The sequence below is a fragment of the Phyllobates terribilis genome, unplaced genomic scaffold (assembly GCF_046119375.1).
Source record: "Phyllobates terribilis strain yellow unplaced genomic scaffold, ASM4611937v1 Scaffold_8__6_contigs__length_399053987, whole genome shotgun sequence".
Lineage (NCBI taxonomy): Eukaryota > Metazoa > Chordata > Amphibia > Anura > Dendrobatidae > Phyllobates > Phyllobates terribilis.
Genome location: NW_027362768.1, coordinates 353,309,376 through 353,381,464, shown reverse-complemented (window position 1 = coordinate 353,381,464; position 72,089 = coordinate 353,309,376). Strand labels below are relative to the sequence as shown.

General features: G+C 49.0%; 2 protein-coding genes across 2 annotated transcripts; both read right to left on the bottom strand.

Moving 5' to 3' along the window:
• Positions 1–35,513: 35,513 nt before the first annotated feature.
• Positions 35,514–46,507, bottom strand: LOC141157762 (dynein axonemal heavy chain 12-like). The gene is made up of 6 exons (XM_073645292.1): positions 46,360–46,507; positions 46,093–46,227; positions 43,753–43,946; positions 36,257–36,506; positions 35,762–35,947; positions 35,514–35,597 (listed from the first exon to the last, which is right to left on the bottom strand). Exons 1-6 carry the CDS (start codon positions 46,468–46,470, stop codon positions 35,514–35,516), a joined length of 960 nt encoding a protein of 319 aa, XP_073501393.1. The 5' UTR covers positions 46,471–46,507.
• A 921-nt stretch (positions 46,508–47,428) lies between these two features.
• On the bottom strand, positions 47,429–53,320 carry LOC141157761 (dynein axonemal heavy chain 12-like). The gene is made up of 5 exons (XM_073645291.1): positions 53,303–53,320; positions 52,817–53,005; positions 51,467–51,623; positions 48,623–48,714; positions 47,429–47,611 (listed from the first exon to the last, which is right to left on the bottom strand). The coding sequence occupies exons 1-5, from the start codon at positions 53,318–53,320 to the stop codon at positions 47,429–47,431; spliced, it is 639 nt and encodes a 212-aa protein (XP_073501392.1).
• Between the last annotated feature and the right edge of the window lie 18,769 nt (positions 53,321–72,089).

The window sequence follows — 72,089 nt, the reverse complement described above, 5'->3', positions numbered from 1 at the left end:
AGTGCAGCTCTGGAGGTGACTGGAGGATAAGACACGATGTAACAGCAGAATGGTGAGTGCAGCTCTGGAGGTGACTGGAGGATTAGACACGATGTAACAGCAGAATAGTGAGTGCAGCTCTGGAGGTGATTGTAGGATAAGACCTCATGTAACAGCAAAATAGTGACTACAGCTCTGGAGGTGACTGGAGGATAAGACACTATGTAACAGCAGGATACTGACTGCAGCTCTGGAGGAGACAGGAGGATAAGACCTGATGTAACAGCAGAATAGAGACTGCAGCTCTGGAGGTGACTCGAGGATAAGACACAATATAACAGCAGAATAGTGACCGCAGCTCTGGAGGTGGCTGGAGGATAAGCCATGATGTAACAGCAGAATAGTGACCACAGCTCTGGAGGTGACTGGATGATAAGACACGATGTAACAGCAGAATAGTGAGTGCAGCTCTGGAGGTGATGGGAGGATAAGACACGATGTAACAGCAGAATAGTGAGTGCAGCTCTGGAGGTGATTGGAGGATAAGACCTGATGTAACAGCAGAATAATGACTGCAGCTCTGGAGGTGACTGGAGGATAAGAAACGTAACAGCAGAACAGTGACTGCAGCTCTGGAGGTGACTGAAGGATAAGACACGATGTAACAGCAGAATAGTGATTGCAGCTCTGGAGGTGACTGGAGGATAAGACACGATGTAAGAGCAGAATAGTGAGAGCAGCTCTGGAGGTGACTGGAGAATAAGACACGATGTAACAGCAGAATAGTGAGTGCAGCTCTGGAGGAGACTAGAGAATAAGATGTGATCTAACATCAGAATAGTGTCTGCAGCTCTGGAGGTGACTGGAGGATAAGACACGATGTAACAGCAGAATAGTGACTGCAGCTCTGGAGGTTACTGGAGGATAAGACATGATGTAACAGAAGAATGGAGACTGCAGCTCTGGAAGTGACTGGAGGATAAGACATGATGTAATAGCAGAATGGTGAGTGCAGCTCTGGAGGTGACTGGAGGATAAGACACGATGTAACAGCAGAATGGTGAGTGCAGCTCTGGAGGTGACTGGAGGATTAGACACGATGTAACAGCAGAATAGTGAGTGCAGCTCTGGAGGTGATTGTAGGATAAGACCTCATGTAACAGCAAAATAGTGACTACAGCTCTGGAGGTGACTGGAGGATAAGACACTATGTAACAGCAGAATACTGACTGCAGATCTGGAGGAGACAGGAGGATAAGACCTGATGTAACAGCAGAATAGAGACTGCAGCTCTGGAGGTGACTGGAGGATAAGACACAATGTAACAGCAGAATAGTAAGTGCAGCTCTGGAGAAAACTGGAGGATAATACATGATGTAACAGCAGAATAGTGACTGCAGCTCTGGAGGAGACTTGAGGAGAAGACACGATGTAACAGCAGAATAGTGACTGCAGCTCTGGAGGTGATTGGAGGATAAGACACGATGTAACAGCAGAATAGTGAGTGCAGCTCTGGAGGTGACTGGAGGATAAGATGTGATGTAACAGCAGAATAGTGACTGCCGCTCTGGAGGTGACTGGAGGATAAGATGCGATGTAACAGCAGAATTGTGACTGCAGCTCTGCAGGTGACTGGAGGATAAGACATGATGTAACAGCAGAATAGTGACTGCAGCTTTGGAGGTGACTGGAGGATAAGATATGATGTAACAGCAGAATGGTGAGTGCAGCCAGTGTCGGACTGGGGTGTCTGGGGCCCACAGGAGGAATTGATCCTCGGGGCCCACCCTACAGCAATATGCAAGTAACTGTTAGCCGATATCCCCGTTATAGTGGAGCGTCGGCTGTAAATCACAGGCGGCTCCTGCACATATACTGTGCACCGCTAGAACTGGGATGTATAATTACGGTAGTTTGCATTAAAGCGGTTCTTTGGTCAAAACAAGTTATCACCGATCCACGGGATCCACAGGATCACACACACCCCCTCCCTTATAATGCCCCATACAGGACGTCACACCTCCACCCCTTATAATGCCCCATGCAGGATGTCACACCCCCCCTCCCTTATAATGCCCCATGCAGAATGTCACCCCCCCTTATAATGCCCCATGCAGGATGTCCCCCCCCCCCTTATAATGCCCCATACAGGATGTCACACACACCCCTCCCTTATACTGCCCCATGCAGGATGTCACACAACCCCCCTCCTTTATAATGCCCCATGCAGGATGTCACACACACCCCTCCCTTATACTGCCCCATGCAGGATGTCACACAACCCCCCTCCCTTATAATGCCCCATGCAAGATGTCACCCCCCCTTATAATGCCCCATACAGGATGTAACCCCCCCCCTTATAATGCTCCATACAGGATGTCACACCCCCCCCTCCCTTATACTGCCCCATGCAGGATGTCACACAACCACCCCATATAATGCCCCATGCAGGATGTCACCCCCCCTCCCTTATAATGCCCCATACAGGATGTCACACACACCCCTCCCTTATACTGCCCCATGCAGGATGTCACACAAACCCCCTCCCTTATAATGCCCCATGCAGGATGTCACCCCCTCCTCCCTTATAATGCCCCATACAGGATGTCACACACACCCCTCCCTTATACTGCCCCATGCAGGATGTCACACAACCCCCCTCCCTTATAATGCCCCATGCAAGATGTCACCCCCCCTTATAATGCCCCATGCAGGATGTAACCCCCCCTTATAATGCTCCATACAGGATGTCACACCCCCTCCTCCCTTATACTGCCCCATGCAGGATGTCACACAACCACCCCATATAATGCCCCATGCAGGATGTCACCCCCCCCTCCCTTATAATGCCCCATACAGGATGTCACACACACCCCTCCCTTATACTGCCCCATGCAGGATGTCACACAACCCCCCTCCCTTATAATGCCCCATGCAGGATAACACCACCTCTTCCTTATAATGCCCCATGCAGGATGTCACACACACCCCCTCCCTTATAATGCCCTATGCAGGATGTCACACACCCCCACTCCCTTATAATGTCCCATGAAGGATGTCACACACACCCCCTCCCTTATAATGCCCCATACAGGACGTCACACCTCCACCCCTTATAATGCCCCATGCAGGATGTCACACCCCCCCTCCCTTATAATGCCCCATGCAGGATGTCACCCCCCCTTATAATGCCCCATGCAGGATGTCCCCCCCCTTATAATGCCCCATACAGGATGTCACACACACCCCTCCCTTATACTGCCCCATGCAGGATGTCACACAACCCCCCTCCTTTATAATGCCCCATGCAGGATGTCACACACACCCCTCCCTTATACTGCCCCATGCAGGATGTCACACAACCCCCCTCCCTTATAATGCCCCATGCAAGATGTCAACCCCCCTTATAATGCCCCATACAGGATGTAACCCCCCCCTTATAATGCTCCATACAGGATGTCACACCACCCCCCTCCCTTATACTGCCCCATGCAGGATGTCACACAACCACCCCATATAATGCCCCATGCAGGATGTCACCCCCCCTCCCTTATAATGCCACATACAGGATATCACACACACCCCTCCCTTATACTGCCCCATGCAGGATGTCACACAACCCCCCTCCCTTATAATGCCCCATGCAGGATGTCACCCCCTCCTCCCTTATAATGCCCCATACAGGATGTCACACACACCCCTCCCTTATACTGCCCCATGCAGGATGTCACACAACCCCCCTCCCTTATAATGCCCCATGCAAGATGTTACCCCCCCTTATAATGCCCCATGCAGGATGTAACCCCCCCTTATAATGCTCCATACAGGATGTCACACACCCCCCTCCCTTATACTGCCCCATGCAGGATGTCACACAACCACCCCATATAATGCCCCATGCAGGATGTCACCCCCACTCCCTTATAATGCCCCATACAGGATGTCACACACACCCCTCCCTTATACTGCCCCATGCAGGATGTCACACAACCCCCCTCCCTTATAATGCCCCATGCAAGATGTCACCCCCCCTTATAATGCCCCATGCAGGATGTAACCCCCCCCTTATAATGCTCCATACAGGATGTCACACACCCCCCTCCCTTATACTGCCCCATGCAGGATGTCACACAACCACCCCATATAATGCCCCATGCAGGATGTCACCCCCCCTCCCTTATAATGCCCCATGCAGGATGTCACCCCCCCTCCCTTATAATGCCCCATGCAGGATGTCACACACCCCCACCCTTATAATGCTCCATACAGGATGTCACACACCCCCCTCCCTTATACTGCCCCATGCAGGATGTCACACAACCACCCCATATAATGCCCCATGCAGGATGTCACCCCCCCTCCCTTATAATGCCCCATGCAGGATGTCACCCCCCCCCTCCCTTATAATGCCCCATGCAGGATGTCACACACACCCCCTCCCTTATAATGCCCTATGCAGGATGTCACACACCCCCACTCCCTTATAATGTCCCATGAAGGATGTCACACACACCCTCCCTTATAATGCCCCATACAGGACGTCACACCTCCACCCCTTATAATGCCCCATGCAGGATGTCACACCCCCCTCCCTTATAATGCCCCATGCAGGATGTCACCCCCCCCTTATAATGCCCCATGCAGGATGTCTCCCCCCCCTTATAATGCCCCATACAGGATGTCACACACACCCCTCCCTTATACTGCCCCATGCAGGATGTCACACAACCCCCCTCCTTTATAATGCCCCATGCAGGATGTCACACACACCCCTCCCTTATACTGCCCCATGCAGGATGTCACACAACCCCCCTCCCTTATAATGCCCCATGCAAGATGTCACCCCCCCCTTATAATGCCCCATACAGGATGTAACCCCCCCTTATAATGCTCCATACAGGATGTCACACGCCCCCCTCCCTTATACTGCCCCATGCAGGATGTCACACAACCACCCCATATAATGCCCCATGCAGGATGTCACCCCCCCTCCCTTATAATGCCCCATACAGGATGTCACACACACCCCTCCCTTATACTGCCCCATGCAGGATGTAACCCCCCCCCCTTATAATGCTCCATACAGGATGTCACACCCCCCCTCCCTTATACTGCCCCATGCAGGATGTCACACAACCACCCCATATAATGCCCCATGCAGGATGTCACCCCCCCTCCCTTATAATGCCCCATACAGGATGTCACACACACCCCTCCCTTATACTGCCCCATGCAGGATGTCACACAACCCCCCTCCCTTATAATGCCCCATGCAGGATGTCACCCCCTCCTCCCTTATAATGCCCCATACAGGATGTCACACACACCCCTCCCTTATACTGCCCCATGCAGGATGTCACACAACCCCCCTCCCTTATAATGCCCCATGCAAGATGTCACCCCCCCTTATAATGCCCCATGCAGGATGTAACCCCCCCTTATAATGCTCCATACAGGATGTCACACACCCCCCTCCCTTATACTGCCCCATGCAGGATGTCACACAACCACCCCATATAATGCCCCATGCAGGATGTCACCCCCCCTCCCTTATAATGCCCCATACAGGATGTCACACACACCCCTCCCTTATACTGCCCCATGCAGGATGTCACACAACCCCCCTCCCTTATAATGCCCCATGCAAGATGTCACCCCCCCCTTATAATGCCCCATGCAGGATGTAACCCCCCCCCCTTATAATGCTCCATATAGGATGTCACACACCCCCCTCCCTTATACTGCCCCATGCAGGATGTCACACAACCACCCCATATAATGCCCCATGCAGGATGTCACCCCCCCCTCCCTTATAATGCCCCATGCAGGATGTCACCCCCCCTCCCTTATAATGCCCCATGCAGGATGTCACACACCCCCACCCTTATAATGCACCATACAGGATGTCACACACCCCCCTCCCTTATACTGCCCCATGCAGGATGTCACACAACCACCCCATATAATGCCCCATGCAGGATGTCACCCCCCCCCTCCCTTATAATGCCCCATGCAGGATGTCACACCCCCCCTCCCTTATAATGCCCCATGCAGGATGTCACACACCCCCACCCTTATAATGCCCCATACAGGATGTCACACACCCCCACCCTTATAATGCCCCATGCAGGATGTCACACAACCACCCCATATAATGCCACATGTAGGATGTCACACACCCCCACCTCACCCCCCTCCCTTATACTGCCACAGGCCTCCATACAGTAGAAAAAAAATCAAATACTCACCTCACGGCTCACCTGCTGCCGCTGCTCCGGACTCCAGCGTCGCCGGCTTCATCCCGCTCTGCGCTGTGACTGCTCAGGAGAGAGCGCCCTCTGACCTGAGACGTCACAGTGCAGCAGCAGCGGAGGATGCAGGAGCTGCTGCGGAGGCACGGGGAGTGGTAAGTATTGTGCCGGGGCCCTGAGCAAGCGGGGGGGAGCGGGTGCTGACACCGCTCTCCTCCGCTCACGGGTCCCATAGCGCGCGGGGTGCCCGACGGTGAGGGGCCCCCCGCCTGCTCAGGGCCCCGGCATTTGCCCGGGTGCGCTGGGTGCTGACACCGGCCCTGGTGTGTGGCGTGCGTCCCTGCTTCTAGGGGGGGCAGCTGCCCCCCCGCCCCACGGTGGGTACGCCCATGGGATGAGTTATACTTTTGAACAACACCATTGATTTTACCATATAGTGCACTGGAAAACTGGAAAAATATCCAAGTGTCGTGAAAGGGCAAAAAAAGTGCAATTCCACAAAAGTTTTTTTTTTACCATGTTCACTAAATGCTAACACTGACCTGCCATTATGATTCTCCAGGTCATTACGAGTTCGTAGTTACCGAACATGTATAGGTTCTATTTTATTTAAGTGGTGAAATCAAAATCCAAAGCATGTAAAAAAAAAAATGGCGCAGTTTTCCGAGACCCGTATTGTCTCCATTTTTTGTGATCTGGGGCCATGTTAGGGATTATTTTTTGCGCCAAGCTGACGTTTTTATTGATACCGTTTTGGTGTAGATATGATGTTTTGATCGCCTGTTATTACATTTTAATGCAATGTTGCGGCGACCAAAACAACTTAATTCTGGAGTTTAGATTTTTTTTCTCGTTACGCCGTTTACTGATCGGATTCATTCTTTTTATATATTGATAGATCGGGCGATTCTGAAGGCGGCGATACCAAACGTGTATTTTTGATTGTTTTATTTTGAATGGGGCAAAAGGGGGGTGATTTGAATTTTTATATATATATTTTTTTTACTTTTTACATGCTTCAATAGTCTCCTTAGCAGACTAGAAGCTGTGATCTTCCGATCGCTTGTGTTACACAAATGGCCGCCTGAGGCAGCAGATGCGCAATTGAGACCTCAGTAGCCGAGATCTCAGGAGACATTTACTTGGTTTGGCTTTCTACTTCTTTATCTAACTGTATTGTCCTCTGTATCATCCATTCTGTATGGACTGCTCTGTACTCATATTGGACATTTATGCATTTAGTAGGGCTTAAGGGGATTATTGTGCTCGTTACCCATCAGATCTGTAGATGCGCTCACTAATTAGATTTTGGTCAGGGCAATTTTAACCCCTTTACCCCCGAGGGTGGTTTGCACGTTAATGACCGGGCCAATTTTTACACTTCTGACCACTGTCACTTTATGAGGTAATTACTCTGGAACGCTTCAACGGATCCCCCTGATTCTGAGACTGTTTTTTCGTGACATATTGTACTTCATGATTGTGGTAAAATTTCTTCGATATCACTTGCGTTTATTTGTGAAAAAAAACAGAAATTTAGCTAAAATTTTGAAAATGTTGCAATTTTCAAAATTTGCATTTTTATGCCCTTAAATCAGAGAGATATGTCACACAAAATACTTAATAAATAACATTTCCCACATGTCTACTTTACATCAGCACAATATTGGAACCAATTTTTTTTTTGTTAGGAAGTTATAAGAGTTAAAAGTTGACCAGTGATTTCTCATTTTTCCAACAAAATTTACAAAACCATTTTTTTAGGGACCACATCACATTTGAAGTCACTTTGAGGGGTCTTTATGACAGAAAATACCCAAAAGTGACACCAATCTAAAAACTGCACCCCTCAAGGTGCTCAAAACCACATTCAAGAACTTTATTAACCCTTCAGGTGCTTCACAGGAATTTTGGGAATGTGGAAGAAAAAAATGAACATTTAACTTTTTTCACAAAAATGTTACTTTAGATCCATTTTTTTTATTTTCACAGGGGTAACAAGAAAAAATGGACCCAAAATTTGTTGTGCAATTTCCCCTGGGCACGCAGATACCCCAAATGTGGGGAAAAACAACTGTTTGGGCGCACGGCAGGGCTCGGAAGGGAAGGAGTGCAATTTGACTTTTTGATTGTAAAATTTGCTTGAATAATTCGTGGACGCCATGTTGCGTTTGGAGAGCCCCTGATGTGCCTAAACAGTGGAAACCCCCCACAAGTGACACCATTTTGGAAACTAGACCCCCAAGGCACCTATCTAGATGCATAGTAAATTGAGCCACATTATGAGACCAAATGATGTGTATGTATTGTTATGAATCACAGAAATGTATATACATTATGATCTATGTATATGTATTGTATGTTTTTATGCACTTTGCACGTTGCACTTTTTGCACTTTATAATATAATTGTACTATAAATGGTTGATCTGATATATACCTCACCTGTATACTCTGCACTTTGCTTGAAAAAGGCTATATCTAGCCGAAACGTTGCCACAGCTCTTGCTGAGCTAATAAATCATCTGTTTTTGGAGTGCTGTCTCTACTATTTTTTCCATATGTAAGAAGGCTTGGTATTTACCTGGAGGACGGGCACCCAGCCATTCACATTTTGTTTGTGCTGATTTTTTCTCTTTTTTTCCTGTATGAATCTCTAGTTATATGGTTACATTTCTATATGTAAAACAAAAACTGCATAGATTTGTCCTCATATATATTAGAGTAGAATATACAGACTCCAGCCAATCGGCAGGATCTATTGTAAAACTTCTTCGGCTGGTATTCAGACTGAAGCATCTTGGATGTATGTAGCATTTAATACAAGGGCGCACTAGTTCTTGATCGACTGAATAACTTTACTTGCCCCTGATCCGATTCCCATGGAGTCCTGTGAATCTTTTTGTTCACCTCTACATTACACTATTATATATTGATGCTGGTTATCCAGTGATTTTGGCCATGGCTCAGGTTGTGCGGCTTAAAATCATTGTAAGCTGCTGCTACATTACATAGCAGCAGAAATGAAGTGAATAGGGTCACATTAAGTACTGCAACAAGCAGATTAAAAAAAATTGGAGCTTGTCACCGCCGGAGTCGCAATGTGACCCTACTCACCTGCATCACGCTACCATGCAGCAGCGGCATAGAACGAAGTTTGGCAGCTTGACCTATGTTGTGACCAAACTTCGTGTAGCCCCAGCCTAGGCTAGACCATGTGTGTGGGCTTTAGTCACTGCCATGCGACACCAATGCCTGGCATATCAACGTCAGCTGCTGCCCTCTGATTGGCCGGCGGCATGTATCGCAGTGCAGGGACTCAACGATTCTCTGCACCGCAACACACTTCAGCTGATTGTGCATCCTGAGGTGCACATCCGACTGAAGTAGTCATATGGGTCCAGTTGCACTTTATGAGACCGCAATCATTACGCCCCTGGGTAATGTAGGGGACATGGGATGATACTGACATCATTGTGGATGGGGTGTGAGATGAAGTGATCGGTGCTGCACTGCCACAGATAAAAGCACAGGATCACTGCTCAGTCAGTTCCAATGCTGGAATGAATGAGGTCAGTGCTGAGGCGGATTACTAACAGCCAATGAGTGAGTATTGGGCGGGTAGAAGCAAGTGCTGGACAATTGAGCCAGGCAGTGCTAGCTCTGGTTCTGAGTCTACAAAAAAAGCACAGGGAGCACAACCTAGTCTGGAGAGCAGCATGTAAACAGGGTGCCGTAAATAAAAAGAAATTCAGGAGTAATGAAAGGTAGAAATCAAGAACAAATTTTATTGGGCTGCCATCCAAAATTGGCATTAAAAAAAATAAAAAAGTTGTATCTATCAAGGCTGGTGGTGGTATCAAGGCGGCTGGTGGTGGTAGCAAGGCGGCTGGTGGTGGTGGTAGCTATGCGGCTGGTGGTGGTGGTAGCAAGGCGGCTAGTGGTAGCAAGGAGGCTGGTGGTGGTAGCAAGGCGGCTGTTGGTGGTGGTAGCCAGGCGGCTGGTGGTGGTGGTAGCCAGGCAGCTGGTGGTGGTGGTAGCCAGGCGGCTGGTGGTGGTAAGGCGGTTGGTGGTGGTACCAAGGTGGCTGGTGGTGGTAGCAAGGCAGCTGGTGGTGGTGGTAGCCAGGCGGCTGGTGGTGGTGGTAGCCAGGCAGCTGGTGGTGGTGGTAGCCAGGCGGCTGGTGGTGGTAAGGCGGTTGGTGGTGGTACCAAGGTGGCTGGTGGTGGTAGCAAGGCAGCTGGTGGTGGTATCAAGGCGGCTGGTGGTGATAGGAAGGCGGCTGGTGGTGGTAGGAAGGCTGCTGGTGGTGGTGGTAGCAAGGTGGCTGCTGGTGGCGGTAGCAAGGCGGCTGGTGGTGGTGGTAGCAAGGCAGCTGGTGGTGATGGTAGCAAGGCGGCTGGTGGTAACAAGGCGGCTGGTGGTATCAAGGCGGCTGGTGGTGGTAGGAAGGCGGCTGGTAGTGGTAGCCAGGCGGCTGGTGGTGGTAGGAAGGTGGCTGATGGTGGTAGAAAGGAGGCTGGTGGTGGTGGTAGCAAGGTGGCTGGTGGTGGTGGTAGCAAGGTGGCTGTTGGTGCTGGTAGCCAGGCGGTTGGTGGTGGTGGTAGCAAGGCGGCTGGTGGTGGTAGCAAGGCGGCTGGTGGTAGCAAGGCGGCAGGTGGGGGTGGTAGCAAGGTGGCTGGTGGTGGTGGTAGCAAGGCAGCTGATGGTGGTGGTAGCCAGGCAGCTGGTGGTGGTGGTAGCAAGGCGGCAGGTGGTGGTGGTAGCAAGGTGACTGGTGGTAGCAAGGCGGCTGGTGGTGGTGGTAGCAAGGCGGTTGGTGGTGGTGACAGCCAGGCGGCTGGTGGTGGTGGTAGCAAGGCGGCTGATGGTAGCAAGGTGGCTGGTGGTGGCAAGGCGGCTGGTGGTGGCAAGGCGGCTGGTGGTGGTGGTATCGGCAAGACGGCTGGAGGTGGTGGTATTGGCAAGGCGACTGGTGGTGGCAAGGTGGCTGATGGTGGTGGTATCGGCAAGGTGGCTGATGGTGGTGGTATCGGTAAGGCGGCTGATGGTGGTGGTATCGGCAAGGTGGCTGGTGGTGGTATCGGCAAGGCGGCTGGTGGTATCGGCAAGGCAGCTAGTGGTATCGGCAAGGCGCCTGGTGGTATCAGGAAGGCGCCTGGTGGTAGCAAGGCGGCTGGTGGTGGTGGTATTGGCAAGGCGGCTGGTGGTGGCAAGGCGGCTGGTGGTGGTGGTATCAGCAAGGCGGCTGGTGGTGGTATCAGCAAGGCGGCTGGTGGTGGTGGTATCAGCAAGGTGGTTGGTGGTGGTGGTATCAGCAAGGCGGCTGGTGATAGTGGTAGTATCAGCAAGGCGGCTGGTGATAGTGGTGGTATCAGCAAGGCGGCTGGTGGTGGTGGTGGTATCAGCAAGGCGGCTGGTGGTGGTGGTGGTATCAGCAAGGCGGCTGGTGGTGGTGGTGATATCAGCAAGGCGGCTAGTGGTGGTGGTATCAGCAAGACGGCTGGTGGTGGTATCAGCAAGGCGGCTGGTGCTGGCGGTGGTATCAGCAAGGCGGCTGCTGCTGGTGGTGGTATCAGCAAGGCGGCTGGTGCTGGTGGTGGTATCAGCAAGGCGGGTGGTGGTGGAGATATCAGCAAGGTGGCTGGTGGTGCTGGTGGCATCAGCAAGGTGGCTGGTGGTGATATCAGCAAGGCTGCTGGTGGTGGTGGTATAATCAGCAAGGCGGCTGGTGGTGGTGGTATCATTAGCAAGGCGGCTGGTGGTGGTGGTATCAGCAAGGTGGCTGGTGGTGGTGGTATCAGCAAGGTGGCTGGTGGTGGTGGTATCAGCAAGGCGGCTGGAGGTGGTGGTATCAGCAAGGCGGCCGGTGGTGGTATCAGCAAAGCGGCTGGTGGTGGTGGTATCAGCAAGGTTGCTGGTGGTATCAGCAAGGCGGCTGGTGATAGTGGTGGTATCAGCAAGGCGGCTGGTGGTGGTGGTATCAGCAAGGCGGCTGGTGGTGTTGGTGGTATCAGCAAGGCGGCTGGTGGTGGTGTTGATATCAGCAAGGCGGCTGGTGGTGGTGATATCAGCAAGGCGGCTGGTGGTGGTGGTATCAGCAAGGCGGGTGGTGGTATCAGCAAGGTGGCTGGTGCTGGTGGTGGTATCAGCAAGGCGGCTGGTGGTGGTGATATCAGCAAGGTGGCTGGTGGTGGTGGCATCAGCAAGGCGGCTGGTGGTGATATCAGCAAGGCGGCTGGTGGTGGTGGTATAATCAGCAAGGCGGCTGGTGGTGGTATCATCAGCAAGGCGGCTGGTGGTGGTGGTATCATCAGCAAGGCGGCTGGTGGTGGTGGTATCATCAGCAAGGCAGCTGGTGGTGGTATCATCAGCACGGCAGCTGGTGGTGGTGGTATCATCAGCAAGGCGGCTAGTGGTGGTGGTATCATCAGCAAGGTGGCTGGTGGTTGTGGTATCATCAGCAAGGCGGCTGGTCGTGGTGGTATCATCAGCAAGGCGGCTGGTGGTGGTGGTATCATCAGCAAGGCGGCTGGTGATGGTGGTATCATCAGCAAGGCGGCTGGTGATGTTGGTATCATCAACAAGGCGGCTGGTGGTGGTGGTATCAGCAAGGTGGCTGGTGGTGGTGGTATCAGCAAGGCGGCTGGTGGAGCTGGTGGTATCAGCAAGGCGGCTGGTGCTGGTATCAGCAAGGTGGCTGGTGGTGGTGATATCAGCAAGGCGGCTGGTGGTGGTGGTATCAGCAAGGCGGCTGGTGGTGATATCAGCAAGGCGGCTGGTGGTGATATCAGCAAGGCGGCTGGTGGTGGTGGTATCATCAGCAAGGCGGCTGGTGGTGGTGGTATCATCAGCAAGGCGGCTGGTGGTGGTGGTATCATCAGCAAGGTGGCTGGTCGTGGTGGTATCATCAGCAAGGCGGCTGGTGGTGGTGGTGTCATCAGCAAGGCGGCTGGTGGTGGGGGTATCATCAGCAAGGCGGCTGGTGGTGGTGGTATCATCAGCAAGGCGGCTGGTGATGGTGGTATCATCAACAAGGCAGCTGGTGGTGGTGGCATCAGCAAGGCAGCTGGTGGTGGTGGTATCATCAGCAAGGCGGCTGGCGGTGGTGGTATCAGCAAGGCGGCTGGTGGTGGTGGTATCATCAGCAAGGCGGCTGGTGGTGGTGGTATCATCAGCAAGGCGGCTGGTGGTGGTGGTATCATCAGCAAGGTGGCTGGTGGTGGTGGTGGTATCATCAGCAAGGAGGCTGGTGATGGTGGTATCATCAATAAGGCGGCTGGTGGTGGTGGTATCATCAGCAAGGCGGCTGGTGGTGGTGGTATCAGCAAGGCGGCTGGTGGTGGTGGTGGTATCAGCAAGGCGGCTGGTGCTGGTGGTATCATCAGCAAGGCGGCTGGTGATGGTGGTGTCATCAGCAAGGCGGCTGGTGATGTTGGTATCATCAACAAGGCGGCTGGTGGTGGTGGTATCAGCAAGGTGGCTGGTGGTGGTGGTATCAGCAAGGCGGCTGGTGGTGCTGGTGGTATCAGCAAGGCGGCTGGTGCTGGTGGTGGTATCAGCAAGGCGGCTGGTGGTGGTGATATCAGCAAGGTGGCTGGTGGTGGTGGCATCAGCAAGGCGGCTGGTGGTGGTGGTATCATTAGCAAGGCGGCTGGTGGTGGTGGTATCAGCAAGGCGGCTGGTGGTGATATCAGCAAGGCGGCTGGTGGTGGTGGTATCATCAGCAAGGCGGCTGGTGGTGGTGGTATCATTAGCAAGGCGGCTGGTGGTGGTGGTATCATCAGCAAGGTGGCTGGTCGTGGTGGTATCATCAGCAAGGCGGCTGGTGGTGGTGGTGTCATCAGCAAGGCGGCTGGTGGTGGGGGTATCATCAGCAAGGCGGCTGGTGGTGGTGGTATCATCAGCAAGGCGGCTGGTGATGGTGGTATCATCAACAAGGCAGCTGGTGGTGGTGGTATCAGAAAGGCGGCTGGTGGTGGTGGTATCAGCAAGGCGGCTGGTGGTGGTGGCATCAGCAAGGCAGCTGGTGGTGGTGGTATCATCAGCAAGGCGCCTGGCGGTGGTGGTATCAGCAAGGCGGCTGGTGGTGGTGGTATCATCAGCAAGACGGCTGGTGGTGGTGGTATCATCAGCAAGGCGGCTGGTGGTGGTGGTATCATCAGCAAGGTGGCTGGTGGTGGTGGTATCATCAGCAAGGAGGCTGGTGATGGTGGTATCATCAATAAGACGGCTGGTGGTGGTGGTATCATCAGCAAGGCGGCTGGTGGTGGTGGTATCATCAGCAAGGCGGCTGGTGGTGGAAGTATCATAAGCAAGGTTATGGTATAATGGCAACACAGATTGCACCATACAGTATAATGGCCCCATATAGTGCTCAACATGGTATAAGGGCACTATATAGTGCACCATATAGTGCACCATACAGTATAATGGCCCCATATAGTGCTCAATATGGTATAAGAGCACTATATAGTGCACCATATAGTGCACCATCTATATATATAATCGTCTTATCCCGTCTGTCTGTCTGTCTGTCTGTCTTTCTGTCTGTCTGTCCTGGAAATCCCGCGTAGCTCATTGGTCCGGCAGCGGCCAATCAGCACCGCGGGATTTCTGAAAAAAGATGGCGGCCGTTAGCGGCTCATCTGGCGGACGGAGGTCAGCGGCGATGCAGCGGGGAGATGAGCGGCGCTAGCTGCACAACTACCCCGACCGGTGCCGCTGACCTCCATGCGGCTAACGTCGGAAGATCAGCGGCTTGGCCCGCTGATCTCCTGACAGCAAGTGTGAACGGAGGACCGGGGAGCGGAGCCGCCGGTCGGGATGCTTCTGCTGCGAGCAGCCGCTCATCTCCCGGCTTCTCGCAGCAGAAGGAGCCACACAGACAGCGCCGCTCCCCGGTCCTCGCTAATACGGAGCCGCACAAGCAGCGCCGCTCCCGGGCCCACACTAATACGACGCTGATTGGTCGCGGTGGCCGGCCGCGACCAATCAGCGAGATGGGAGCCAAATTTAAACGCCGCTCTGCTCATTGGTCGTGGCCGGCCACAGCGACCAATCAGCGAGATGGGCGGCAAATTTAAAAGCCGCTCTGCTGATTGGTCGCGGTGGCCGGCCGCGACCAATCAGCGAGATGGGCGGCAAATTTAAACGCCGCTGTGCTGATTGGTCCCGGTGGCCGACCGCGACCAATCAGCGAGATGGGCGGCAAATTTAAACGCCGCTGTGCTGATTGGTCGCGGTGGCCGGCCGTGACCAATCAGCGAGATGGGCGGCAAATTTAAACGCCGCTCTGCTGATTAATCGTGGCCGGCCACCGCGACCAATGAGCGAGATGGGCGGCAAATTTAAACGCCGCTCTGCTGATTGGTCGCGGTGGCCGGCCGACCGCGACCAATCAGCGAGGTGGGCGGCAAATTTAAACGCCGCTCGGCTGATTGGTCGCGGTGGCCGGCCGCGACCAATCAGCGAGATGGGCGGCAAATTTAAACGCCGCTCTGCTGATTAATCGTGGCCGGCCACCGCGACCAATGAGCGAGATGGACGGCAAATTTAAACGCCGCTCTGCTCATTGGTCGTGATGGCCGGCCGCGACCAATCAGCGAGATGGGCGGCAAATTTAAACGCCGCTCTGCCGATTGGTCGCGGTGGCCGGCCGCGACCAATCAGCGAGATGGCCGGCAAATTTAAACGCCGCTCTGCTCATTGGTCGCGGTGGTCGGCCGCGACCAATCAGCGAGATGGCCGGCACATTTAAACGCCGCTCTGCTGATTGGTCGCGGTGGCTGGCCGTGACCAATCAGCGAGATGGGCGGCAAATCTAAACGCCGCTCTGCTGATTGGTCGCAGTGGCCGGCCGCAACCAATCAGCGATATAGGCTGCAAATTTAAACGCCGCTCTGCTGATTGGTCGCGGTGGCCGACCGCGACCAATCCGCGATATAGGCTGCAAATTTAAACGTCGCTCTGCTGATTGGTCGCGGTGGCCGGCCGCGACCAATCAGCGATATAGGCTGCAAATTTAAACGCCGCTCTGCTGATTGGTCGCGGCCGCCGACCGACCGCGACCAATCAGCGAGATTGGCGCCAAATGTAAACACCGCTGTGCTTATTGGTCGCGGCCGCCAGCCGTGACCAATCAGCGAGATTGGCGCCAAACTTAAACAACGCTCTGCTGATTGATCGCGGCCGCCGGCGACCGCTACCAATCAGTGATTTTGCCGCCAAATTTAAACAACGCTCTGCTGAGTGGTCGATTTTATCGCCAAATTTAAACAAGCTCTCCGGTCCTCACTAACACAGTTCGCTGATTGGTCGCGGCCGCCACCCGTGACCAATCACCGATATTGCCGCCAAATTTAAACACAGCTTTGCTGATTAGTCGCGGTTGCCGGCTGTGACCAATCAGCGATTTTGGCGCCAAATTTAAACAACGTTCTGCTGATTGCGCCCGGTCGGCCGCATACATATTCTAGAATACCCGATGCGTTAGAATCGGGCCACCATCTAGTAAGTATAATGGCTCCACGTAGTGAACCATATGGTATAATGGCCCCACATAGTGCTCAATATAATCAATACATAAGGATAATCTAGAATAAATCAAATGACCTGCTTACCATAAAATACAAGATTTTATTAGGTTACATTCATAATAAAAGCAGGTGAGAGTAACAACAATTAATGAAATAAGCAAATAGTAAATGGACAGGCTAGTGACTTTACAACAATGAAAATTGTGGCTCTTTGGTTGCTACAACTCAACAAAAAATGCATTAAGAAACAATCAAAGCAGCATAACTACTCCAAAATAGTATCAATAAATACATCAGATCACCACACCAAAAACCTGCCCTCACACAGCTCCAGGGACCAAAAAATAAAAATGTTATGAGCATTTGAAAATGGCGACTCAAGCTAATTTATTTATTTTTTTACAAATTTCTGAATTTTTTTCATAAAAAAAAAATGTGGCTAAATACTAACAGGCAGGCCACCTCTCTGTCATCCCTGTCTCCATTCTATACCGACACAGAGGGGCCCGCTGCCTAACTGGGGGGCCGGATGTCAATCAGCATGATGCCAGCAGTCACACCTCCTCAACAGAGCAGAGAAGAAACTGCCAATCTGTCAGCGTGACGTCAGCAGAGGCCGACAGTTGAATGTGCCAGTGAAGAATGGCGCTGGGCACAACAGGCAGGTAGGTAGGAACTAGCCGCCTGTTAGTGTGTAGGCACATTTTTTTTTTACAAAGTCCCGGATATCCCATTTAAAGAAAACAAAGTCAAGTTTGGTGTCGTCATAATCATGCTGACCTGATTGGTCCAGGCATTTGGCCGTGCATAAAGAATGGACCTGAGACAACAGAAATTCATTTTTATCTAGATCTTTTCTTATTTTGGACTTACATAAATTGCTCTCCGTTGTTTGCTCGATTTTTTTCTGGTAGCTATAATAATCACAAATACCTAAATGGACAAATAGAGAGGTTTTCTTATAAATATCCTGATCTTAAATCCCAGTTTTATTAGTAGTACATATTGCCATAACTAATGAACAAATATAAAGTTTTCTCATTAAAAATATTTGGGATAAGAGAATTGGGAAGTAGAGGAAGCTTGTGATGAGAAATCAGAAACTTATATAGATAGGAAATGGGAAATAATAACAGGACAGGACAGAAGTGTAAGATACAGATACTCACTGTAAAACTTCTTCTTTAACCCTCAAAGGAGTTCCGGGCGAGCGATTGCTTATATAACCTTCATGATGTCATAATGTCCAGGCAGAGGTGACCATGGCGCCGGTCCTGTGATGTCACAACATTCTAGAATGTGCCCTGCAAGCCCTACAGCCAATGATATTCAATATAATGTATAATATAACCGGGTATGCGTCCCTCTGTCTGAAGCCTCGATAGACTGCGCAAGCGCGACGCGCCTGCATAGTCTGGACCCCACAGAGGCATGCATCCCCATCCTAAACGAGGATGTGGATTGTGGCGCCGGAGATCGCGGTATACGTAAGCACTGAACGCATACCGCGATTTCCGGCACCATAACAACTTACCTATCCAGGAGGTCAGTTGCCGCAGCGTCTCTTCAGGCAGAAGGCCGGGATCCACCATCGGTACCGATGCATGCGCATAGCGCGCTACCGGCACCGTTTAATTGAAGACACATTGCAATTGTGTCTTCAACAAGATGGCGCCGGAAAGCGCAGACTGAGCAGGCGCTGATCCGGAGTCACAGTTCTCCCCCACCCTATCATGACATCACTTAGAATTTAAATATGTTATGTACCCCTGTCGCCGGAAAGCGAGGTCTGTGCAGGCGCTGATCCGGCGTCAGTGTTCTCCCCGCCCTCCCTCGCCCTCTCCTGACATCACTAATAATTTAAATATGTAACGTACCCTCACACTTCACCGCCGTTTTAAAGACAGAAGATTTCTGTGTCACACAGCGCCTCCAGTCTCTAGCTTAAAAAAACATTTTGTAGTATATATAGATATATATATTACACATATATCTATATATATCTAAAGAAGATACTATATACAAATATACATATATATATCTACTATATAGAATAGTTATCAGAGTACTCCAACACAGTCAGCGGAGCAATCCCGCACAAAATACGTCAGCGGAGCAATCCCGCACAAAATGCGTCAGCGGAGCAATCCCGCACAAAATAAGTCAGCGGAGCAATCCCGCACAAAATGCGTCAGCGGAGCAATCCCGCACAAAATGTGTCAGCGGAGCAATCCCGCACAAAATACGTCAGCGGAGCAATCCCGCACAAAATGCGTCAGCGGAGCAATCCCGCACAAAATACGTCAGCGGAGCAATCCTGCACAAAATACGTCAGCGGAGCAATCCCGCACAAAATACGTCAGCGGAGCAATCCCACACAAAATACGTCAGCGGAGCAATCCTGCACAAAATACGTCAGCGGAGCAATCCCGCACAAAATACGTCAGCGGAGCAATCCAGCCACTTTCTACTTAATATAAATATATAACACGTCAGAGGAGCAATCCAGCCACTTTCTACTGAATATATATACAGTACAGACCAAAAGTTTGGACACACCTTCTCATTTAAAGAATTTTCTGTATTTTCATGAAAATTGTACATTCACACTGAAGGCATCAAAACGATGAATTAACACATGTGGAATTATATACTTAACAAAAAAGTGTGAAACAACTGAAAATATGTCTTATATTCTAGGTTCTTCAAAGTTGCTTTGATGACTGCTTTGCACACTCTTGGCATTTTCTTGATGAGCTTCAAGAGGTAGTCACCGGAAATGATTTTCACTTCACAGGTGTGCCCTGTCAGGTTTAATAAGTGGGATTTCTTGCTTTATAAATAGGGTTGGGACCATCAGTTGTGTTGTGCTGAAGTCAGGTGGATACACAGCTGATAGTCCTACTGAATAGACTGTTAGAATTTGTATTATGGCAAGAAAAAAGCAGCTAAGTAAAGAAAAACGAGTGGCCATCATTACTTTAAGAAATGAAGGTCAGTCAATCCGAAAAATTGGGAAAACTTTGAAAGTGTCCCCAAGTGCAGTTGCAAAAACCATCAAGCGCTACAAAGAAACTGGCTCACATGAGGACCGCCCCAGGAAAGGAAGACCAAGAGTCACCTCTGCTTCTGAGGATAAGTTTATCCGAGTCACCAGCGTCAGAAATCGCAGGTTAACAGCAGCTCAGATTAGAGACCAGGTCAATGCCACACAGAGTTCTAGCAGCAGACACATCTCTACAACAACTGTTAAGAGGAGTCTTTGTGCAGCAGGCCTTCATGGTAAAATAGCTGCTAGGAAACCGCTGCTAAGGACGAGCAACAAGCAGAAGAGACTTGTTTGGGCTAAAGAACACAAGGAATGGACATTAGACCAGTGGAAAATTGTGCTTTGGTCTGATGAGTCCAAATTTGAGATCTTTGGTTCCAACCACCGTGTCTTTGTGCGACGCAGAAAAGGTGAACGGACGGACTCTACATGCCTGGTTCCCACCGTGAAGCATGGAGGAGGAGGTGTGATGGTGTGGGGGTGCTTTGCTGGTGACACTGTTGGGGATTTATTCAAAATTGAAGGCATACTGAACCAGCATGGCTTCCACAGCATCTTGCAGCAGCATGGTATTCTATCCGATTTGCGTTTAGTTGGACCATTATTTCTTTTTCAACAGGACAATGACCCCAAACACACCTCCAGGCTGTGTAAGGGCTATTTGACCAAGAAGGAGAGTGATGGGGTGCTATGCCAGATGACCTGACCTCCACAGTCACCAAACCTGAACCCAATCAAGATGGTTTGGGGTGAGCTGGACCGCAGAGTGAAGGCAAAAGGGCCAACAAGTGCTAAGCATCTCTGGGAACTCCTTCAAGATTGTTGGAAGACCATTTCCGGTGACTACCTATTGAAGCTCATCAAGAGAATGCCAAGAGTGTGCAAAGCAGTCATCAAAGCAAAAGGTGGCTACTTTGAAGAACCTAGAATATAAGACATATTTTCAGTTGTTTCACACTTTTTTGTTAAGTATATAATTCCACATGTGGTAATTCATAGTTTTGATGCCTTCAGTGTGAATGTACAATTTTCAAAGTCATGAAAATACAGAAAAATCTTTAAATGAGAAGGTGTGTCCAAACTTTTGGTCTGTACTATATAATCAAAAGATGTCAGCAGAACATCGGTTGGAGTCAGTTTATTATCTGCAATGGAGCAGCTTAACATTGTATGTACCTTTGACATTGCTATGTAGTCCAAACCATTAGAGCAGTTAAAGACCACACACTGCACGGCCAGCGCCTTGGCCAAATCTTTGGTGGTCTCAGTTTTTCCTGTGCCGGCCGGACCTTCTGGAGCTCCACCAAGATTTAGATAAAAAGCACCGATCTTCCAATGAAACATGAAAGAACTGGTATGAAATATCAATAAACTTGCTTGTAAGTTTCATGCATCATACAAAAGTCATTTCTGAGCATAACCCATCACATCATAGCAGAGTCCGCTAGCATCTGTCAGTGAGCGGAGTGATGACCAGGCGTGGGGAGTTGCCCAGGTACTCATAGGCGGACTTCACATTGCAGTTGATGATTCGCACTCTCGCATTCTCATTCTCCCAGTAATAGCGGAGTTGGGCAAGCCACTGGAAGTCTGTCTCATGAGAAACTCCTGAGCAATGTAGGAAAAGATGGTCAACCTCTAAGACACTGCAGAATCACTAGGGAGAGTTTCTAAAGGGAAGGCAAATGCACATACATTATAGGACAAAACTCCGAGTCACCGAATTCTGCTTTTTTAATTTAGTCCCATTACCCACGGTGTATAACATCTGGACTCTCAGCCCCCAGTTTATAAAATCCGGCCTCTCGCCTCCCCCGGTGTATAACATCCACCCCTCGCCCCTAGTTTAGAATAACATCCGTCCCCTCGCCCCCCCGCCAGTGCATAAAATCCATCCCCTCAACCCCACTGTATAACATCCAACCCCAAGCCCTCCATTGCATAACATCCGGCCCCCAGGGTATAATATCCGGCCCCCAGCCCCGGTGTATAACATCTGTCCCCTAGCTCCCTCCCCCTGGCCTCTCGCCCCCTGGTGTATAATATCCGTCCCCTCGCCCCTGAGTGTATAACATCTAGCCCCTCGTACCCCCAGTGTATAACATCTGGCCCCTCGGCCTTGTATAACATTAAGACTCTTGCCCCCCACCAGTCTATAACATCAATCCCCACGCCCCCCGGTGTATAATATCCGTCCCCTCGCCCCTGGTGTATAATATCCGTCCCCTCGCCCCTGGTGTATAATATCCGTCCCCTCGCCCCGGTGTATAATATCCGTCCCCTCGCCCCGGTGTATAATATCCATCCCCTCGCCCCTCAGTGTATCACATCCAGACCTCGGACATGTATAACATCTAGCCCCTCGTACCCCTAGGGTATAACATCTGGCTCCTCGGCCTTGTATAACATTAAGACTCTCGCCCCCCACCAGTGTATAACATCAATCCCCACGCCCCCCGGTGTATAACATCCATCCCCTCGCCCCTGGTGTATAATATCCGTCCCCTCGCCCCTCAGTGTATCACATCCAGCCCTCGGACATGTATAACATCTAGCCCCTCGTACTCCTAGGGTATAACATCTGGCCCCTCGGCCTGGTATAACATTAAGACTCTCGCCCCCCACCAGTGTATAACATCAATCCCCACGCCCCCCGGTGTATAACATCCGCCCTCCCATGCTGTGTGCTGTTACTAACATATGACAGAACGGCTGGTGGTGCAGAGCTCTCTGATACCAGCGCGGTCCTGTAATAGGAGCCACCGGGGTAACAAGTCTGCATATTACATTTCTTCCCTCCTAAATCTTCCCCCATCACATGTGAGTGATATTATTAAGGAGTGGAAGGAACTGCAGCAACTCAGGAGACCCCGGAACATTACAGAGCGGGGTCACTGAGTGCTGAGGAGCAGAGGGCAGAACGCTCTCCTGACTCCATAACTGCAGAGTCCAGATCTCCTTTGGTAACAACATCACCACAAACACTGCGCCCCCGCCAGGAGCTTTATGGCCGAGCAGCTGCATGCAGCCTTACATAATAATAATAAGAAGAATAAGAATAATTTTTATTTTTATAGCGCCAACATATTCCGCAGCACTTTACAAATTTTAGGGGGGACATATACAAACAATACAGAATAAACATAACTCATATTGAAAGGAGTGAGGGCCCTGCTCGCAAGCTTACAGTCTATGAGGAAATGGGGGAGACACAAAAGGTAGAATGTACATATATTGTATAATGCAGCCTTGATATACTATATAGGATAAATAATACATGGACTGGTCGCCAGCCAGTATGTGTGCAGTCCTGACCGAGGCTATTATGTGCATGGTTGGTATGAACCTGAAATTGAAGAAGATTTTAATATGAGGGAAAACTGGGACGGACAACTGGGATGGACAGATAATGTGTGGAGGCGATACGCCAGTCTAAAGAAATGGGTTTTTAGGGTCCTTTTGAAACTGTGAGTATTGGGAATTAATCGAACTGTCCTGGGTAATGCATTCCAAAGAATTGGCGCAGCACGCGAGGAATCTTGGAGACGGGAGTGGGAAGTTCGGATTATGGAGGATTTAAGTTTTAAGTCACCGGCAGAACGGAGGGCACGGGTAGGGTGGTAGACTGAGACAGGGGAGGAGATGTAGGGGGGTACTGAAGCATGGAGCGCTTTGTGGGTAAGCGTGATAAGTTTAAATTGAACTCTATATTGGATGGGTAACCAATGCAATGACTGGCACAGGGAAGAGGCATCGGTGTAGTGGTTGGCGAGGAATATGATCCTGGCTGCTGCGTTAAGGACGGATTGGAGAGGGGAGAGTTTAGTAAGAGGGAGCCCGATAAGTAGAGAGTTGCAGTAGTCCAGACGAGAATGAATAAGAGTGACAGTAAGAGTTTTTGCCGAGTCAAAGGTGAGAAAAGTCCTGATTCTTGAGATGTTTTTGAGGTGTAGATGATATGAACGAGCAAGTGATTTGATGTGAGGAGTGAAGGAAAGATCTGAGTCAAAAATTACCCCAAGACAGCGGGCTTGTTGTTGGGGAGTAATGGTTGAGCCACAAACGGAAATGGCAATATCGGGCACAGGTAGGTTAGTGGAGGGAGGAAAGACGAGTAGTTCAGTTTTTGACAGATTCAGTTTTAGACAGAGGGAGGACATAATGTTAGACACAGCAGAAAGACAATCACTGGTCTTTTGTAGTAATGCCGGGGTGATGTCCGGAGCAGAGGTGTATAATTGGGTGTTATAAGCATAGAGATGGTACTGAAAACCGAATCTACTGATTGTTTGTCCAATGGGAGCGGTGTATAAGGAGAAAAGAAGGGGGCCTAGGACTGATCCTTGAGGAACCCCGACAGTAAGGGGAAGGAGAGAGGAGGAGGAGCTGGCGAAAGACACAGAGAAGGAGCGGTCAGAGAGATAGGAGGAGAACCAGGAGAGAACAGTGTCCTTGAGGCCAATAGTGCGGAGCATAGTGAGGAGGAGCACCAAGGATCACCAAGCACGATGCCGAGCGTCGGATGGAGTGGTGTGAAGCCGCCACCACAGGACTCTGGAGGAGACCAGTTCTGTGCAGTGACGGATCACAGTTCTCTATCTGGCATCTGATGGACGAGTCTGGATTTGGTGAATGCCAGGAGAATGTTACCCTATTAACTGCATTGTGCCCGCTGTACAGTTTGGTGGTGGGGGTATGGCCTTGTTTTTAGGGGTTGGTCTAGGCCCCTTAGTTCCAGTGAAAAGATATCTTAATGCTTCAGCACAAGACATTTTAAACAATTGTAGCTTCCAACCCTAAGGGAATAGAAGAGCAGAACTGTTTCACACACGTTCTCAACCTCAACCCCACTAAACACCTTTAGGATGATTAATTAGAAAAAATACTGGACAATGGCAGCATAAATATGTCACCGCAACATAGGGAAGAACAATGTCAGTCACACATCAATTACATTGCCATATGTCTGCTCAGGCTTAGAATGGCTGACCACTCGGAGAATTACATAATACCTACAAAGAAACCGAATAAAAGGTCATTAAAGGAATTGAAATAAAAAACCCTTTATTAGTACATCCATGGTTATGGAACGACACTGCACAGAGGAGGGCACACACACCATTGATAGAAAATATTACAAACCGCACCTAGGCCATCCACAACATTGACTATAAAGAATATCAATTGTGGCAATGAGTCATATACAGGGGATGCCGACACCTACAGATGCCAAAACATTCCTATATAGTGACCACCATCTCAATATGCATAATGACTACTGCCCCATAGACGTCATTGTAAGTACACCCCAAGATTGCTTTACTGTGACAAGATCAATTGTGTCCTATGAAAACTCAAAGAAAAGAGGGGGGAATATAACATAGATATGGAAAGAGCATAGGAATGTGGTGAAATGTATGAAGGTGCTCGGCATATTGAGCTGTGATATCTGTAGAGGGACTGACTCCATATTAACATCCGGTATATAGATTTAGGATAGGAGGCCATAAAAGCTCCTGTGGGTGTAATGTGGAGGGGGCACAATACCTTTCTCCATGTAGTGTATAATAAATAGAACATGGTATTGGAAAGTTTGGTGCCAGCCATGATGTTTGCACAAACCTGTTTGGATCATTTCCATGACCTGGTCACGAGCGTGCCCCTCTATGGTGACGAGAGCCCCCAATGTGCTGCCAGTCTGCTTGGACAATTTGCCTCCTCGCACAAGCTCCACAATATCATTTAGCTGGAGCTGCAGATTATCATAGGAGTTTTTCAGGCCCTACAAGAAGGATGTAACGGTGAAATCATCTGCAGAAACATTCATAGAACATACATATTGCAAGGGGGCTGAAATATCTACAGATTATAAGCCTGCAGACTAGATTGAGAACTCCACAATATGCAGGCACTTTTTAATGTACACAACAATTTTACAACATATCTTTATAGAAGTTGGAGATCTGGATTGAACCCAGAGCTCCAAATACCCAGATGTACCTCTATAAAACCCTGCCACAAACAGCATGGAAAACTCAATGCAGATGGATTCATTTTATGCTGGTATTATGGGAAATCCCATACAATGTCTTCCCTTATTGGTAGATATGACGAGAGTAGAGATGAGCGAATGGATTTGCAGGACTCTGGTCCAACAGTCGGGTCAGTATTCCACGGCCGCAGGACCGGAGCCCCGTGAACCGGCATCTCCGGCTCCTCTTTTGATGTCAATGTCATAGTTGTGGCGTGAGGCACAAATGACATCACGCCTGGCCGGCTAATCAAAAGAGGAGCCAGGGATGCCGGCATGTAAGAGGTGGTTAGCAAGGCTCCCATCCAACAGCCACAGACTACTAACCTGCTCTCTTAGACCAAGGTCCTGCAAATTTAGTTGCTCATCTCTAGACAAGATGCATGAATCAATGCAAAATCCCAACAATACTGTGGAGCCTTTTGGGTGCCTTCAAGATATTGAGCCGCTGTACAACTGCAACCCCCAGGAGAAGACCCCTGGGCAAGAACAATACATGGGCTCTTTGCAGTCTAATAACGTACTGTGAAAGAAGCTGCTTGCATCTTTTGATGTGAATGTGGGTCCCCTTACCTCTGTTGCACCAATGGTATATCCGCCCCTGGAAACTCCTATAAGCTGCGTCCCTAGGTATGACAGTCTATTAGCAGGAGAACTCATGAAGTCTGTCTATGAATGTATATATATGTATTTCTCCCAGAAAATTATTACAATTACACATGTTTTGTTGTTCACATGTTTATTTAATTTGTGTGTATTGGAACAACACGAAAAGAAGATATTGGTCAACAATTTTGGTTCTCAAGTCCTCAGACAGTTGTCTTCTCCTATTTCTGTTCTCCCTGCTTAGTGAGGCACGTAACAACGCAAAGATTGAGTCAACTTTTCCCCTTTGTATCGGGTTTCAGGTGTGATTTTCATATTGCCCACACCTTTTACTTGCCACAGGTGAGTTTGAACGAGCATCACATGCTTGAAACAAAATTGTTTACCCACAATTTTGGAAAGATGCCAACAATTTTGTCCCGCCCATTTTTGGGGTTTTGTGTGAAATTATATCCAATTTGCCTTTTTTTTCTCTGTTTTTTTTTGTGTTGTTCCAATACACATAAAGGAAATAAACATGTGTATAACAGAAAATACACATGCAATTGCAATAATTTTATGGAAAAATACTTCATTTTCTAGAATAACTTCAAGGGTGCCAACACTTCCGGCCATGACTGTTTCTAGTGAAGCAACCTTGATGAGTAAAGGAGCTTATGCCGTACCTCTGGGCCACTGCCGATAGCTTCATGCACTTCACTTGTCCAGAACATCTGAGACACACAGAGCACGACCTGTCCCGGCCATTCCCTCACCCAGTCTTTTCTTGCAGTTTCGGGGTATGCCTTTTAAAAAACAAAGTTAAATTACGTTGACAGAAACATTTTAGAGAGGGACAACCTTACTAGTATTATCTAGCAAATTCATTTCTACCGATTGCAGGTAGAAGATCTGCTACCTGGCTCTATTGCAAGAGATGCATCATCCACAAATCATTCACTGCTGCCAAATAATCTTATACAAATATAAAAGTACTAGATTAGTTCCAATTAATGCTTTTGGTCTGTAGGTAGATCCGTACCATTCGTGGCCGAGCAATAGCATCATGCATGCTCCTTAACATGACATCTTCCCCTTGGATGAGCCGCTTCTCCACGGCCCCCCGAGCCTCGGAGGTGGAGATGGTCTGGATGAGCTCTACGCGTTCCCCCTCGGTGCTGTACATGGCTTTGATGTCTAGGTTAGGAAGGAACTCCAGCTTTGCGATGCCTTCCAAGCCCTTCTTTAGATGTGGTTGGACCCGCAGAGGATCTTTAGTCTCAGAGAGAATTTTTAGCATTTCGTCGTTGGAAAGGAAGAAAAAGCTAAAGCCAAAATGCACAATATGATAAAAATGTCATTAAAGTATTGGGTCAGGCGCCATTTGTATTAGTGTCTATGTGAGAGAAAATAGAAAAGCAAAGCTTCAAAGTAAAGATTCAGTCCCCATACACATTGGACTAAAATAGTTTAAACCTGACGATTGCAGCAGGACCGGCCTACCCACTGATGTGTATGGGGGTCTCCTGACTCTCCCCCGATAGAGGATGTCAGGGCCAGAAGGATCAGGCAGATGGGATTTCAATACCCGGTCTTTTGGTTCTCAGGGGAGATAACCCACTGCCGGAGGTGTCCAGTACCGACTTTCTCCTCTCTCCCCATTAAAAACACATGACTGTTCAGCAGAATATGTGGGAGTCAGGAGAAATAGCCAAATAACCATTCAGACCACGGGTATCTCATATCTCATGCGTATGGCTAGCTTAAAGTGTCTATCCAGCTTTGGGAACTTTTTTTATTTAACTGAAATGGGTATTCCCATTTCCAGGATTCTACCCCAATATGTAGTAGGCATAATAATAATAATATTAGCAAATAGCTCCAATTAGAAGTGTAGAATAGTTCTTCTGATTTGCTTTGTCGCTTACCCCATGTGCAGGGCATTGCAGTAGCTTAGGTTACGACCACTAGCAAATAACTGTTACTATATGAGTGGTCGTAACCATGGATACCGAAGCTACTGCAATGCCCTGCACATGGGGAAACCGACATATCGAATCAGGAGAACTATACTACACTTCTAATTGGAGGTATTTGCTAATATTATTATTATTTCTACACCTACTACATATTGGGATAGGATCTTGGAGATGGGAATACCCATTTAATTGCGAGTATTTGCGACAATTCAGTTTCATTAAAAATGTTGCACCGTTAGGCTTTTTGTTTCCTGCACATTCAGCTTTGATGTAATCTGTGGTCATAAATCGGCTAAGAGGAGCTGGAAAAAGACAGATTAAAAATAAGTCCAATAGCCAGCGCAACACAGAGCCAATAGAAGGCAAACAGTGCAAAATGATTAATGAAATCCAATTACAAAAATGATTTCAATGCGTTTAAATAAGAAAAAAAAAATTTATTTAAGGAGTATATAGAATCATTGCAACAAGTGAAAGGACTATACCGTGGGAAAAAAGCCTCTTCTTCTCCAGATAGGCATTCAGCCCTTTCATGATTTTATCCAGAAGCACATTGCTGTCCTGAAGTTTCTCCAGAAGTCCGGTCAGAGAAGTGGCGCTTAAAACCTTAAACAAAGTAGATAGCCCATAAGTAAGATTCCATTATATAGTTATAGAGACTGAAAAAAGGTCACATTCATTGACTATTATGCCAATAGTTCATATTAAAAAAAAAATTAGAACCTATTTGGATAGAAAATAGAAGATGCGGGAGGCTGGAGTCCAGGCAGTGCGGAGCCCCATAACCCGGGATCCTTGTGATGGAAGCATTAGGACACGGACTCTTGGAAAACATCAATCCTGGATGCAAGATGACCGTGCTTTCTTGTATCAGTCCACCATGAAGCATCCATTTACCTTCGGGTCTTTAACGCAATGTTTCATGATCTCTCTCCAGTTTCTATCCACAGTCTGGAATAAGTGTCCTTCTTCAGGCATTTGCTGCATGATGTCCTCAGAAGAGAAGATGGGGTCTAGATAAAGCCACTGGGCCGGCACCTTCAGCCATTCATCAATGGTTTCCTGGATCCTTATCAGTCGTTCCTCCCATTGCTTAAAGGAGGAGAGCAAAAAGTTAATTACACATGAAATGAAAATGATAGAAAAAAATCCTATCATTTTAGAAGATAAATTATCAATGGATATGAATTCTGAATTGTTGGACATTTGTAGGGAAAGTTTGGTGAGACTCCTTGATACCATCCCCTTTACATGTAAGCTGGAGCCGCATGTAACTTTAGCCTCGGAGATCCTAATGAAACCTTAGCTTCTGCTAATAAGCAAGTGAAGATTTTATACCTTGATTTCTTTCTTATAGGGCTTGATGAAAGGCGATCCCCTCATTGTCTGAGTCTTCACAATTTGCTCATCCAGAGTGGTTTGGATTTCATCCACGGCTGATAGAATAGAAACGCCAGATTCTCGATAGGGACTGGTATTAAAGGATATGGAGTCCCACATTTCTTCCATGGTATGCATCGATTTCTCCAGGAAAACTCCTAATAAGAAAACACAGAAACTTTTCACTAGTAGCAGATTCCTCTTTGCTCTGACATTGGCCAACAGGGGATAGCGAGACGGCCTTCATTCACATTATATTGTTGGCTGATCAAGTTGACTTTTAGGTTGAGCTTTAGGTTGGTCATTAAGGCTACCCAACAGCTATCTATCCCACCCCATCTCTCAGAATATACATTCATGCCTATCTGATCTCAGCGGGTATATATCCTGTACATGAAGAGGGGAGTAAGCGGATGCCAGTCTGACAGTTGAAATTCAAGTTATCACCTCCACATTTGTGATCGTCATTCCCCCATCTCAACCCCAAGCACACTGGATGGTTAGTCCTGTCAAAAATGTAGGTTCGGCCAATATATCTAAACTAAGTGGGTAAGTGACCAATTTCATACTGTAAAAAAAGTTGATCTGGTCGCACTATTGAGATACCCATTGGCGAAACTGCCACACTCTTGAGAATGCCACTGGTGAAACTGTCATACTCTTGACAAATCCACTGGTGAAACTGTTATACCCTTGAGATAGCCACTGATGAAACTGTTATACTCTTGAGATAGCCACAGGTGAAACTGTTATACCCTTGAGATAGCCACTGGCGAAACTATCACACTCCAGATGGCCACTGGCAAAACTGTTACACTCTTAAGATAGCCACTGGTGAAACTGTCACACTCTTAAGATAGCCACTGGCGAAACTGTCACACTCTTGAGATAGCCACTGGCAAAAAATCCACTGGTGAAACTGTTATACCCTTGAGATAGCCACTGGTGAAACTGTTATACCCTTAAGATAGCCACTGGTGAAATTGTCACACTCTTGAGATAGCCACTGGTGAAACTGCCACACTCTTCAGATAGCCACTGGTAAAACTGCCACACTCTTGAGATAGCCACTGTCGAAACCATCACACACTTGAGATAGCCACTGGCAAAACCATCACACTCTTGAGGTAGCCACTGGCAAAACTGTCACACTCTTGAGATAGCCACTGGTGAAACTGTTATACCCTGGAGATAGTCACAGGTGAACTTGTTATACCCTTGATATAGCCACTGGTGAAACTGTTATACCCTTGAGATAGCCACTGGTGAATCTGTTATACCCTTGAGATAGCCACTGGTGAAACTGTTATACCCTTGAGATAGCCACAGGTGAACTTGTTATACCCTTGATATAGCCACTGGCGAAACTGTTATACCCTTGAGATAGCCACTGGTGAATCTGTTATACCCTTGAGATAGCCACTGGTGAATCTGTTATACCCTTGAGATAGCCACAGGTGAAACTGTTATACCCTTGAGATAGCCACTGGCAAAACCATCACACTCTTGAGATAGCCACTGGCAAAACTGTCACACTCTTGAGATAGCCACTGGTGAAACTGTTATACCCTTGAGATAGCCACTGGCGAAACTGTTATACCCTTGAGATAGCCACTGGTGAAACTGTTATACCCTTGAGATAGCCACAGGTGAAACTGTTATACCCTTGAGATAGCTACTGGCGAAACTGTCACACTCGAGATGGCCACTGGTGAAACTGTTACATTCTTCAGATAGCCACTGGCAAAACTGCCACACTCTTGAGATAGCCATTGTCGAAACCGTCACACTCTTGAGATAGACACTGCAAAACCGTCACACTCTTGAGAAAGCCACTGTCGAAACCATCACACACTTGAGATAGCCACTGGCAAAACCATCACACTCTTGAGATAGCCACTGGCAAAACTGTCACACTCTTGAGATAGCCACTGGTGAAACTGTTATACCCTTGAGATAGTCACAGGTGAACTTGTTATACCCTTGATATAGCCACTGGTGAAACTGTTATACCCTTGAGATAGCCACTGGTGAATCTGTTATACCCTTGAGATAGCCACTGGTGAAACTGTTATACCCTTGAGATAGCCACTGGTGAACTTGTTATACCCTTGATATAGCCACTGGCGAAACTGTTATACCCTTGAGATAGCTACTGGTGAATCTGTTATACCCTTGAGATAGCCACTGGTGAATCTGTTATACCCTTGAGATAGCCACAGGTGAAACTGTTATACCCTTGAGATAGCCACTGGCAAAACCATCACACTCTTGAGATAGCCACTGGCAAAACTGTCACACTCTTGAGATAGCCACTGGTGAAACTGTTATACCCTTGAGATGGCCACTGGCGAATTTGTTATACCCTTGAGATAGCCACTGGTGAAACTGTTATACCCTTGAGATAGCCACTGGTGAAACTGTTATACCCTTGAGATAGCCACAGGTGAAACTGTTATACCCTTGAGATAGCTACTGGCGAAACTGTCACACTCGAGATGGCCACTGGTGAAACTGTTACATTCTTCAGATAGCCACTGGCAAAACTGCCACACTCTTGAGATAGCCATTGTCGAAACCGTCACACTCTTGAGATAGACACTGCAAAACCGTTACACTCTTGAGAAAGCCACTGTCGAAACCATCACACACTTGAGATAGCCACTGGCAAAACCATCACACTCTTGAGATAGCCACTGGCAAAACTGTCACACTCTTGAGATAGCCACTGGTGAAACTGTTATACTCTTGAGATAGTCACAGGTGAACTTGTTATACCCTTGATATAGCCACTGGTGAAACTGTTATACCCTTGAGATAGCCACTGGTGAATCTGTTATACCCTTGAGATAGCCACTGGTGAAACTGTTATACCCTTGAGATAGCCACAGGTGAACTTGTTATACCCTTGATATAGCCACTGGCGAAACTGTTATACCCTTGAGATAGCCACTGGTGAATCTGTTATACCCTTGAGATAGCCACTGGCAAAACCATCACACTCTTGAGATAGCCACTGGCAAAACTGTCACACTCTTGAGATAGCCACTGGTGAAACTGTTATACCCTTGAGATGGCCACTGGCGAAACTGTTATACCCTTGAGATAGCCACTGGTGAAACTGTTATACCCTTGAGATAGCCACAGGTGAAACTGTTATACCCTTGAGATAGCTACTGGCGAAACTGTCACACTCGAGATGGCCACTGGTAAAACTGTTACACTCTTCAGATAGCCACTGGCAAAACTGCCACACTCTTGAGATAGCCATTGTCGAAACCGTCACACTCTTGAGATAGACACTGCAAAACCGTCACACTCTTGAGAAAGCCACTGGTGAAACTGTCATACTCTTGAGAAATCCACTGGTAAAACTGTTAGACCCTTGAGATAGCCACTGGTGAAACTGTTATACCCTTGAGATAGCCACTGGTGAAACTGTTATACCCTTGAGATAGCCACTGGTGAAACTGTCACACTCGAGATGGCCACTGATGAAACTGTCACACTCTTAAGATAGCCACTGGCGAAACTGTCACACTCTTAAGATAGCCACTGGCGAAACTGTCACACTCTTAAGATAGCCCCTGGCAAAAAATCCACTGGTGAAACTGTTATACCCTTGAGATAGCCACTGGTGAATCTGTTATACCCTTAGGATAGCCACTGGTGAAACTGTCACACTCTTGAGATAGCCACGGGCAAAACTACCACACTCTTCAGATAGCCACTGGCAAAACTGTCACACTCTTGAGATAGCCACTGGCGAAACTGCCACACTCTTGAGAGAGCCACTGGAGAAACTGTGATACTCTTGAGATAGCCACTGGCGACACTGCCACACTCTTGAGATAGCCACTGTCGAAACCATCACACTCTTGAGATAGCCACTGGCAAAACTGTCACACTCTTGAGATAGCTACTGGCGAAACTGTCACACTGTTGAGATAGACACTGAAGGAACTGTCACACTGTTGAGATAGCCAGTGGCAAAACTGTAACACTCTTGAGATAGTCACTGGCGAAACTGTCATACTCTTGAGATAGTGTAGCATCGGCATCTCTGCCGCCTGCCAGGCAGAGACGCCGCCCCTCTCACCGCCGCGCTCCCCGCCCGGCGTCCTCCAGTGCTCCTCTTCCTGCTTCTGCCGGCGCGCACAGCTTCCGGGCACTGTGCTAAGGGTACAAGCGCGCTCCCTCCCTCTTAAAGGGGCCACGCGCGCCGCCCTAAGGAGTCCCTGGCCAATTGCCGGAGGTCCTCCCATATTTAAAGCACCTCCTCCAATATGGAGGTGCCCGAGCAATAGTTGATGCACAGTGTACTTACCTCTGCTTCAGCCCTCAGGTCCCGCTGCTAGCCTGACTACTAGTCCTGCCCACCAGCCTGACTATCAGTCCAGTCCGCCAACCTGACTACTCTCCAGCCCGACAGTCTGTCTTCCGTTCAGTCCGCCAGTCTGTCTATGGGCTTTGTCCGCCTGCTTACCTGGAAGCACCTGCCTGTTACCTATCAGCCTACCTGGAGGCTCCTGCCCGTCACTTGCCGTGACCACCTGTCTGCCTACCTGGAGGCTCCTGCCCATCACTTGCCGTGACCACTTGACAGCCTACCTAGAGGCTCCCGCCTGTCACTTGCCGTGACCACCTATCTGCCTACCTGGAGGCTCCCGCCTGTCACTTGCCGTGACCACCTGTCTGCCTACCTGGAGGCTCCTGCCCGTCACTTGCCGTGACCACCTGTCAGCCTACCTAGAGGCTCCTGCCTGTCACTTGCCGTGACCACCTGTCAGCCTACCCGGAGGCTCCTTCCCGTCACTTGCCGTGACCACCTGACAGCCTACCTAGAGGCTCCTGCCTGTCGCCTGCTGTCTCTGCCAGTTCATCTACCCGGACCTCTCGTCAGCCTGCCTGCTGTGCCCATCTGCAGTATCGGTCAGTCTCTGCCATCTGACCCGTGGGAGTTACCTGCTCTCTTACAAGGTCGTCCCCAGAGTAGCACCTGGTCCCTCTGCTCGGTCCCTCCCTGGTCACAGTGTCGTTAGCCGCCGAACGACCTAGGTCGGTCCGAGTTGATACTTAGTTACGCCCTTCTGGGTCCCTCCTTGCACCGCAGCACAGAGGTTCCACCACCCGGATCCGTAACAGATAGCCACTGTCGAAACCATCACACTCTTGAGATAGCCACTGGCAAAACTGTCACACTCTTGAGATAGCCACTGTCGAAACATCACACTCTTGAGATAGCCACAGGCAAAAAATCCACTGGTGAAACTGTTATACCCTTGAGATAGCCACTGGTGAAACTGTTATACCCTTAAGAAAGCCACTGGTGAAACTGTCAGACTCTTGAGATATCCACGGGCAAAACTGTCACACTCTTGAGATAGCCACTGGCGAAACTGTCACACTGTTGAGATAGCCACTGGAGAAACTGTCACAGTGGTGAGATAGCCACGGGCAAAACTGTAACACTCTTGAGATAGCCACTGGAGAAACTGTCACACTGTTGAGATAGCCACTGGAGAAACTGTCACACTCTTGAGATAGCCACTGGAGAAACTGTCACACTCTTGAGAAATCCACTGGTGAAACTGTCACACTCTTGAGATAGCCACTGGAGAAACTGTCACACTCTTGAGATAGCCACTGGCGAAACTGCCCTTTGGTAGACAGCTATTTCTCCCAATACACATTCACACCCTGCTCGGCTGAGCATGCATGCTTAATTAAACAGCGAGATGGGAAAAAGTCCCTGACAAACAGTTTGCAGCAATTTATTCCTTGTGGGAACTAAATGTTCAGCTTTCTAAAATGTAAAAAGCTCCAGCACTTTCCCCTGACAGCTATCGGCTTTCTTTTAACTCAATTCTCCTTTAGTTTTTTTTTGGTTTTCCATTGTTTGTTATTCATTTCAATAACAGGATAGTATTCTCGACCACCGATACACATTTATTAGCCAGAGATGCTTACCTTACTAGCTGCCGCACTAATCTGTTCACACTGGTGTAAGTACGGATCCAAGCTCAGCTCCAGAACCTTCCTCAGGCTGCTGCCAGAATTCGGAGTGAGCTCAGAGCCAACTATCTCAGACATCTGGAGCCAATGTCGGGTTCTGATTCCTGGGTTGCAAAGGATGCTCACCAGAGGGATATATTCCTGAAAAAGGAGTCAATCATAATCAGTGTCCCGGGATTACGGCTACAAAAATGAATCAAAGGGTTATTCCCATCTTCATAGATATTGTAAAAACCTGCACTTTGGCAATTTACTGCTTCTTGACATTTGCAGCCGTTCTTGAGATATTAACACTTTTCTTTTGTTTACAGATCGTTGCCTAGGAGACCGACCACCGCTGCTGTCTCGATAGTAACCACTGTGCTGAAGTTGGCTGGGATTGGGAGGTAACAGCGCGCTCCAGCAAACCTGGCCCAGATTACTGATATATCCATTATTTGATGCATCTACCTTAAAAGCCTTGATTTGCTCGGTGATGGCAGAACACATGAGAACTATGCGGCTTTCCTTCTTTTCCTCGTCCACCGAATCCTTATCTTCAGACAGTGTCCGGTGTTGAGCCGCCTTTTTCTTCTCCTCTTCTAACGTCTTCTGCTTCTGCTGAAATAGTTTCATCATCTTGTAGACCTCTCGGAAGAATTCGTCCACCTCGGCTTCCATGCTTTCTCCGTTCAGGTCAAGGAAAGCGCCGTCGATCCACCTGGAAGCGTGAGATTTTTCAAGACATATTTTGATAAATTTCATGTTTTTAGCTCATCTATTACTGTTTATTCTGCTTTTTTTCTCTTCTACATCTATGGCTATGGTTGTCCCATAAATAATGTTTAATCACCTATCCACAAGGTTGTTGATAAATGTCTGATCACTGGGAGTCTGACTGCTGCAGCCCCCAGCAGTTTTGAAAGCGGTGGTCCTAGATACAGCTTTGTGAATGAAGCATGTGTGCATCTATGGGAGTGATGGCTATGCATGCGCATGACTGCTCCCATGAATGTGTAGCACCCTGAGGATTCGGCTGCTACAGGGGTATTGCACCTCAACCCAGAGGTGTGATATTCCACTCCCGGGTAAGGATGGAGTGTGGATCTGAGCTCGGTAGGCTGCATGCACTACACACATCCCATTTCCGAGGAGCAGACCGACGGTACTCCCACTTAGAAATGTGCAGGTACGACCGAGTCTGTTCCTGGCTGGAGTGGGAGGGGGGTGGAACATCCCAAGTAGTGTAGGGGCAGATAGGGGGAGCAGCCTGGGTAAAGATAGGAGCTCATTGGGTGCTGGTCACCTGAGCTCACACATAGAGGGTGTATATAAGGTGGGCACCAACTAAGAACAGGGTCAGTTGCAGAGAGAAAGTCAGGAGCAGAGGAGAAGAGAGACCCAGAGTGAGAGAGGAGAAGAGAGAGAGACCCAGAGGGGGAAACAGCAGAAAAGGACTCCAAGATCCCAACTTAAATCCCCGGGTGAAGAGTCGGCATCAGGGTACCGGAACCCAAGCTGGTGGGGGTAAAAACACTCCCCAGCCAGAGACCGGAGACCGTGGGCAGCGTTTGCCACGGTCACCCACCACATCCACCACGAAGGCATACCACGAGGAGGGTCAGGGAACCCAAGGCCAAGGGTCTCCCAACAGAAGGCCCGAGGGAGCTGGACCTGGGTGGATCAATAGTGGGGACGGCCAGAGAAAGGACTGAAGTAGAGCTCAGGGTCACGCTCCGGACTTATTTGGGAGTTGGTTGGATCCAGAACCTGGTGGACGCAGCACGGCTCGGGAGGTCACTCGAAGCTGGAGTGACCAGAACATCAGCAGTGAGTAAACATCCTAAACTGCATAACCCGACTCTGTCTCTGATTGCCGTCTACACTGCATCACCACAACTCCCATCCTCTGCACCTGATCCCACTGAGGCTATACCCCTCCCGTTGGGGGTTATCCTATCAAGCTGCACCAACACCACCAGCCTCGGCGGACCCTGCTGCAGCGGCGGCCACAGTGACCGCAACACAACGGGTGGCGTAGTCGACAAATAAAGAACTTATAACATCTGTAGGACTGCCACATACAACTCAGTTTGACACCCTGGGCACGGACCGGGTCACAGCCACTCGGAAGACTACAACCCCCATCTGATCCGGCTCCGGATATTCCCCCTAAAAGAATATGGCCCAGGGGGCACGTCAAATGGAGCGCTGGCTATGCATGCGCACGATCACTCCATTCACACAGCAGACTTAGGAACCTCTGTCCTCAGGATTACTGGAGGACCCTGTGGTTAGAGCACCCCTACCGATCATACATTTATCTCCTATTTTGCAGAAGGGATTGTCCGGCCTTGGGGTACAAGTCTACAGTCTATGTAACTGCAGACTTGTAAATCCTCACATTGCACGCACTGCGAGGATTTTCCGGTGCCGGGAACGGGCTGTTATGTGACCATAAGTATGTGATTTGCATACTTCTGACCAGGGGTGGATTAAGAGTAGCAAGGGCCCCGGGCAGTTTAGAAGGCGCGGCCCCCCCCCCCCCACCTGATTTATCACGTGACATGTCACATGATCCCCTGTGATAGATCATGTGATAGTTCACAGGAAATTAATTTGGCACAATATTAATTGTGCTGCCTCATCTGAGAGCAGCACAATATTGGGGCAGATACCCTGATTCCAGCGATGTGTCACTTTTTCAGCTGCTTGTTGTCATTTTGAGAAAATCACCGTTTTATCTGCTGCAGATCTAGCAGCTCTCTGAATGCTGCGCTCTGTATAGCCCCGCCCACACCACTGATTGGCAGCTTTCTGCCCATGCTCAGTGTACACAGAAATCTACTGATCAGTGATGGGGGTGGGGTCCTACAGAACTTACTAGTCATCTAGTGATAATTACCTTCTGACAAATCAATGATTTTATCAAAACAACACTAAGCAGCCCAGTAAGTGACACATTACTGGAATCAGTGCCTCTAACCCAGGGGTCTCAAACTCGGCTGGGTATATGGGCCGCACATGAAAAAAATTTGAATTTGGGGGGCCGCATTCTTTGTTCAATGTGACATTTTTAGTGATACCATTTTTTTTGTATACACCTTTTGAACATTTTTGCCGTGTATATTTTTTTATGGCTTGGGTCGTTATGGATGTGGCGATAATAAACGTGCACTTTTTTGTGTTTACTTTAGTTTACATATAAAACAGCATTTTTAGTGCCCAATATTTTTTCATGCTTTATTTTATTTTTTATACAATTTTATTTCCCCCAATTGGCCACATACAGTAATATTGTCTTACAATTAGCATCATATAGTAATAATGGAAAACATCTTGTAGTAATGTTCCCCATCCAAGTCCCCATCTTGTACTAATGTGCCCCATCCAGGTCCCCATCCTGTGGCTATGTGCCCCATCCAGGTCCCCATCCTGTAGCAACGTTCCCCATCCTGGCGCCCATCTTGTACTAATGTGCCTCATCCAGGTCCCCATCTTGGGGCTATGTGCCCCATCCAGGTCCCCATCCTGTGGCTATGTGCCCCATCCAGGTCCCCATCTTTTGGCTCTGTGCCCCATCCAGGTCCCCATCTTTTGGCTCTGTGCCCTATCCAGGTCCCCATCTTGTGGCTATGTGCCCCATCCAGGTCCCCATCTTTTGGCTATGTGCCCCATCCAGGTCCCCATCTTTTGGCTCTGTGCCCCATCCAGGTCCCCATCTTTTGGCTCTGTGCCCCATCCAGGTCCCCATCTTTTGGCTATGTGCCCCATCCAGGTCCCCATCTTTTGGCTATGTGCCCCATCCAGGTCCCCATCTTTTGGCTATGTGCCCCATCCAGGTCCCCTCTTGTGGCTATGTGCCCCATCCAGGTCCCCTCTTGTGGCTATGTGCCCCATCCAGGTCCCCTCTTGTGGCTATGTGCCCCATCCAGGTCCCCTCTTGTGGCTATGTGCCCCATCCAGGTCCCCTCTTGTGGCTATGTGCCCCATCCAGGTCCCCTCTTGTGGCTATGTGCCCCATCCAGGTCCCCTCTTGTGGCTATGTGCCCCATCCAGGTCCCCTCTTGTGGCTATGTGCCCCCTGTGTTGTTCTTCACACACATAAAATAGAAAAAAAAAAAGATGATTCTCACCTGTCCTCCGTTCCCTCGGCGGCCTTCCTGCAGATGTGGCCCGCAGGCACCACAGAGTCCGACCCCTTGACGATCCCGACCTGGTCCAGGAGGAGCCGCCGACAGCAGCGCTGAATTGCCGCACAGAGACTGTTTCCCAGCACTGCATTTCCAATGTCAGCCGCCGGCCAATCAGAGGCCAGCAGCTGACATCTGCATATGGCAATGACGTCATACTCGCTGCGCCGACACGCAGATATCAGCTGCTGGCCTCTGATTGGCCGGCGGCTGACATTGGAAATGCAGTGCTGGGAAACAGTCTCTGTGTGGCAATTCAGCGCTGCTGTCGGCGGCTCCTCCTGGACCAGGTCGGGATCGTCAAGGGGTCTGTGCCCGCGGGCCGCGTGTTTGAGACCCCTGCTCTAACCCTACATTATGCTGCTCTCAGATTAGGTGGCAAAAACCTGATGACAGATTCCCTTTAAAGGAGCTGTAAAGACAAAAAAGTTTGTATTAAAAAAAATACAAGCCATTTGTGAAATTAACTTTTTTTCATTGTTAATTCACATTAGACTGTATCTTCAACACTTTTGTCAGCAGGTCTTATTACAGACTCTGAATAGGGCAGCTCTCTCCCTCTCCCTCAGCAGAAAGTCACAGCATGGTTAAAAAATGGGATCTTTTATGATTTTCTCATAATAAATAAAAAAGGACATGCAAGTCCTCCAAACTATTTTCCGTTTCTCTATAGGGGAGGTCCTAAATCTTTCTTGTTCTTTAGTTGATCTCATGTCAAAAAGGCAAAGCATTTACTATGAACTCGCCTAAAAAAATATACACTTGGAGAGTAATATCATCATCTGCATGTAAATATTCCTTGACTCTAAGGGCTCGCTCACACTGTCGTATAACACGGCCGAATGCTATGTGATGTTTTATCGGATAGGACTCGGCCCTATGTTATACTATGGGACAGTGCAGATCTGCTATTATTGGCATGAGAAAATAATCTCATTCGATATTCGGACCATGTGCACCCATACAAGTCTATGGGTGCACGTAAAACATTGGACTGCACTCGGATGTCATCCAAGTGCAGTCCGATGAACACTCACAGAGACTATGGAGAAGATGGAGAAATTAAGTTCTCCATCTTCTCCATATCTGTGCTGCGAGAGAATCGGATCACACTCAGTTGAAGCTCTGACAGAGTTTGAGCCGAGTGTCATTAGCATAATTGGCCCTATTCTCTTGCATGAGAGAATATATGGCTTAGTGAGTGGACCCTAAAACTGAATAGTAGTGACGGACAGGCACCTCACAAGCGGAATCCATGTAGCTCTCAGATGTCATGTAGGTAGGGCTTCATTCCATGGGGTAGGGCTTAATTTCAAGGTATATAAAAAAAATGGACTTCAAATAAAAATTAAATGAACACAAAAAGCACTAATTGAATTATTTTTTTCGTATTTATGTTTGCAGCCCCTTTAAAAACCCTTTGAGGACCAAGGCACATATATGTCCCATAGTTTTAAACTGGAAAAAAATTTGATTGAATAAAATTTAAGGTCCTCCAAGGTTTAAGTAGGTCATAAATTCATATGAATACTTGCTCATACAATTGCACATGCCAAAAGATGAAGAAGGACAGAATCAAAAATCTGACATTAAGTGGAGCACTTACAGGTATTCAAGGTGAAAGAGACCAGCAAAGGCATCGTCTCGAATGACAGTAAATGAGATAGAATTCAGCAAGCTGAAAATGAAGACAGTAGGTTAGAAGCGAACCAGACTTTATTGTGCTCAGAATTAGTCAAGCAGAATTTATTGACTGCTCTTGCCAAGCACTGAGACTCCCGCTGTGTATAGATGGTGCCGTGCGGCCTCCCGCTGTGTATAGATGGCGCCGTGCGGCCTCCCGCTGTGTATAGATGGCGCCGTATAGATGGCTACGTGCGGCCTCCTGCTGAGTATACGTGTATAGATGGCTATGTGCGGCCTCCTGCTGAGTATAGATGCCACACGGCGCTCCCCCCAGAGACAGCAGGAGGCCGCACAGCGCCATCTATACTCAGCGGGAACCCGCACATAGCCATCTATACACAGCAGGAGGCCGCACGGCGACATCTATACTCAGCGGGGGGCTGCACATAGCCATCTATACACAGCGGGGGGAGCACGTAGCCATCTATACACAGCGGGGGGCCACACGGCGCCATCTATACACAGCGGGGGACCGCACGTAGCCATCTATACACAGCGGGGGGCCGCACGTAGCCATCTATACACAGCGGGAGGCCGCACGGTGCCCCCCCCAGAGACATCAGGAGGCCGCACGGCGCCAACTATACTCAGCAGGAGGCCGCATACAGTCATACACACACACACAAACATATACAGACACGCATAAACACATTTGAAACACAAAAATACATACAAACAGACATCACACAATGACATCAGCCCACACACACACACACAGACAGACATCACACACACACCTGCCCACACACACACACCTGCCCACACACACACCTGCCCACACACACACACACACCTGCCCACACACACACACACACCTGCCCACACACACACACCTGCCCACACACACACACATACCTGTCCACACACACACACACACCTGCCCACACACACACACACACACTTGCCCACACACACACACACACACACCTGCCCACACACACACACACACACATACACACATATACACACACACACCTGCCCACACACACACACACACACACCTGCCCACACAGACACCTGCCCACAAACACACACACACCTGCCCACACACACACACCTGCCCACAAACACACACACATCTGCCCACACACACACACTCACCATCCCCCGGCTCCATTCCTCCTGCCTGCTCTCTCTCTTTTCCGGTGCAGCACTGCAGGCCGGGGCGCACGGCGTGAAGTCACAGCTAGGAGACACAGCCGCGCACAGGGCCGTGTCTCCTAGCAGTGACGCGGCCGGGCCAGCACAGGGAAGTTAACTGCTGCAGTGCTGGCCCGGCCGATGAAGAAGTAGCGGCGGCCGCTGCTGAGGGAGCGGTCCGGGGCCCCCCTCCCGCCACTGCTACTGCTATGTGCCGCGGCGGCCCGCACATATAATGAGGGCAATCCGGCATTAGACACCCCGCCTGGAGCCGCGGGCCCCCTGCAGGCTCGGGGCCCCGGGCGGTCGCCCGGATTGCCCTCATTATAATCCGCCTATGCTTCTGACCACATTCCGACTAGACGTGTCTGGCTCCACTCAATATGCTTGCATTGAGCAAGGCCGGATATGTCTAGTTGGGATGTGACCGTATGTATGCAAATCACATACTTGCTGTCACACGCCTGTGCTCCCGATGCTGGAGAATCCTTATAACGCGCACAGTACACATGCTGTGAGGATTCACATGTCTGCAGTCACATGGAGTGACTGCAGACTTGTGCCCCAAGGCCGGACAGCCCTTTAATAACACATAATCCCCTTGTAATATATGCAAGACTTTTGGCGCTTGGTTATTTCCAGGACTGAAGAACAGTGATGGGGACAGAACGATTGGTTATTAGATATACTTTGTCCCTATAACGTTACAAGGGGCAAAGTGCTGTAGATAAAGATGATTTTTGCTGCCATAAATGATTCGTTCCTGACGAATTAGTGTTTTGCTTGTTTATCGGGTGATCACTGGCACATTTACACGGGCTGATAATTGGGAATGATCATCAGCTTGTTTATATGCGCCATTTACTCTCCACTTCAGATCACATATGGTGTTAATAAATAACGGCATGCCAAGAGTTAACTCAGAATTCCCCAATGGGGTGCACATACTTTTTTTCAGTTTTTTGCCATTTGTTAATCAGTGCAAAAAGTTTCTGGTAAGGTTCGATGTTGACTTTTGAAGAATCCAGCTGAGGGTATGTTGTAAGGTCCCATTTATACAGTGCTTCTTCTTTGTTAAAATAAGCCACCGCCTCCTCTGCGTCTGCTATTCGCTTCTGTACAGTCCTCACATCTGTCACGTACTGAAACCAGGCACAATAAACACAGATAAGTAAAGAGTTAACCGGACTGCCTCCATTAAAGAAAATGAGTTAGACGCAACGCATTTCAGGCCTATTGGAACAACGAGTTTCAGGCCTATTGGACGCAATGCGTTTCAGGCCTATTGGACGCAACGCGTTTCAGGCCTATTGGACTCAAATAGTTTCAGGCCTATTGGACGCAATGCGTTTCAGGCCTATTGGACTCAAATAGTTTCAGGCCTATTGGACGCAACGTTTCAGGCCTATTGGACGCAATGTATTTCAGGCCTATTGGACGCAAATCGTTTCAGGCCTATTGGATGCAACGCGTTTCAGGCCTATTGGACGCAATACATTTCAGGCCTATTGGACGCAATGTATTTCAGGCCTATTGGACGCAACGATTTTCAGGCCTATTGGACGCAACGATTTTTAGGCCTATTGGACGCAACGCGTTTCAGGCCTATCGGACGCAAAGCATTTCAGGCCTATTGGACGCAACGCGTTTCAGGCCTATTGGAACAACGCGTTTCAGGCCTATTGGACTCAAATCGTTTCAGGCCTTTTGGACGCAACGCGTTTCAGGCCTATTGGACGCAATGAGTTTCAGGCCTATTGGACGCAAATTGTTTCAGGCCTATTGGATGCAACGCGTTTCAGACCTATTGGACGCAATGTATTTCAGGCCTATTGGACGCAAATCGTTTCAGGCCTATTGGATGCAACGCGTTTCAGACCTATTGGACGCAATACATTTCAGGCCTATTGGACGCAATGTATTTCAGGACTATTGGACGCAACGATTTTCAGGTCTATTGGACGCAACGATTTTTAGGCCTATTGGACGCAAAGCGTTTCAGGCCTATCGGACGCAATGCATTTCAGGCCTATTGGACGCAATGCGTTTCAGGCCTATTGGAACAACGCGTTTCAGGCCTATTGGACTCAAATAGTTTCAGGCCTATTGGACGCAAAGCGTTTCAGGCCTATCGGACGCAATGCATTTCAGGCCTATTGGACGCAACGCGTTTCAGGCCTATTGGACGCAAATTGTTTCAGGCCTATTGGATGCAACGCGTTTCAGACCTATTGGACGCAATGTATTTCAGGCCTATTGGACGCAAATCGTTTCAGGCCTATTGGATGCAACGCGTTTCAGACCTATTGGACGCAATACATTTCAGGCCTATTGGACGCAATGTATTTCAGGACTATTGGACGCAACGATTTTCAGGTCTATTGGACGCAACGATTTTTAGGCCTATTGGACGCAAAGCGTTTCAGGCCTATCGGACGCAATGCATTTCAGGCCTATTGGACGCAATGCGTTTCAGGCCTATTGGAACAACGCGTTTCAGGCCTATTGGACTCAAATAGTTTCAGGCCTATTGGACGCAATGCGTTTCAGGCCTATTGGACGCAACGCGTTTCAGGCCTAGTGGACGCTTTCATACGCCAGTGCTCAGGTGTGACGACTGCCACTGACCTGCCTTTGTTTGACTGCACTTCTGGTCAAGCACTAGGGACTGCCTCTATAAAGACTGTTCTGGATGATAATGGTGGTCAGTCGGGTTTATGTTTTTTTCATAGGTTTTTTTTGTATAGCAAAAATAATGCTGCAGTCAAGGGCGTAACTACAGTGCGTGCAGGGGTTGCAGTCGCATCTGGAGCTAAGGGGGGCCCAAAAGGTCTCTTTGACTCATATGAGAAGACCACTACTATTAAAGACCTGCAATAGTTGGGGGCCCTAATGGAGATTTTGCATTGAAGCTTCAGGTTACACTATTGGCTGTAGTCTCAATATTCTTGATTCTTGCCTTTAAAAAGGGATAGAACCCCCCCAAAAAAACAACATAAAAAAGGCCTAATGCAGCTCCAAACCGGAGTTAGGGAGCATTTTATAACTACTTCCCAGGAACGCTCGTTTAAGGATAATTGTGCAGTATAAATAGGCTGCCAATCACCGACGAATGGCCAAACACTTGTTCGTCGGGTGAAATGATCTTTTGTGTTGGACAAAAAAATTATCGTTCACGACAACCATGATGCGTTTTGGGTAAAAAGGATTTGTACAAATATGAACAGAGTCTTAAAGTAATGAAAATAAGAAGAGGGAAAACTATAACACAGCCTGTGACTATCATACCTGCTGCATCATATCCAGCTCAGAGCACTCTGCAAATTCTTCCATCCGACGCGAAAGTTTCTCCAGTTCCAGCATAAGCTTCTCTCTTTTCCCCAGCAGCTCGCCCTCTCCTTTACGCTTGGCGTTTTCAATCAGCTTTTAGAAAGGAACAGTTATCAAAAAACGCTCCCAGAGCACCCCCTGTTTAATTACCTGGACACTGCAGGGGGCTGCTGCTTCATTGGAGCTGGCACCCGAGACCCCATTTTCAGAAATTAGCCCACATACCTGGTCATTTTCATCAAACACTGGGTTGATATTTTTTGGCCACAGTAACACTGTTGAGTTCAGGATGATATCTTCAGGTACAAATAAATGAACGTCTAGAAGATAATTCATCCTCCGCTGACACTCCTAAAATTAAAAAAATGAAACTCACTCTGTATTAATGTATCTAGCATCTACAATCACAGGGGTTGCACCAATTATATTTTTTCCAAAAACTTAGGTTATAAAATGATACTGATGCTCCACAACTACAGTTCCCTCCATCGGTTTGTGTTCTTCCTGCTCTATGTGGACATGTGATTTCTGTAGCCAATCACTGGCTGTAGCAGGTTACCACCGTAGTCACTGATAGGCTGCAGCAATCACATGATCATGTTGGGGATCTCATCACTGAAACCTGGAGGGGGACTGGTAAGTATAGCTAGTATGACATGACCTATATATGGAAAAATACATATTAACCAGGACACAAGAAATAGCGGAATAATCCTATATATTATGTTTTACACGAATTATACCCAGGGACGTACGTACAGCATTGATGCAGTAATTGATGCAAAAGGAGCCACGACCAAGTATTGAGGCATTTACTGAACAGACATTTCAGATTTTAAAAACATTTTTCAAGCTGTTGTTATAAAGTATTCTAATTTACTGAGATAATGACTTTAGTGTTTTCATTGGCTGTAAGCCATAATCATCAACATTAACAGAAATAAACACGTGAAATAGATCCCTCTGTCTGTAATGACTCTATATAATATAGGAGTTTCACTTTTTGTATTGAAGAACTGAAATAAATTAACTTTTTGATGATATTCTAATTTAGTGAGATGCACCTGTATATTATATACTGGAATGTGATGATATTTTATAGTATCATAAGTAAAGTAATGTCAGATTCTTAACTTTTACTGTAGCATCAGCATCTATAACTCACTGTATGAAATCATAGCAGAAGTAGCACTTGACCTCGACCCCAAGGGCCCCTGAACGGCACATGGCAGCTAGAGGCCCATTACAGATTATTTTTTTCTATTGTGAAACCTCCTTGAATCCAGGATTTTACTCACTCTTCATTCTCCAATCTGTGATTTGTCACCAGTCTATCTAGTAATATATTTGCAAAGCTTTTTGCTTTGTCAGCCAGGCCTTGCTTTAAGTCATCGCAGTCGAGGTGTACCATGGTGAAGTAAGCGCGGGTGGGCAGTCCCATGATATCTCTGGCCAGGGTGTGAAATTGTTCTATAAACTGGAATACAAATATAAATCAGTCTCGTTTACCCTTGAGATTTCTGATTTGACCCTCAATTATTATCGGACACGTTGCACCCCTCGCTCTGTAGGACTTAGGACAGTATTGATTCTAATGGGAATGGTAAGAAAATGATTCCAGCAACTTAGTCCTCGTTGCTGCGTCCACCCGACTACAGCTGTGATCAGCTTATTGTCAAGGGACCCTTCAAATGAACCAAAGGGGGTCCCCATAAAGTGAACCTGTCAGGTTCTTCAGGCATGCCAAATTCCTGCATTGACATCCACGGTATATATCTGGCAAAAATGTTTCTACCTTAAAAAACTAAACTTTTTATGTGCCGGCCGTCATATGTAAATTGGGCATGTGAAATTAAGTATTATACACCTGTCTTGGGTATCCGAGCTCTGCTTCCTTCACTTCGGTCTGCTGCCCCGTGCTGTGCTCCACGTCAGGTTTTACAGGTTATCCTGTGTAGCTCAGTGACATAATCTCCTAAATCCTATTTATGGACAGTTAGGACACACACCTCGGTCTTAGGATTGAGTTTTTAGACTTTTGTTTGGTGTGCTCCACCTTCTGCGTTAACTTTCTTCCATTCCTACTGGGTTACGCTACATCCATCCTGCAGCTCCCAAGATTCCTGAGTGCCAATTCCTTGTTGCTCATGTGCCTTCCTGCTTACCACACCAACACCCGGGGTCCGTGTGGCCACCCGGACCTGAGGCTTAGAAGATCCACCTCACCAGGTGAGACTAAGATGCCATGATTTGGGTGTGATCACAGCATCTGAGGTGGGATTTGTTTGTGGGAAGTGACGTCCCGCTGGACTAGTCCTAGATAACTTGCATATGATGAACGGCACATAAGCAGTCGATTTTTACTAGAAACATCAAAGCCAGTGTTGCTGTGCAGGGATGAGTCAATTTAACATAATGACGGTTCGAGATAATAAGCAAGAAAGTCCAATATGTAAAAAAAAAACACATTATGATCAGACATACGTACCTCTGTGTATTCATCAAAACTGTGCTCCTCGGATAAGAAAGTTTCTACTTTCTCCGCGGCTGAACCATCCACCAGCCAGCTGAAGCTTTCAACTATCAAATAATATAACACAGAATTTATAGTTGTATCTAGACTCATCTTAATGTCGGGCGGAGAAAACTTTCAAAGAGGATTATACAGCTGATCGGACATGGATTTTTGAAAGCAAGTACTCTGGCTTCATCAGGTCTAAGAGATCAATTTGATAATCTACATTTATATGGTGAAATCTAGAGACAGATCCTCTTTGAAGTGCTTGTTAGACCAATGATATATAGTATTTCTGCATGATAATGTCTGATAGATGAGGATCACACCCCTGGGAACCCCTAACACTGAGTTCAATGGCTTTTGGAAAGGTATCAGGATCAAAGCGTCCACAGGAAGATCACGCTGCAAGCGCCGGCAGGAGATTTCTGATTGTGATTGTTCCATCCCTTTAATACTAGATTCACGTCCAGCTTCCCATATGTTCCATCGCTTTAATACTTACGATTCACGTCCAGCTTACTGTATGTACCATTCTTTTAATTATTCGCGGCCAGCTTACCGTATGTACCATCCCTTTAATGATTCACGGCCAGCTTACCGTATGTACTATCCTTTTAATGATTCGCGGCCAGCTTACCATATGTACCATCCTTTTAATGACTCACATCCTGCTTTACTTATGTACCATCCCTTTAATGACTCACATCCAGATTACCATATGTACCATCCCTTTAATAACTCACATCCAGCTTACCGTATGTACCATCCCTGTAATGACTCATGTCCAGCTTACCGTATGCACCATCCCTTTAATGATTCATGTCCAGCTTACAGTATGTACCATCCTTTTAATGATTCATGTCCAGTTTACCGTATGTACCATCCCTTTAATGACTCACATCCTGCTTATCATATGTACCATGCCTTTAATGACTCACATCCTGCTTACCGTATGTACCATCCCTGTAATGACTAATGTCCAGCTTACCATATGTACCATCCCTTTAATGACTCACATCCTGCTTACCGTATGTACCATCCCTTTAATGACTCACATCCTGCTTACCGTATGCACCATCCCTTTAATGACTCACATCCTGCTTACCGTATGTACCATCCCTTTAATGACTCACATCCTGCTTACCGTATGTACCATCCCTGTAATGACTCATGTCCAGCTTACCATATGTACCATCCCTTTAATGACTCACATCCTGCTTACCGTATGTACCATCCCTTTAATGACTCACATCCTGCTTACCGTATGTACCATCCCTTTAATGACTCACATCCTGCTTACCCTATGTACCATCCCTGTAATGACTCATGTCCAGCTTACAGTATGTACCATGCCTTTAATGATTCGCGGCCAGCTTACCGTATGTACCATCCCTTTAATGACTCAAATCCTGCTTACTGTATGTACCATCCCTATAATGATTCACGTCCAGCTTACAGTATGTACCATCCCTTTAATAACTCACGTCGAGCTTACCATATGTACCATCCCTTTAATGATTTACGTCCAGCTTACGTATGTACCATCCCTTTAATATCTCAAGTCGAGCTTACCGTATGTACCATCCCTGTAATGACTCACATCCTGCTTACCGTATGTACCATCCCTTTAATGACTCACATCCTGCTTACCGTATGTACCATCCCTGTAATGACTTATGTCCAGCTTACCGTATGTACCATGCCTTTAATGATTTGCGGCCAGCTTACCGTATGTACCATCCCTTTAAAGACTCATGTCCTGCTTACTGTATGTACCATCCCTATAATGATTCACGTCCAGCTTACAGTATGTACCATCCCTTTAATAACTCACGTCGAGCTTACCGTATGTACCATACCTTTAATAACTCACGTCGAGCTTACCGTATGTACCATCCCTTTAATATCTCAAGTCGAGCTTACCGTATGTACCATCTCTGTAATGACTCACATCCTGCTTACCGTATGTACCATCCCCTTAATGACTCACATCCTGCTTACCCTATGTACCATCCCTGTAATGACTCACGTCGAGCTTACCGTATGTACCATGCCTTTAATGATTCGCGGCCAGCTTACCGTATGTACCATCCCTTTATAGACTCACGTCCTGCTTACTCTATGTACCATCCCTATGATTCACGTCCAGCTTACAGTATGTACCATCCCTTTAATAACTCACGTCGAGCTTACCGTATGTACCATCCCTTTAATATCTCAAGTCGAGCTTACCGTATATACCATCCCTGTAGTGACTCACATCCTGCTTACCGTATGTACCATCCCTTTAATGACTCACATCCTGCTTACCGTATGTACCATCCCTGTAATGACTTATGTCCAGCTTACCGTATGTACCATGCCTTTAATGATTCGCGGCCAGCTTACCGTATGTACCATCCCTTTATAGACTCACGTCCTGCTTACTGTATGTACCATCCCTATGATTCACGTCCAGCTTACAGTATGTACCATCCCTTTAATAACTCACGTCGAGCTTACCGTATGTACCATCCCTTTAATATCTCAAGTCGAGCTTACCGTATATACCATCCCTGTAATGACTCACATCCTGCTTACCGTATGTACCATCCCTTTAATGACTCACATCCTGCTTACCCTATGTACCATCCCTGTAATGACTTATGTCCAGCTTACCGTATGTACCATCCCTTTAATGATTCGCGGCCAGCTTACCGTATGTACCATCCCTTTAATAACTCACGTCGAGCTTACCGTATGTACCATCCCTGTAATGATTCACGTCCAGCTTACCATATGTACCATCCCTTTAATGATTCACGTCCCGCTTACCGTAGGTTTGGAAATGCCTGAATGGCTGGTGTAGATTGTGGCTGACGGCCTCCTTCAGCTTCAGCGCAGCAGAATCAAAGATGTAATCAGGGAGTTTGGCCTCGATGATCTGAACCGTGTTACTACCAGAAAGCCACGGCTGCACCGTCTGAATGTTCTGGACAAAGAAGAACGTTCTATAAAGTGACATGAATACTGCAGAAGTCTCTAATATAAACCCCCTGAACAGCCACCTATTATGATATAAATAAATCAAAAACTCCATACAAAGCTCCATATCCTCAGCATAGACATAGAATAAAAGCTGCCATGCTGTGTATCCTCAGTGGCCACTAATGGGAGCTTAAAGGGCATCTGTCACCCCAAAAATTCAGATTTAACCACTTATACATTTAAAGCGCACCTGTCAGCAGGATTGAGCTCAGTAAAACACATACAATGTCAGGTGGGTGCCACTACACTGATTAAAATGATACCTTAGTTGATTAAATCCGTCCTGTGGTTCTTGTGTAACCTTTACTTTCAGTTTGGAGATAATGATATGCTCGTGCTCCGAGGTGGCCTGTGCGGGGCGCTCTATCTGGTGCTCTGCTTACATATTCATCTGTATGCTCTTATGACAGCTCACTGTGCCTTCACTGACCTGCCTCCTATTTTACATAATGCATCTAGTAGTGCGGGGCTAGGTAAAATAGGAGGCAGGTCAGTGGACAATCAGTGAGCTGTCATAAGAGCATACACATGAATATGTAAGCAGAGCACCAGATAGAGTGCCCCCACACGCCGCCCCGGAGCATAAGCGTATCATTATTTCCAAACTGAAAGTAAAGATTACACAAGAACCACAGGACGAATTTAATCAACTAAGGTATCATTTTACTCTGTGTAATGTCGCCCTCTTGACAGTGTATGTGGTTTACTGAACACACTCCTGCTGACAGGTGCACTTTAATAGGGGACTGGAGTGGAGAGCCATCCCTTCATGGGGGCCCACCGGAGGATTCTCCAGTTCTCCTGTTGGCCAGTCCGAGCCTGTAAAAGTGTTCATGCTATCCAACTCTTCTACTTATAATTCTCATATATTTTTGCAATGTGTATTACAGAGTCAATATACTCGTTGTCCTATCCCTGCATGGGGGCCCACCGGAGGATACTGCTGCGGACGCTCATATACTAGGTGACAGCCAATAGCAATTGTAAATCAGCCGGTACAATATTTTTTTTTTGCTGTGATATTCCAAAATGGTGGCAGCAAATTTCCAATTTTTTTTACTGCAGTTTTTACCTGTGAGCCACACATGTACCTACTATAAAAAGTAAGTTGTCAGCATAGAAAAAAAATCCTGATACCTGAAGGGTCTTGGAGATCGGAGTTAATATAAATAGTACAACTTCTTCTACGTCCTGGCAGCTTGGATAGAAATCCATTTTCTCGTCATCAAATGTAAGTTGCATTTTGAAGACTGGTAAAAATTGCACGTCTATCAGGTCAAATAAACGGACATAAGTTTCTACAGTTTCCTGCAGAAGGTCTCTCACCTGTGGGGGGAGAAATCAGCAAGTATATATTAGTGTTTATAAGGAGAAAAAATACATGACTACGAGAGTGGTGCAGAAAACAGGGAGACGGACTGGGCCATAAGAGAAGAAAGCTGAGTGACAACATTTACTGTGGGTGGGAACTCCTTAATCCCTTCAGGACCGGATAATTGTTTGTTTTGCATTTTTTCCTTCCCTTCTTCAAAAAGCCATACATTTTTTAATTTTTCCATTGATATAGCTGCAAGAGGCTATGTAGTATGCTGTAGCTTAAACCCTTCCCAACATATGACATACTGTTATGCCATATGTCATGTTCCTGTAGATGTGCAAAATTTGGACCTGGGCCCCCAACCGCATGTTGGTCAGATGTATGGGCCCTTGTAGCGTTCTAGATCCGATAATGATGCGTGTGTTCGCCCCTGCCTTGGATGTTTCCCATCGTAGCCCCATCCTATAATAATGTCTCTCATTCTAGGCTCCTTCCTGGTATAATGTTCCCCATCCTGCGCCCCTTCCTGTTATAATATCCCCTATCCTGGGCCTCTTCCTGTTATAATATCCACCTTCTGTGTATAATACCCCCCATCCTGAGCCCCTTTCAGCAATAATGTCCCAATCCTGGGCTCCTTCCTGGTATAATGTTCTTGGTCCTGGGTCTCTTACTGTAATAATGTCCCCCATCCTGGCCCCTTCCTGTAACAATGTCCCCCATCCTGGTATAATGTCCCACATCCTATAACAATGTCCCCCATCCTAGGCCCCATTCTGGTATAATGACCTCCATCCTTGTGCCCTTCCTGGTGTAATGTCCTTCATCCTGGCCCATGTCATGGTATAATGACCCCCATTCTGGTATAATGCTCCCTATCCTGGGCCGCTTCCTTGTACAATGCCCCCCATCCTGAACCCCTCCCTTGTATAATGCTCCCCTTCCTTGTAAAATGCTCCCCATCATGAACCCCTTCCTTGTATAATGCTCCCCATCATGCGCCCCTTCCTTGTATAGTGCTCCCCATCCTGCGCCCCTTCCTTGTGTAATGCTCCACATCTTGCGCCCCTTCCTTGTATAATGCTCCCCATCTTGCGCCCCTTTCTTGTGTAATGCTCCCCATCCTGCGCTCCATCCTTGTGTAATGCACCTCATCCTAGGCTACTTCCTTGTATAATGCTCCCCATCTTGCACCCCTTCCTTGTGTAATGCTCCCCATCCTGCGCCCCTTCCTTGTATAATGCTCCCCATCATGCGCCCCTTCCTTGTATAATGCTCCCCATCCTGCGCCCCTTCCTTGTATAATGCTCCCCATCATGCGCCCCTTCCTTGTATAATGCTTCCCATCCTGCGCCCCTTCCTTGTGTAATGCTCCCCATCCTGCGCCCCTTCCTTGTATAATTCTCTCCATCTTGCGCCCCTTCCTTGTGTAATGCTCCCCATCCTGTGCCCCTTCCTTGTGTAAAGCTCCTCATCCTAGGCTACTTCCTTGTATAATGCTCCCCATCCTGGGACCCTTCCTTGTCTAATTCCCCCCATCCTGGGCACCTTCCTTGTATAATGCTCCCCATCCTGGGACCCTTCCTTGTCTAATTCCCCCTATCCTGGGCCCTTTCCTTGTATAATGCTCCCCATCCTGGGCCCCTTCCTTATATAATGCTCCCCATCCTGGGCCCCTTCCTTGTCTAATGCTCCCCATCCTTGGCCCTTTCCTTGTATAATGCTCCCCATCCTTGGCCCTTTCCTTGTATAATGCTCCCCATCCTGGGCCCCTTCCTTATATAATGCTCCCCATCCTTGGCCCTTTCCTGGTATAATGTTCTGTCGTTCTTTTCCAATACATTAAATAAACAAAAATAAATGATTCTTCTTACCTTCTTCCGCTCCCACGACATGCGACGTCTTCTTCTGTAGCTGATTTCAGTGTGCCGGCACGGGCAGCGCATGACGTCACTTCCATGTGTCACTCGTGACTGGCACGCCGACATCAGCTACCGGCCTTTGATTGTCTGGCGGCATGCATTGCAGCTCAGGGACCCGGCATGTCCCTGCGCAGCAATATACTTCAGCCGGATGTGCGTCCTCAGACTGTGGATGTGCCATAAATATATGAGATGGGAATACCACTCTGAGTCTATGTTTGACCCAGAGATACAATAATGAACATGAATCCTTATATATCACGGATCTTGCAGCCGCCTTTGCCTGGTTGGACATAAGTGTCGAGACGCAGTTATAAAAGGAATCCAATTTGTCCGCTTTAATCAACTGCAGGGCATCTTGATTGGCAAATAGATTGATCACTTTGGGGTACCAAGTGTTCAGCAACTTATCTTCTGTCTTGGCACAAGCCAAGGATACGCTGTTCCTCAGGGATTCACATTCTACAGGACCCCTGGACCTGACAAAGAATAAAGCACTTTATCATATTAAACCTGACAGGGCACACCTGTGAAGTGAAGACCATTTCCGGTGACTACCTCTTGAAGCTCATCAAGAGAATGCCAAGAGTGTGCAAAGCAAATGTGGCACCCCAGGGGTCTGGTTTTCCACAGTAATGTAATGTTATGTCTGAGAGCAGGTGGGAGGTCCTTTGGTCAGGGATCCTGTGCATGCCACACCTCCTGCCCAGTCTTGGGAGGGGAAGAACTTCCCCTGTATAAACCCGGGGCTGAGGCAGGGTGAGTCAGACAAGGAGAGTGGAGACAAGAAGCAGCATAGGAAACAGCAGAGTTACAAGGAGTCAGGGGCTGGCAGCTGCAGAGCTCGCCCTGACTAAGAAGATTCTTTACCGGACCCGGAGTCCGAGGCTGTGGGGACTAACTCCTACCCAGCAGCAGAATCCGTCAGGCAGGGGATTTCAGGTCCTCTGGCCCAGAAGCCCGAAGGCACGGTCACACGCGTGGGACCAGCACCGCCATCGTGGAGCGGAAGCCATTAGAAGGCCCCGAGTCACCGGCCATACGGGTGAGCACCACACGGTACACTCAGGGACGTGGGCTACTTACATCAGCTTCTAGCAAGGTAGCCAGAAGAGTACAGTCAGTTTGGGAGGCCTACAACTACGCCTGGCCAGGGGAGATCCCATCTGCTCAAAGACTGACCAGGCCCCGTTTGCTAGCAAGTACTCCGGGAGGGTCTGTCGTTGTTACCCGTAAAGACCCTGAACTACACCGTACCGTCTCTGAGTGGTTCCTGCTACCCCCATCATCCACGTCGGCTGCCCTGAGGCCATACCCCTCCCGTTGGGGGTTATACTATCACGCTGCACAATCCTACCACCAGCCTCAGCGGTCTGCCCTGCAGCAGCAGCTTCCTGGCTGCACTCAACGGGTGGCGTAGTCATCAACTATTTACTACTAATAGACTGCCGTCTAGTTTGACTCCCTGGGCACGGACCGGGTCACCGCCACGAGACTACAACCCTCCACTGATCCGGCTCCGGGTAGGCTCCCGCATGCGCAACGCAGCGCGACACAGGCCCAGGGGCGCGTCAACTTTGGCGTAGTCGGCAGGATTTCGTGCCCGCAACCACCGGGTACTGCGTGCCTGAAAAGCAAAGACTGTTCAAACTTACCATCCGCGAAGTTTTCCCGCCATCCGGCGCCATCTTCGACCTTCTTCCCGCCATCCGTGGAGTTTTCCCGCCATTGGACGCCATCTTGAGGACGCCGTGCGGGAAGAAGAGGGGCGTGGACTCCGAAAGCGCGCGAGAACTGAAGCCCCGCCTCACGTCCGGACGTTGCGTAAGGTCCTGGAAGGAGCCCAGCAGACTCCGACGTCACAGGAGCGCGACGGAAGGTCCTCAACCCTGACGATCCACTGCGGAGCCGCGGCCTATGGAAGAGGATCATCGCAAGGTAGGCCACGGTCCACTAGGGGGAAGGAAGATGTCGGATACGGAGGAGAGCTTCACTGCCTCAACCCCCGCCAGCGCTACCGCTGCTGCAGTTATGCCCTTCACCATGCCCTATATCCCGGGAGCAGCTTGGCTACCCCAGTACTCAGGGGAGTCACATACCCTGCATGACTTTAGAGAAAAGCTGGATAGCCTCTTCCAGGTGTACCCCCTCACAGAAGAGCAAAAAGTGAGCATCCTGGTGGCCCAACTAACCGGGGCAGCCAAAAGGGAAGTAAAATCCTGGCCACCTGGGAGGAAGACTGTCGCAGGGATACTAACCCGGCTGAAGGACACCTTTGATACCCGCACCTCAGCCGAGATTAAGCTTAGATTCTACGGGTGCAAGCAGCGAGCGCATGAGAGTATAAGGGACTATGCACTAAACCTACAAGAGGCCCTGAGGGCCATAAAGCAGACCGACCCTGATGGGGTGGGAAACGAGGACAGGCTATTGACTGAACAATTTATAGAGGGTTTATATTGCAATGCCCACCGAACCCAGTTGCGGGCAATGGCCTTACAGGATCCCCATCTGGACTTTGCACAGTTCAAGGATAGAGCTATCCGGGTGCTCCGAGAACCAGCACCGGGTGGCGTTGTTACCCACAGGCGCCCAGCTATCACTTACCACCAGGAGGCGGCGCCCTTGTCGGCAGGGCCTGTGAGAGCTGATGCGCAGGCTTTGGACAATGACCCGGCTCCAGACCTACACCATCAGGTCCAAGAGCTAGCTAAGAGCGTTGCTGCGCTAACCCGAACTGTGCAGTCTTTACAGGTTTCCACCCCAGGGAAGATCCAGCTGGCATCCGGACCGGAGGACATCCCGTGGCGTCGACCAAGGAGGACCCCACCGGCCAGAGGAAGACCCAGTGACCGATACAGCGAGGACGGACGACCCATCTGCCGCCGCTGCAATCAACCCGGACATATGGAAAGGTACTGTTCTTTAAACGGGCACAACCTGGGGTAGAGGGCCAACCCCCAGGAAAAAGATCACCAGGCCCATCGAACTGGCGCGACAGATATGTGGGAGGACGTCCAGTCTTGCCTGTGGTACTGGATGGCATTCCCATGAGTGCCCTACTGGATACCGGGTCACAGGTCACCACCATCCCGTACGTGCTCTTCAAGCAGTACTGGAATGACTCGGATATTACCCGCTACCCTGACGACGACTTGAGTATCATCGCCAGCAATGGCCAGCCCGTGCCACAGATCGGATTTAAAGAGGTGACCCTCAAAATCGGTAGAGTCGAACTGGCCGCACAGGGACTGATCATTGTAGATATTGATAAACATGAGAGTCACCCAAAAATAACTCTAGGAACTAACGTAATTGAAAATTGTCTTGCAGAGGTGATTTTCCTTTTACAGCAGGTTGCCAAGAACGCCAGCTCCGGCGAGCAGCGGGTGCTCCAGAAAGAGATCCGGGCACTGATGCAACGGCAACAAGTGGAACTCTCCGGCGGTGAGATTGGTAGCGTAAGAATGTGTGACCCTTTTCCTATTGCCATGCCCCCAAAAAGTGAAATGATGATTTGGTGCTGGGCAGCTATTGGTCTGAGAGGTAGAGATTACCAGGCAATGGTAGAACCAGTTTACTCAGACAGTAGGCCCACCATTTTGACAGCACGGGGGGTGGTCAATATACGCCATGGGAGGGTGCCCATTCGCATAATAAATATCGGGGAGAGGGAAGTGTACCTGCCCCGGTATGCCACGCTAGCCAAATTATATACCACTAATCAAAATTCTATACAATCTGTGGAACCCTTGCCTCCATCTCACCCGGAGGAAGGTAACGGCTCTAAGAAAGACATGGAGGACTGGTGTCAGCAACTACATTTGGGTACTGATTCCACTCCCTCACATCAGAAACAAGGAGTCTATCGGGTGGTTCAAGAGTATGAGAGAGTGTTTAGTAAACACCCGTTAGACTTCGGGCGAGTCAAGGGGGTAGAACACCGCATCCCCACGGGAGATCATCCTCCCATAAAAGAGAGGTATCGACCCGTACCCCCTGCACATTACCAACACGCCAAGGGGATGCTTAGAGACATGAAGGAGGCTGGGGTAATCCGGGATAGCTGTAGCCCCTGGGCAGCCCCACTAGTTTTAGTCAAAAAGAAAGACAACACCATGAGGATGTGTGTAGATTACCGGAAAATCAACCGTATCACACACAAGGATGCGTACCCCTTACCAAGGATAGAGGAGTCATTGGCTGCTTTAAGATCTGCTAACTTCTTCTCTACCTTGGATCTCACTAGCGGGTACTGGCAGGTTCCTGTAGCAGAGGCGGACCGGGAGAAGACCGCATTCACCACCCCGATGGGACTTAGCGAGTTCACCTGCATGCCGTTCGGACTCTGCAACGCCCCAGGAACCTTCCAACGATTAATGGAGTGCTGTCTGGGCCACAGAAACTTCGAGACGGTCCTGTTGTACCTGGACGATGTCATCGTATACTCCAAAACTTATGAGGACCACCTGAAACACCTGGCGGAGGTGTTCGAAGCTCTGGCGAGTTACGGCCTAAAGGTGAAACCCTCCAAGTGTCACCTCCTGAAACCAAAGGTGCAATACCTGGGACACGTGGTGAGCGCTGACGGAGTGGCTCCCGACCCCGATAAGATCACCGCAATTAAGGGATGGCCAAGCCCCTCCAGCGTAAAAGAAGTGCGGCAGTTCCTAGGGTTGGTAGGCTACTACCGAAGGTTTATTCCCGGTTTCACCAAAAAGGCAGCGCCTATGCAGGACCTCCTGATAGGCCAGTCCCGAAAGGCCAAGAACCAGAAGCCGCCCTTCAAATGGGAAGAGCTAGAAGAAGAGTCCTTCCGCCAGCTGAAGATGGCCCTCACGGGGGATGAAATCTTGGCGTACCCGGACTATAGCCAGCCCTTCATCCTCTACACCGACGCCAGTAACATCGGGCTAGGAGCCGTACTGTCCCAGATTCAGCAGGGGAGAGAACGAGTAATCTCCTATGCCAGCCGAAAACTGCGACCCACCGAAAGGAACCCCGAGAATTACAGCTCATTTAAGCTAGAGTTCCTGGCCGTGGTATGGGCAGTCACCGAGCGCTTTAGGCATTACCTCGCTTCTTCCCGGTTCACCGTATACACGGATAACAACCCGTTGACACACCTGGACACGGCAAGACTCGGTGCCCTGGAGCAGAGGTGGATGGCCCGTCTGTCCAACTACGAGTTCACAATCAAATACCGGGCAGGACGCTCCAATACTAACGCGGATGCCCTGTCCAGGATGCCCAACCTGCCGGACGAAGGAGAAGATCCGGAGGGACTGGAAGAAGTTGAACTCCCTGCGTTCCACCGTCATGGGACTATCCAGTATTCCCACCGGGTAAGGGGTAAGCAGGCTGCTACGTTGAACCCCTTACCCCACTACAACTGGGCGGAAACGCAAGACAGCGACCCTGCCGTCCGACTGGTGAAGGAGATGCTGACTCGGCCGGAGGCTCGCCTTGAACCAGACGCTCCGGAGGAAGCCAAACAACTATGGGCGGAGAAGAGTCGACTATTCCTTTACAAGGGGAAGTTGTGCCGCAGAATGGTCAACTCCCGGACGCATGAACTACTCTGGCAAGTAGTGGTGCCACGAAGAGACGCAGCCATGGTGATGGAGGCATACCACGACGGAGCTGGACACTTCGGGTGGAAAAAGCTGGAGTTCCTGCTGCGCGAGCGGTTCCACTGGGTAGGCATGAGGGGAACCATCGAGAAGTGGTGCAGAGACTGTGGCCCGTGCAATCTGAGAAGGAAGGACCGGGCCAGCCAGAAGACTCCCCTGCAGTCCATCGTCACCCGGCAACCGTTGGAACTGGTAGCCTTGGATCATGTAAAACTGACCCCAAGCAGAAGTGGCTACGTCTACGCGTTAACCATCGTGGATCATTACTCCCGGTTCTTGGTTGTCGTCCCCGTCAAGGACTTAACGGCTCAAACAGCAGCTAGAGCCTTCCAGCAGCACTTCTGCCGTCCACACGGGTACCCGGACCAAGTGCTGACGGACCACGGACCTGCCTTTGAAGCGGAGGTCTTCCAGGAATTCTGCAATCTGTATGGCTGCCGGAAGATAAGGACGACACCCTACCATCCGCAAACTAATGGACTTTGTGAAAAAATGAACCAGGTGGTAATGGATCTTCTAAAAACATTGCCCCTGGAAGAACGCAGTCTGTGGCCTGAGAAGTTGCCCGATCTGGTGGACCTATACAACCACATCCCGGTAGGTTCCACCAACTGTACCCCGGCTTACCTAATGAGGGCGAGACCTGGTAAGTTACCTGTTGACCTGGAAATGGGAGTCCTGACACCTGAGGACACTTCACCAGAAACAGACTGGGACACAGAGAGGCAGCAGCAGTACCGGAGAGTACAAGAGAGCGTGGAGCGAAGTCTCTGTCAGGCTAGGGAAAGACAAGAGAAGACTTACAACCAGTATGCTCCCGCTGTTCCCCTGGTACCCGGAGAGCAGGTCTTGAAGAGGAAAAGACGGCTCCACAAGTTGGATGACCAGTGGGAGAAGGACCCGTACACCGTACTGCCCTCAAGCCACGAGAACCCGAAGGTCTGTACCATCAGTAAAGACGGAGGGGAAACCACAGCCATTGTATCCCGGGACCACCTGAAGAAGTGTCCCGAACAACTGAGGAACCCTGAAGAAGAACAAGAAGACCATCGACCCGTAGAGGAAAGGGAAGATATGGTTAGTACCGTGCTCGGGGACTTCCCTCGGTCTTGGACTCAAGTCAATGGTGCAGTTGTGGTACCCATACTCACCTTCCTCCAACCATCATCCCAAGAACCTACGGAGCAACGGGTAGAGCTGGAAGAACAGCCGGTCCAGGAGGCAGAAGACTCCACACGAGTAGAACAGGAGAATCAACCCTCTGCTTATAGTGAGCCTGCCGTACCCCTAGTGAGACAAAGAGCCGGTAGACAGCTGCCCAGTTTACCCTTGACAGCTCCTACACCCTGTAGTTCAGGGCCAGACAGTCAGCTCCGTAGGTCCACTAGGGCCACTAGAGGCCAGTTACCCGCACGCTGGAGAATTTGAAGTGTAAAAATAGTTTTATTTATGTTTATCTGTGTATTGTTGCTTGTGTATAATTTTGTGTTTCCAGTTGTTTTTAGGAAACCTTGGTGGATTTACCGGGAATCCTTGTATATAGTTGGAGCGTAACCCAGGATGGACTAGAGACTGTTAAGGACTCGGGGTAGGACAGACCCCTACCTGGTTACGTCTCCCTGTGTTGGTGAAATGGACACCTTTGCTTTTCTTCAAAGACTGCATCCGGTTGCGGACACGCCGTAACCATCTTATGTGTTTTTCTTATAGTATTGTTATTGTTATACTTTGTTATGTTTTTCTAAATGTGTTTAGTCCCGGAGTACTAAATTTCACTAGGGGGGAATGTGGCACCCCAGGGGTCTGGTTTTCCACAGTAATGTAATGTTATGTCTGAGAGCAGGTGGGAGGTCCTTTGGTCAGGGATCCTGTGCATGCCACACCTCCTGCCCAGTCTTGGGAGGGGAAGAACTTCCCCTGTATAAACCCGGGGCTGAGGCAGGGTGAGTCAGACAAGGAGAGTGGAGACAAGAAGCAGCATAGGAAACAGCAGAGTTACAAGGAGTCAGGGGCTGGCAGCTGCAGAGCTCGCCCTGACTAAGAAGATTCTTTACCGGACCCGGAGTCCGAGGCTGTGGGGACTAACTCCTACCCAGCAGCAGAATCCGTCAGGCAGGGGATTTCAGGTCCTCTGACCCAGAAGCCCGAAGGCACGGTCACACGCGTGGGACCAGCACCGCCATCGTGGAGCGGAAGCCATTAGAAGGCCCCGAGTCACCGGCCATACGGGTGAGCACCACACGGTACACTCAGGGACGTGGGCTACTTACATCAGCTTCTAGCAAGGTAGCCAGAAGAGTACAGTCAGTTTGGGAGGCCTACAACTACGCCTGGCCAGGGGAGATCCCATCTGCTCAAAGACTTACCAGGCCCCGTTTGCTAGCAAGTACTCCGGGAGGGTCTGTCGTTGTTACCAGTAAAGACCCTGAACTACACCGTACCGTCTCTGAGTGGTTCCTGCTACCCCCATCATCCACGTCGGCTGCCCTGAGGCCATACCCCTCCCGTTGGGGGTTATACTATCACGCTGCACAATCCTACCACCAGCCTCAGCGGTCTGCCCTGCAGCAGCAGCTTCCTGGCTGCACTCAACGGGTGGCGTAGTCATCAACTATTTACTACTAATAGACTGCCGTCTAGTTTGACTCCCTGGGCACGGACCGGGTCACCGCCACGAGACTACAACCCTCCACTGATCCGGCTCCGGGTAGGCTCCCGCGTGCGCAACGCAGCGCGACACAGGCCCAGGGGCGCGTCACAGTCATCAAAGCAAAAGGTGGCTACTTTGAAGAACCTAGAATATAAGACATATTTTCAGTTGTTTCACACTTTTTTGTTAAGTATATAATTCCACATGTGTTAATTCATAGTTTTGATGCCTTCAGTGTGAATGTACAATTTTCATAGTCATGAAAATATAGAAAAATCTTTAAATGAGAAGGTGTGTCCAAACTTTTGGTCTGTACTGTATATACACATATATACAGTATATATATACACACACATATACAGTATACATATATATACACATATACAGTATACATATATAAGCACACACATATACAGTATACATATATACACACATATATACAGTATACATATATACACACATACAGTATACATATATGTATATACACATACAGTATACATATATACACACATATACAGTATACATATATACACACACACATACAGTATACATATATATACACACATACAGTATACATATATACACACACACATACAGTATACATATATACACACATATACAGCATACATATATACACCCATATACAGCATACATATATACACCCATATACAGCATACATATATACACACATATACAGTATACATATATACACACACACATACAGTATACATATATACACACATATACAGTATACATATATATACACACACATACAGTATACATATATACACACATATACACAGTATACATATATATACACATATACAGTATACACATATATACACATATACAGTATACACATATACAGTACAGACCAAAAGTTTGGATACACCTTCTCATTTAAAGATTTTTCTGTATTTTCATGACTATGAAAATTGTACATTCACACTGAAGGCATCAAAACTATGAATTGACACATGTGGAATTATATACTTAGCAAAAAAGTGTGAAACAACTGAAAATATGTCTTATATTCTAGGTTCTTCAAGGTAGCCACCTTTTGCTTTGATGACTGCTTTGCACACTCTTGGCATTCTCTTGATGAGCTTCAAGAGGTAGTCACCGGAAATGGTTTTCACTTCACAGGTGTGCCCTGTCAGGTTTAATAAGTGGGATTTCTTGCCTTATAAATGGGGTTGGGACCATCAGTTGTGTTGTACAGAAGTCTGGTGGATACACAGCTGATAGTCCTACTGAATAGACTGTTAGAATTTGTATTATGGCAAGAAAAAAGCAGCTAACTAAAGAAAAACGAGTGGCCATCATTACTTTAAGAAATGAAGGTCAGTCAGTGCGAAAAATTGGGAAAACTTTGAAAGTGTCCCCAAGTGCAGTTGCAAAAACCATCAAGCGCTACAAAGAAACTGGCTCACATGAGGACCGCCCTAGGAAAGGAAGACCAAGAGTCACCTCTGCTTCTGAGGATAAGTTTATCCGAGTCACTAGCCTCAGAAATCGCAGGTTAACAGCAGCTCAGATTAGAGACCAGGTCAATGCCACACAGAGACCTAGCAGCAGACACATCTCTTCAACAACTGTTAAGAGGAGACTTTGTGCAGCAGGCCTTCATGGTAAAATAGCTGCTAGGAAACCACTGCTAAGGACAGGCAACAAGCAGAAGAGACTTGTTTGGGCTAAAGAACACAAGGAATGGACATTAGACCACTGGAAATCTGTGCTTTGGTCTGATGAGTCCAAATTTGAGATCTTTGGTTCCAACCACCGTGTCTTTGTGCGACGCAGAAAAAGTGAACGGATGGACTCTACATGCCTGGTTCCCACCGTGAAGCATGGAGGAGGAGGTGTGATGGTGTGGGGGTGCTTTGCTGGTGACACTGTTGGGGATTTATTCCAAATTGAAGGCATACTGAACGAGCATGGCTACCACAGCATCTTGCAGCGGCATGCTATTCCATCCGGTTTGCGTTTAGTTGGACCATCATTTATTTTTTAACAGGACAATCTCCTCAAGCACACCTCCAGGCTGTGTAAGGGCTATTTGACCAAGAAGGAGAGTGATGGGGGGCTACGCCAGATGAGCTGGCCTCCACAGTCACCAGACCTGAACCCAATCGAGATGGTTTGGGGTGAGCTGGACCGCAGAGTGAAGGCAAAAGGGCCAACAAGTGCTAAGTATCTCTGGGAACTCCTTCAAGATTGTTGGAAGACCATTTCCGGTGACTACCTCTTGAAGTTCATCAAGAGAATGCCAAGAGTGTGCAAAGTAGTCATCAAAGCAAAAGGTGGCTACTTTGAAGAACCTAGAATGTAAGACATATTTTCCGTTGTTTCACACTTTTTTGTTAAGTATATAATTCCACATGTGTTAATTCATAGTTTTGATGCCTTCAGTGTGAATGTACAATTATCATAGTCATGAAAAAACTGAAAAATCTTTAAATGAGAAGGTGTGTCCAAACTTTTGGTCTGTACTGTATATACACACATATACAGTATACATATATACACACAGATAAAGTATACATACAGTACAGACCAAAAGTGGTTGCCACAGTAATAGAAATATTATGTCTGAGAGCAAGTGGGAGGATTCTCTGGTCAGGAGCCCTAAGCATGCAACACTTCCTGCCCAGACCTGGGAGGGGAGGAATCTGCCCTTATAAACTGGGTCTGGGGCGGGATTAGGTTAGTTAGAGCTTGGAGACGGAAAGATACAGCAGGAGCTCTGTAGGAACAGTAGCTGAAGACCAGGGGCTGGAGCTGAGCGGAGCTCGCCCTGGCTGAGGACACTACAACCGGACACCGGAGTCCGAGGCTGTGGGGACTGATATACACCCAGCAGCAGAAACCAGCCGGCAGGGGATTCCAGGTCCTCTGGCCATAGAAGCCCGGTGGCTCAGTCACAAGAAAGGGGCCAGCGCCGCCATCCAGGAGCGGAGGCTAACAGAAGGCCCCAAGTCACCAGCCATACGGGTGAGCACCACACGGTATACTCAGGGACGTGGGCTATTTGTAACCGCTTACAGCAAGGTAGCCAGGAAAGAGTGCAGATAGACGGGGAGGCCTACAACTCCGCCTGGCCAGGGGAGATCCTGCTTGCTCACAGACTGACCAGGCCTCTACTGCTAACCAGTACTCCCGGGAGGGTCTGCTTTATACCATCAGTAAAGACCCTGAACTGCACCACACGTCTCTGTGTTTCATCGCCGCACCAGCACCATTAGTACTGGGACGCTCACACCATCACTCCCATCATCCACACTAGCTGCCCTGAGGCAATACTTCTGAGTTATCCCATACTTGGCTCCGCTTACAACATCAGCCTCAGCGGTCTGCAGCGCAGCGGCGGTCCCCACTGACCGCACTCCACAGGTGGCGTAGTCGGACATTTGTTATTACACTAAGACTGCCACTGGTTTGACCACCCTGAGCCACAGACCGGGTCGCCGCCACACTGAGACTACCACCCCCAGCATCCCACCAGAGGCCCGGTTCCGGGTTCCCCACGCGGCCCAGGGGGCGCGTCAATTTTGGCGTAGTCGGCAGGATTTCATGCCTGCAACCACCGGGTACTGCGTGTCTGAAAAAAGACTTTTGTACTTACCTGTGGCGAAGTTTCTCGCCGTCCGGAGTTGTTTCCTGCCATCGGACGCCATCTTGGGTCGTTTCCCGCCATCTTCTGCCGTCTTTCCGCCATCCGCAGCCACTTCCCGCCATCGGACGCCATCTTCGGGAAGCCGCACGGGAAGAAGAGGGGCGTGGACGCCGAAAGCGCGCGAGATCCGAAGCTCCGCCCCACGCACTGACGCTTGCCAAGGTCCTGGAAGGGAGGAAGAGCGACGCTGACGTCATCGGAGCGTCCTCTACCCCGACGAGTGACTGCGGAGCCGCGGCCTACGGAAGAAGAGCATCGCAAGGTAGGCCACGATCCACTAGGGGGGAAGGAGGATGTCGGATACCGAGGGGAGCTCCACCGGCCTCCAGCGCAACCGCTGCAGCGGTCATGCCATTTACCATGCCCTATATCCCGGGGGCAACCTGGCTACCCCAGTACTCAGGGGAGTCACATACCCTAAGTGACTTTAGGGAAAGATTGGATAGCCTCTTCCAGGTATACACCCTCACAGAAGAGCAAAAAGTAAGCATCCTGGTGGCCCAGTTAATCTGGGCAGCCCAAAGGGAGGTAAAGTCCTGGTCACCTGGGAAGAAGAGGACTGTCAGAGAAATACTAGCCCGGCTGAAAGACACATTTGATACCCGAACCTCAGCCGAAATAAAGCTCAGATTTTACGGGTGCAAACAGCGGGCACATGAAAGTATAAGAGACTATGCTCTAAACCTACAAGAGGCCCTGAGAGCCATTAACCAGGCAGACCCTGACAGCGTGGGAAATGAAGACAAGCTGTTGACCGAACAATTTATTGAGGGTCTACTGTGCAATGCCCACCGAACCCAGTTGCGGGCAATGGCTTTACAGGACCCTGACCTGGACTTTGCACAGTTCAAGGACAGAGCCATCCGGGTGCTCCGAGAGCCGGCACCAGGTGGCGCTGTGACCCACAGGTGCCCTGCTATCACTTATCACCAGGACGTGGCGCCCTTGTCTGCAGGGCCTGTGGGAGCTGATGCGCAGGCTTTGAATAATAACCCGGCTACAGACCTGCACCATCAGGTCCAAGAGCTGACTAAGAGCGTTGCCGCGCTAACCAGAACTGTGCAGTCTTTGCAGGTCTCTTCTCCAGGAAAGATCCAGCTGGCATCCGGACCAGAGGACGTCCCGTGGCGCCGACTGAGGAAGGCCCCACCGGCCAGAGGAAGACCCAGCGACAGATACAACGAGGACGGACGACCCATCTGCCGCCGCTGCAATCAACCCGGACATATGGCAAGGTACTGTCATTTAAACTGGCACAACCTGGGGTAGAGGGCCAACCCCCAGGCTTAAGATCATCAGGCCCATCGAACTGGCGTGACAAATACGTAGGGGGACGTCCGGTCTTGCCTGTGGTACTGGACGGCATTCCTATGAGTGCCCTACTGGAAACCGGGTCACAGGTCACCACCATCCCGTACGTGCTCTTCAAGCGGTACTGGAATGACTCGGACATAACCCGCTACCCAGATGACGACCTGAGCATTATCGCCAGCAATGGTCAGCCCGTGCCCCAGATAGGATTTAAAGAGGTGATCATCAAGGTCGGTAAAGTTGAACTGCCGGCACAAGGACTGATCATTGTGGACATTGACCGTTGCGAGAGTCACCCAAAAATAACCCTAGGTACTAACGTAATTGAAAACTGTCTTGCAGAGGTGATTCTTATTTTGCAGCAGGTTGCCAAGAACGCCAGTTCCAGCCAGCAGCGTGTGCTCCAAAAAGAGATCCGGGCACTGATGAAGCGGCAACAAGTGGAACTATCTGGTGGTGAGATAGGTAGCGTGAGAATGTGTGACCCGTTCCCTATTGCCATGCCCCCAAAAAGTGAGATGATGATTTGGTGTCGGGCAGCTATTGGTCTGAGAGGTAGAGACTACCAAGCAATGGTAGAACCCGTCTACTCAGACAGTAGGCCCACCATTTTGACAGCACGGGGGGTGGTCGATGTACGTCATGGGAGGGTGCCCGTCCGCATCATAAATATCGGGGAGAGAGAAGTATACCTGCCCGGTATGCCACGCTAGCCAAATTGTTCACCATAAACCAGAACTCTGTACAGGCCGTGGAACCCATGCCTCCATCTCAACCAGAGGAAGGTAACGGCTCTAAGAAACCAATGGAGGACTGGTGTCAGCAACTGCATTTGGGTACTGACTCCACTCCCTCACACCAAAAACAGGGAGTCTACAGGGTGGTTCAAGAGTACGAGAGAGTGTTTAGTAAACACCCGCTGGACTTCAGGCGAGTAAAGGGGGTAGAACATCACATCCGCACGGGAGACCATCCTCCCATAAAGGAGAGATACCGACCCATACCCCCTGCACACTATCAGCACGCCAAGGGTATGTTAAAGGACATGAAGGAGGCTGGGGTAATTAGGGACAGCTGTAGCCCCTGGGCAGCTCCACTAGTCTTAGTGAAAAAGAAAGACAACACCATGAGAATGTGTGTAGACTACAGGAAGGTCAACCGTATCACACACAAAGATGCGTACCCGTTACCAAGGATAGAAGAGTCCTTAGCTGCATTAAAATCTGCTAACTTCTTCTCTACTTTGGACCTCACTAGCGGGTACTGGCAGGTTCCTGTAGCAGAGGCGGACCGGGAGAAGACCGCATTCACCACCCCGATGGGTCTCAGTGAATTTAACTGTATGCCGTTCGGGCTCTGCAACGCACCAGGAACCTTCCAACGGTTGATGGAATGCTGTCTGGAACACCGGAACTTCGAGACGGTCCTATTATACCTGGACGATGTAATCGTCTATTCCAAGACCTACGAGGACCACCTTAAACACCTGGCCGAAGTGTTTGAAGCTCTGGCAAACTATGGCTTAAAGGTGAAACCCTCCAAGTGTCACCTCCTGAAACCAAAGGTGCAATACCTGGGACACGTGGTGAGTGCTGACGGATTGGCTCCGGACCCCGATAAGATCACCGTGATTAAAGACTGGCCAAGACCCTCCAGCATAAAGGAAGTGCGGCAGTTCCTCGGGTTGGTAGGCTACTACTGAAGATTCATTCCCGGTTTCACCAAAATGGCAGCCCCTATGCAGGACCTCCTGATAGGTCAATCTCGGAAAGCCAAAAACCAGAAGCCGCCCTTCAGGTGGGAAAAGCTGGAAGAGGAGTCCTTCTGCCAGCTGAAGATGGCCCTCACGGGGGATGAAATCCTGGCGTACCCTGATTACAGCCAGCCCTTTATCCTCCACAAGGACGCAAGCAACATCGGGCTAGGAGCCGTACTGTCCCAGATCCAGCAGGGGAGAGAACGGGTAATTGCTTACGCTAGCCGAAAACTGCGAGCCACGGAAAGAAACCCTGAGAATTACAGCTCATTTAAGCTCTAATTCCTGGCAGTGGTGTGGGCGGTAACCGAACGTTTTAAGCATTACCTTGCCTCTTCCAAGTTCACCGTGTACACGGATAACAACCCGTTGACACACTGGACACTGCAAGGCTCGGTGCCCTGGAAGAGAGATGGATGGCCCGCCTGTCCAACTATGAATACACCATCAAATACCGGGCGGGACGCTCAAATGCCAACGCGGATGCCCTGTCTAGAATGCCAAACTTACCGGACGTAGGGGAAGATCCAGAAGATCTGGAAGAAGTCGAGCTCCCTGCATTCCACCGTCATGGGATTACCCTGTATTCCCACCGTGTGAAGGACAGGCGCTCTGTGACGTTCAATCCCTTGCCCCACTACAGCTGGGCGGAAACGCAAGACAGTGATCCCGCAGTCAGTCTGGTAAAGGAAATGCTGACACAGGCCGATGCCCGTCTTGACCCAGACGCTCCGGAGGAGACCAAGCAACTGTGGAAGGAGAAAAGTAAGCTGTTCCTCTACAGGGAGAAGCTATGCCGAAGAATGGTTAACTCTCGAACACATGAGTTGACCTGGCAGGTAGTGGTCCCAAGACGAGACGCGGCTATGGTGCTAGAGGCATACCACAATGGAGCAGGGCATTTTGGATGGAAGAAGCTGGAGTACTTGTTGCGTGAACGGTTCTACTGGGTAGGCATGAGAGGAGCCATCGAGAGGTGGTGCAGAGACTGTGGCCCGTGCAACCTAAGAAGAAAGGACCGTGCCAGCCAGAAGACTCCCCTGCAGCCAATCATCACCAGACAGCCACTGGAACTGGTAGCCCTGGACCATGTGAAACTGGCTCCGAGCAGATCTGGGTATGCCTACGCCCTCACAATCGTAGATCACTACTCCCGGTTCCTGGTGGTGGTTCCCGTCAAGGACTTAACGGCTCAAACAGCAGCTAGAGCCTTCCAGCAGCACTTCTGCCGTCCACACGGGTACCCAGAGAAAGTGTTGACAGACCAAGGACCAGCCTTCGAAGCAGAGGTCTTCCAGGAGTTCTGCAACCTGTATGGCTGCAAGAAGATAAGAACAACGCCCTATCACCCGCAGACCAACGGACTCTGCGAGAAGATGAACCAGGTGGTGATAGATCTGCTAAAAACATTGCCCCTGGAAGAACGCAGCCTGTGGCCTGAGAAACTGCCCGATCTGGTGGACCTGTACAATCACATCCCTGTAGGTTCCACCAACTGTACCCCGGCTTACCTAATGAGAGCAAGACCTGGTAAGCTGCCTATTGACCTGGATATGGGAGTCCTGACACCTGAGGACACCTCGCCAGAGGCAGACTGGGATACAGAACGGCAGCAGCAGTACCAGAAAGTACAGGAGAGCGTCGAGCGAAGTCTCTGTCAATCAAGAGAAAGGCAGGAGAGGACTTATAACCAACATGCTCTCACTGTTCCCCTGGTACCTGGAGAGCAGGTCTTGAAAAGAAAAAGGCGGCTCTATAAGTTGGACAACCAGTGGGAAAAGGACCCGTACACCGTACTGCCCTCAAGCCATAATAATCCAAAGGTGTAGTCATCAGCAAGGATGGAGGAGAGACCACAGCCACTGTCTCCAGAGACCACCTGAAAAAGTGCCCCGAGAAGTTGCAAAGCACGGATGAAGATCAGGAAGACCCTCAACCCGTAGAGGAAAAGGAGGAAATGATCAGCACCGTACTCGGAGACTTTCCCCGGTCCTGGACACAAGTAAACAACGCTATCGTGGTGCCCGTCCTCACATTTCTCCAGCCAGCCCCTCAAGTGCCTACAGAAGACCAGGTAGAGCTGGAAGAGCAGCCGGCCCAGGAGGCAGAAGAATCCATACCAGCAGACCAGGAGAATCAACCCT

What these genes read in the sequence shown, in the direction of transcription:
- LOC141157762 (XM_073645292.1), bottom strand. Translation starts at nt 46,470, where the DNA reads ATGAATTATCTTCTAGACGTTCATTTATTTGTACCTGAAGATATCATC. An exon ending in TGTTTGATGAAAATGACCAG is followed by an intron (nt 46,228 to 46,359) that starts GTATGTGGGCTA and finishes CCTTTCTAAAAG; the next exon opens with CTGATTGAAAACGCCAAGCG. An exon ending in AGCTGGATATGATGCAGCAG is followed by an intron (nt 43,947 to 46,092) that starts GTATGATAGTCA and finishes GCCTGGTTTCAG; the next exon opens with TACGTGACAGATGTGAGGAC.
- LOC141157761 (XM_073645291.1), bottom strand. An exon ending in CGATCTCCAAGACCCTTCAG is followed by an intron (nt 51,624 to 52,816) that starts GTATCAGGATTT and finishes TTCTTTGTCCAG; the next exon opens with AACATTCAGACGGTGCAGCC. An exon ending in CAGGCATTTCCAAACCTACG is followed by an intron (nt 48,715 to 51,466) that starts GTAAGCGGGACG and finishes ATTATTTGATAG; the next exon opens with TTGAAAGCTTCAGCTGGCTG.